Below are 72,089 nucleotides of genomic sequence, written 5' to 3'. Positions count from 1 at the left end.
GAAGGTCGCGTTTCTGTACTTCTAATGAGACATAAGAAAACTACAAATTTGACTTGCTTTACGTCAAGTGTTACAATAATCATTATTTTGTTTTTCTTCGTTGTCGCAATACATCATACTTTCATGAAATCATGCAACATAGCCTACTACCTTGTCTGTGGACATCGTTCATTCCAAAGCCGGTGCTGGATAAATAAACGACGAGCGTGTGTGCAACAGTAGCTAAATTATTTACGACAGTGGTAATGAACAATTCCGCTTCCAACCTGCAGGGCGACCGCAGAGGAAAAGTTATTTGGTGTTGCTTTAAAAACACAAAAGTATCTAGGTGGAACTGAGGTCCATGAATAAAGCCATGCCTGAAATCTATTAGACTCACTGACAGATAAAATGTCAGGTGTCTCAAAGTGTATGAATAACGAATCGGTTACCTAACGTAACCTCGGTTCTCTCTAGATGAGGGAACGAGTATTGCGTAAGCTAGCTTACGCTGCGGGAAAGATTCATCTTTTCTGAGAAATTGAAGCCAAAAATTATCCTATAATTTTGTATCCATTGTCAACGCAGTTCAGCTGCAGCAGACCATGAGCAGGCTAGCTAGCAGCTCATTGGCTCGCTCACAGGGAACTGCTTAAGCCTATGAGGAGACACGAATGAACTCTCGGCCAATGAGAGTCTGACCTGCTCTCATTGCGTCAGAGCCCGCCGAAACGGGCGTGGCCAGAGAGTATAAATTCACCTCTCAGGCTGCAAACTCTGGTTTTCATAGAATGAAGCGAGAACGCTAGTAGCACAAGCACGGCCAGGAACGCAATACTCGTTCCCTCATCTAGAGAGAACCGAGGTTACGTTAGGTAACCGATTCGTTCTCTTACGAGAGGTTCTCTCGTATTGCGTAAGCTAGCTTACGCTGCGGGAACACCTGGTCAACGCCGTGCGTGCTAAGCATCCACTATGAGTCCCAGGGGGGACCCCGGGGAACCCTTATGAGTGGGAATAAAATATGTATATGTGACAAAGGCCAGCGGAGCGGGCCGGGGATTGTGAAGTACATAAGCACATGATAAGGAGGGACAGAGCGAGACCGGTCTGAGTGAATAACTCCCTATAGTGCAGCTCAACCAGAAGAGCTGTAACATACTAGACTGCTAGTAGTTTAGCCTGCAAGGCGGGAACTTCCAGATTGTAAAATCTGATAAAGGTGGAGGGGGAAGCCCATCCCGCTGCCACACAAATATCATGAATGGAAATTCCGCTGGACCAAGCCCACGATGAGGCCATGCCTCTAGTGGAATGGGCACTGATGCCCAGAGGGCATGGCAGGTCTTTTGACGCGTATGCGGCTGCAATGGCATCAACTATCCATCTGGACAGAGTCTGTTTCGAGGCGGCCAACCCCTTGGTGCGCCCACCGAACGAAACTAAAAGCTGCTCAGCTCGTCTGACCGGAGCAGTGCGAGTAAAGTATAATCTCAGGGCCCTGACCGGACACAGGAGATTAGAGTCAGATTCGCTATCGGATGCAGGCAGAGCCGATAGGGAAATAACTTGTGCCCTGAATGGGGTACCATTCGCTTTTGGGACATAACCATGTCTAGGTTTGAGAACGACTAAGGAGTCATTGGGCCCAAACTCCAGACAGGAAGCGCTACTGGACAGTGCGTGAAGGTCTCCCACACGCATCACTGACGCGAGCGCGAACAGAAAAATGGTTTTGAGCGAAAGGTATTTGAGATCCACGGTGTTTAACGGTTCGAATGGGGGGGCTTTCATAGCTTCGAGAACTATGGAAAGGTCCCAAATCGGCACCGACGGGGGGCGTGAGGGGTTCATCCTTCTAGCTCCCCTGAGGAAGCGGATGACTAAGCCATCTTTGCCCAGTGACTGGCCGCGCCGGGGTTCAGCGAACGCCGCGACGGCTGCCACATACACCTTGAGAGTGGATGGGGACCTGCCCTTGTCCAGCATCTCTTGGAGAAAAACTAGCAAGGAAGGAACCTCGCATGACCGTGGGTCTACGTTTCTGTCGGTGCACCACTTAGAGAACACAGACCATTTAGACGCATAGAGCCTTCTAGTAGAAGTCGCTCTAGCCTGCATGATCGTGTTTAACACTCCTTCTGGCAAAGCAACGGGTAGTCGTTGATCACCCACGCATGAAGCGCCCAGCGCTCTGGGTGGGGATGCCAGATCGTGCCGCGAGCTTGGGAGAGGAGATCTGTTCTGACTGAGATGGGCCACGGGGCTGTCTTGTGACAGCTGAGTGAGCTCCGGAAACCAAGTCTGACCCTCCCAACGCGGGGCTATGAGGAGCACCGAGTGGCGTGTTTCCCTGATTCTCTGAAGCACCTGCGGTAGCAGAGAAACCGGAGGGAATGCATAAAGCGGGCGGCTGGGCCAGGTCTGGGCTAGCGCGTCCTCGCGTTTTGAGAAAAATATTGGGCAGTGGGTGTTTTCTTCTGAGGCGAAGAGGTCCACCTCTGCTCTGCCGAATATTCACCACAGCTTTTGGACTGTAAGAGTGTGCAGGGACCATTCGCTGGGGGGAATGGGGTTCCTGGACAGACTGTCTGGACCGTCGTTCAGATGGCCCGGCACGTGCGTCGCTCTGAGCGAGAGCAGGTGACACTGGGACCAAACTAGGATGCGTTCTGTCAGCCGGAAGAGATTTCTGGATCTGACTCCGCCCTGACGGTTTAAATAGGAGACCACGGCCATATTGTCCGAACGGATCAGCACATGGTGACCGTGAATGCGCGGCAGAAAGCGCGTGAGCGCGTTCTCGACCGCCAGCATCTCCAAACAGTTTATGTGGAGGAGACTCTCCTGAGCTGACCAGGGGCCGAAGGCCGGTGAGCCCTCGCAGACCGCACCCCAACCCATGTTGGATGCGTCTGTCGAAATGACTTTTCGGCGAGAAAAGGTCCCCATGGAAACGCCCCGCTGAAACCATTCTGTCATGGTCCATGGCTGCAGAGCTGTGATACAGGTCTGCGTTACCTTTATCAGCTGGCGGCCCGTGGTCTACGCGCGGTGAGACACACGGCTCTTCAACCAGAACTGAAGCGGGCACATGCGCAGTAACCCCAGCTGGAGCACTGCGGAGGCTGAGGCCATGTAACCCAGCGCCTTCTGAAAAGTTTTCAGAGGTGTGAGTCTGTTCATCTTAAAAGATGCGGCGAGACGCCGAACACGGCGCGCGCGCTGTGTAGACAGACGAGCCGTCATTGAGACCGAGTCTAGCTCTATACCCAAGAAGGAGATAGCCTGACTGGGTTGAAGTGCGCTCTTTGTCCAGTTGACAGAGAGGCCCAAACTTTTCAGATGGTCGAGGAGAACTGTACGATGAGACAGTAGCTCCCTCTGTGATTGTGCCAAAATCAGCCAGTCGTCCAAATAGTTCAGTATTCGCAGCCCCTGACTCCGCAGGGGGGCGAGCGCCGCATCCATGCACTTCGTAAACGTGCTGGGTGCTAGGGATAGGCCGAACGGGAGGACGGTGTATTGATAAACCTGGCCTTCGAAGGCGAAACGTAAGAATGGCCTGTGAAGGGGATTTATCTGAATCTGAAAGTAGGCATCTTTCAGATCTAGTGAAATGAACCAGTCCCCCTGGCGCACATGCGCGAGGAGTTTTCTGATAGTGAGCATTTTGAACGGTCTCTTCATGAGAACTTTGTTCAGAAATCTGAGGTCTAAGATTGGTCTGAGGCCGCCGTCTTTCTTTGGAACCAGAAAATAACGGCCGTAAAACCCCGACTCGCTCATAGATAGAGGGACTCTCTCTATAGCCCTTTTGCACAATAGTTTTGCTCTCTCTGAACGGAGCAGAGTCACTGCTTCTGGGTTCACAATAGTTTCTAGACGCGCTCGGAAACGTGGAGGGCGGCGGTGAAACAGTAAGCGATAGCCTAGCCTTATTGTGTTTAGCACCCACTGGGAAATTCCCGGAATAGCTTCCCACGCTTTGAAGCGTAACGCTAAGGGGTGAATGGCTACATGGTCCCCGTTGCTGCACACAGCGGGCCGCGCGGGTGCGCTCTTCGTGTTTATGACAGAGGGACTTACACTCAGAGATGAGTTTAAGGGCCGTGTAACAGAGTGAGCAGAGGTGGGACGCGCACACGGGCTCGTGGGCGCGCTTATGTACTCTGAAACTCGAGCGGGTTGGAACCGCTTTATGAGAGTGGGCTCTGTGAGACACACGAGAACTGAAATGCTTTTGTGTATGAGTGAACACAGTGTTGTGGGCACATTTTCTACACGTGAGGCTTTTATGCTCTTTTTGAGATTTCTCTGGGTCGCCGTGATAACGGCGTTTGTGCTCATGCAAGCGGGAAAGGGAACCGGCTTGGTAATGGTGGGGTACACTGCTGTAGTAGCCGCGTGAGCGGGGACTAACAGAGGGCGAAACTTTGACGGCGGTCCGGCCTCGGCGGGAGAGCGCCGTCTTTTTCTCAGCTGTGCTAGGCAGACTTTGAGTGATCAGGTTTCAGCATGATCCTGGACCGAGGCCCACGGGGAGGCGGCGGTCTGTGGCGGCTGTCAGAGCGAGAACGAGGGCGGCCGCCCTGGCGTCGCTGAGAAGTCTGACTGTGCTGAGCTGGGCGCTGGGGTGGGGCTCGTGCAGGAGGCTGGTCACGTGAGCGGCCTGCAGAGGAGCTAGCGCGACGAGGCAGAAAAAGATTCATGGCCTGGGAGGCTTTCTGCACTTCGGAGAAACGGTCAACGATACCCGTGACAGCAGATCCGAAGAGGCCGGATGGAGAGAGCGGGGCGTTGAGAAAAGCGGCGCGCTCGGAATCTCCCATGTCGGCGAGCGTGAGCCACAAATGTCTTTCAGACACGCAAATGGCGGCCATACATTTCCCCAGGGCTTGAGCAGCAGACTTTGTAGCGCGAAGGGCAATGTCCGTGGCGCTCCTCAAATCCGCGACTGAGGGGGGATTTTTTCCGCTCTCGTCCCACTCACGCAGTAAATCACCCTGTAGAATCTGGAGGACGGTCATGGAGTGCAGTGCAGAGGCTGCTTGGCCGGCGGCTGAGTAAGCGCGGGTGTGGAAGCTTGAAGTCGCTCTGCAGGCTTTAGAAGGAAGCACAGGTGATGAGCGCCATCTCGTGGAGGGCGGGCACATATGTGCGGCGACCAGGTCCTCTACGGGGGAATGGAAAGATAGCCCTTTTCTGCGGCTCCGTCCACAACGCGAAGCGGGGCGGAAGAGTCGGAGCGAGTTCTGGCAGAGAGCGGGGCATTCCAGGACTTTGTGAGTTCCGCGTGCAGTTCGGGCAAGAAGGGCGCGGCCCGTTTAGTGACGGGAGTCGAGCGCTGGCGGAAATAGCTGCCGTCCATACGGTTGATGGTCTGCTCGGGGGGAGGAGACCAATCGAGCCCGAGGCGATCGACGGCCTGTGAGAGGAGGCGCACTAATTCCTCCTCAATTCCAGCGCGGGTCCCAGAGGATTCTCGGGCCGAAGAGGCATGAGAACCGGACCATTCCTCACTGTCTGAAGCGAGAAGCGAACATGTCTCCTTGATGTCCGCGGCGTCGTCGGAGGCGACAGAGCGGCCACTCGGCGGCAACTGAATGTCCGGAAGCGGCGGAGAAGGAGAGCGGGAGGCGACAGGCTCCGGCGGGATGAACGCTTCTGGCTGGGGTTCCGGCGGCCTCTGCGAGCGGCGTTTCTTCTTACGCGGCGAAGTCGAAGGCGGCGCGGAAGCAACTTTGGTGGCCTGAAGTCGCGCCCGCAGGGTCGACAACGGCATCTCCTCGCAGAGATCGCAGCCGCCATCGGCGAGGGCGAGCTCGGCGTGCTCCAATCCGAGGCAGAGAGCGCAGATGACGTGGCGGTCTCCAGTCTCGAGGGGAGCGCGGCAAGAACCGCAGGAGGAAAAACGAGACATCTTTACAAAGACGCTCGGCTCTTTTAGATACACACACACACAAAACAAGAAGCTTTTGGTAAAGGATATGAATCCGTCGGATGGCGCTAGCTTGCAGGACGGCTGAAGGTGGCGAAGACGGCCGGCTTCCTCAGTCTCCCAGATGCTCGCTAGAAGGTGCCTTTTCCACGACGGCGGCTTCTCTCAGGATCAGCAGATGCGTGTAGCCTCGCTGAAGAGATGAAAATCAGAGTTTGCAGCCTGAGAGGCGAATTTATACTCTCTGGCCACGCCCGTTTCGGCGGGCTCTGACGCAATGAGAGCAGGTCAGACTCTCATTGGCCGAGAGTTCATTCGTGTCTCCTCATAGGCTTAAGCAGTTCCCTGTGAGCGAGCCAATGAGCTGCTAGCTAGCCTGCTCATGGTCTGCTGCAGCTGAACTGCGTTGACAATGGATACAAAATTATAGGATAATTTTTGGCTTCAATTTCTCAGAAAAGATGAATCTTTCCCGCAGCGTAAGCTAGCTTACGCAATACGAGAGAACCTCTCGTAAGAGAACTATTGTATGGACAGAAAACAGTTTAACCCCAGAATTAACGTCAAAATTATTATTATAATAATATTCTAATTGTTTGGCTTCCTAAACTCCAGTGTGAATGTAGATTAAGACGGTATATCTAAAAAATCTTAAAAAGAGTTTAAGTTCGGGTACAAGTCAATGCCCTTACTTTTTTCTTTGTTCAGTTTGCACACTGAACATGGGTTGGAGCTCTTAATTTTTAACTTTCAAAGATTGATGAATTTAACTTAATGTAGCCTACAAAATGTTCTTTCAGGGGAGCATGCCTCTGGAACCCCCTAGAGGAGTGGTTCACAACCTTTTTTTGGGCCAGCGCCCCCCTACCCATTATCCAGGTCCTCTAGGTTCTGTTCTCATTACATCTTGGTCATAAGTCCATTCCATTTCAAATCAGGCTTTTTTTTTTGGATGTTTTAAATGTGATGCACCTTATGATATGGGTATGCTGCTGCCTGTTGTCACGGTGTGGTGTAGGTAGAAGAGAGGCGAATAGGCAAAAGCTCCGATATAAATGTTTACTCACAAGAATATTATACAAACAGGTACAGAACGGGTTGAAGGCTCACACACACCAAATACAACGTAAACATTAACGAGAACGGACTAACTGAACAGAAGGGAACTAAATACAAAAGGTGATGACGAGACAATGACAGACAGCTGTGAGGAACATTAGTGTCCATGGTGAATAATGGCATGCAGGTGATAGGTGATCAGGTGATGGCCGATGGTGTGCAGGTGGTGAACATGAGGGATGCTGGGAAGTGTAGTCTGCTGAGGTGTAACACCTGTCTTGCATTGTAAATGTGCAAAATGTTATTACACATTTCAAGAAAGATTTTCAAATAATTCCCATTTCTATTTTCTATTTAATCTATTTAATTATATTTAATTCATATTTCGATTTAAATGTGTTGTGTTAAACCCCCCTGATAAAAACACTACACATTCCACATGTCAGTATGCAGCACAAACATTATCAGCTAATAATAATAATCAGAAATAATCAAAAAATTCTTAAGCAGCAAATCAGCATATTAAAATGATTTCTGACCTTGGATCTTGTGACACCTAAGATCGGAGTAATGGAGCGCTGCCATCACAGGAATTTAAAAAAATATATATTCAAATAGAAATTAATTAATAATTGTAATAATATTTTGAATATTTATTTTGATCAAATAAAGCATTGGTGAGCAGAAGAGACTTCTTTCAAAAACATTTTTAAAAAATCTTACTGACCCCAAATTTTTGAACATTGATTATAGATTTTTATTTATAATATATTTCGGTATATATTATTATCATTGTCATTGAATTCCACATAACAGATTTGGTTTGAATGAACAGTTGGAATATCATTATTATTAATTTCTCAACCAGGAGCAAAAAATCCATGTGAATAGATGGACTAGAATTGAATACAACATAGATGATCACAAATTGCAGCCAATCAGCAAACAATCATTCACATAATTTTTTCCAATGGAAAACAAGAACAAGATAAAAAATCATATGGTTTTTTATATTGTAATTTGTGTCTGAATGCTAAACGCTCTTGTTTTCACAGAAGTGTGACCAAAAGAGCTCCGAGCCTTCCTTGGTCGCAGATCACAAGAAAGTCCTGCGCCTCAACTGAGACTCCAACAAACCAAGCTCTCTCATAGGGAGTTGGGAATCATACTATTAAGGATTCTACTTACACTCAACCATGAAAACATTGGCATCAAGGGGAGCCAGCTGAGTGCTAGCTGCGACCACTCAGAAACAATGTTTTAAAAAAATCCAACCATTCCTGAAGGTGCCTTATGACAAGGAAGGGTTCCATTCAACCTGGGGCGAAAACCCACTTCCTGTCAGGTTCTCGAGATCTCGAGGGTTTTGCACTTCAGTCAAACTCAAGGAAAAATGGCCTCACTAGACTCCCACTCTCTCGAATGTGCCTGCAACTAGAAAGGGTTTGCAACTAGGGCGAAAAACAATCCTGTCGGGTTCCAAAGATTGCCACAAGCACTGCACGGGCAGATCTAAAAATAACACCTGATTTCACTCTCTCTGCATCTAATTCCACAGAATTAGGCCTCACACATCAGTAATAGTAGAATGGAGAGGGAAGAATTTCATAAGACTCTCCCTTTGCTCCACCCACCTCCTCCGTGATCAAACACGCCTGCTGCTATGGCGATCGCGGGACCCGAAACGTGGGGTGCAGGCTCTCTATTCTCATCCCTCGAGAAAGAATAAACAACAAAGGAGGTCATCACAGCAACCGCATCATAAAGAGCGCATTCAACTCCCTCCAGATACCAGAATCTATCACTAATCAAGAATCACGTGTAGAACAGTCACAAACACATCACATCTTCGAATCCCTCGAGAGCTGTATACGCGTTCGTGCAAACATTATAATAACTACTATACCTCAGGTGAGAACAAAGAAGTAAAAGCTTCTTACCTGTCTCTTTCAGTCACCTCACAATGAGCGCATTCACTTCCATCTCAACCAGGTTGAGCCAACAATGGCGCTCCTGGACCACTAGGGTGGACATCACTAGACCGACCGCGCATGCTGCGACGCTCGTGCCCGTGAGGGAGAGGTCAGCAGCAGTGCGGAACTCACTCATGAGCGCACGGTCTAGACTACCCTCGTGCATGTCCATGAGTGTCTTGGCCTGATAGACCTGCAACAACGCCATGGCATGCAAAAAGGCGGCTTGCCCGCAAGCTTTGTAAGCTCTGACCGTCAAACCTGACGCAAGCTCACAGGCCTGCGAGGGGAGACAAGGATCCCCCAGATGCAGCGGCCGTTGGACACAGGTGTGTCGCAACAGACCGCTCCACTGGAGGGATAGCCAGTGTTGCTCTTCACCGCTCCTCCCTCAGGGGTAGAGAGGGGGGAGGAACCACTCAGGCCATTTTCGGCAGTAAAAGGTGCCGTCCACGACCTAGTAAGCTCTCCATGCACTTCGGGAAAGACGGGATACCAATCATCTAACCGAGACTAAGCGGGAAACGGCGGAGGGTTCCATTCGAACCCGACAGCCTCAGCGGCCCAATTCAGCATTACTGACAGTTCTGGATCCGACTCGGGTAACGTTACGCTCTCAGAGGGAGATAACAGAGTCGAGTCATCTCCAGAGGCCAGCTCACCCTCCGATGCTGCAATCGGCGTCCTGTCCTCTGGGGGAGCCCCGGGGGAAACGGCCGACCCACCCATTACAGATGGACCAGCACGCTCCATGGGGGACTCCACCGGCTGCGGTGGAAGGGAGGAGTGAGGAGCCCACAGGGAATGGTTACAGGGTGAGATATCCAACACTATCCTCCTATCACCCACCCCGTGCGGCACCCGAAGACGGGGCGTGGTAATGGGGACTCGTGCTTCGCGGACGAAAGCGAGTTTCGACCTCAACACCGCGACAGTCCCAGAATGGGAACATGAACTGTCCACAAAAGCTGGATGCATCCAAACACGGGATGCAAAAATTGTGACCGTTTCAGAGAGAGACATGGAACGAATGCATCCAGAAACGCACGGGTGGAATTACATCTTTTTTTCTTTTTTCTTTTTTTTAAGACGCAAACGTACCCGTGTTGCTCTCTTGGGAAATGGGACCGTCACCAGTGCCGGAGCACACAGGGAATGACCGCGGCAACACTTAATCAGTGAACTGAAACAGTGAAGCACTCACTTCTCGCCCTCTAACCAACCGTCAAACACACAAACAAATAGAAATTTGATGCTGTTAAAACAGCAGTTGAGAGCTTGAGAAGCTCGCGATCACCGCTGCACTTGCGCTGTAGAAACACCAACACTGGGAGGTCTTCCCGCAAGAACACCGACACACTCGTTTAAACAATAGTACTCTTCAGAGACATATCCGATCGGCTCCGAAGCGAAAGGCAACTGGTGCGTGCATCCACTTCCTTGTTTATACCCGCGCTGCGGGGCGGAGCGTTTATGGTCAAGCCTTAGCGTGATCCCCATTGAGTCGACGTCGACTAGGCCTATGTCTGACGTTCTCGACTGAAAGGGAACTAATAAAAATTATATTTATAAAGTAAGTATCATTAAATTACACTGAACACCCTGTAGTTTTACAACCTTGAGCAAAAGACTTGTCAAACTGACCTATAAAAAAACTATCAACTCTGTTACATTTCTTAAGGCATAAGTAGGCCCATGTCTGAGAAAACAGACATGTTTCCCCTAAAGACTCTCACAGTAATACAAAAATATAGCAGTAAAAGACAACGAAACTTAAGTCTGTTTATAGAAGTGTAAATTGTGTCAAAATTGGGTGTAAATGCAGCTAGTTATTTTAGCTGTCCATGGCAATAAAATTCACTGACAGTTAAAGTTGTATTTAAATTTTTTTATTTAAAAAAATGATGCATAGAAAAAGCATTTTCATAGTAATACTAAGCCATTCATGAAATTAGCGATAAAATACATAAAAATAGTTTCAGCTATGAATGTCTAATAATGTCTTCAAATTTCTAATTCTTGAATCAGATCAGTGTCATCTGTGTCATGCTATGACTGTCTCTCACAAAACAAATTTCAGTCACAGTCTCTCAGTTATACGGTGGCCGAGAGAGCTCAACGCGCTGCAACTGAAGAAAACACATGCAAATAGAAAAAAACACATGCAAATAAAATAAAACGCATGCAAATAGAAAAAAACGCGTGCAAATAAAATAAAACGCATGCAAATAAAAAAAACACACCCGCAAATTAAGAAAACATCTTCATCAGTTTCACAACACACGTGTGCTCCAAATACTCACAACACCACCAAATACAAACGCGCTGCAAAAGCTCACAACACAAATACAGAAAACGCACTGCAAATAACACAGAGCACAACGGAAATGTTTCCAAGGGAACCAAATAAGTGACGAGCCCGGCTGGGACGTGCTGGCATAGAGATATCCATAAATCTATGCGTCCATACAGTTTTATGTATATATGTATGGACCCTCTTGAAAATGAGATGTTGCATCTCAAGGGGCTATCCATTAATAAAATTGAAATTGAAATTAATTTCCTCATTTTTTTCACCTGGGATGTTCCCATGACAACGCAGCACGGCGTCCATCAGCAAAAGAGCTGTTCTTACCACAGAAATATAATGCTGTTAACATAACGGATGCAAATACATTTTTATTTTTAGTTTACAAAAAAGCTTTTAAAATATGCGTTATATATCTGTGTGTCTCAACTTTAAAATTTTGGACCCTACATTACCTAACATTTCTTACGAAACTTTTCTTTATGAAAATGTAATAACATGAAACAATTTGTACAGTGTAACTGATGTATAGATAAATATCTTTCCTTCATGATTTTCTTCTTTATCTTTTTTTATTTTAGTTTCCTGCTCATTGTTCTTTTCTCATTTGTATTCTGATGACATTGAACACATTGTTAATACATTTTTTACATTGTATACAAGTTGTATGTCATAAAAAAATGTAATCTCTGTATGTTTTGCACAAAATAAATAAATAAATAAAGTATAATTTTAAGCTGTAAGCACCAGCACGCACAGATTTATGGATATCTATGCCAGCACGTCCCAGCCGGGTTCGTCACTTATTTGGTTCCCCTGGAAACATTTCCGTTGTGCTCTGTGTTATTTGCAGTGCGTTTTCTGTATTTGTGTTGTGAGCTTTTGCAGCGCGTTTCTGTATGGTGGTGTTGTGAGTATTTGGAGCTCACGTGTGTTGTGAAACTGATGAAGATGTTTTCTTAATTTGCGGGTGTTTTTTTTTATTTGCACGCGTTTTTTTCTATTTGCATGCGTTTTATTTTATTTGCATGTGTTTTTTTCTATTTGCATGTGTTTTCTTCAGTTGCAGCGCGTTGAGCTCTCTCGGCCACCGTACAGTTATGATAAAAAAAGAAAAGAAAAAAGATTGATAAAGTATTTTAAAAACGATACTCGGTTACTAACGTAACCTCGGTTCTCTCTAGAGAGGTTCTCCCATATTGCGTAAGTTTAGCTTACGCTACGGGAAAGATTCATCTTCTCGAGATATTGAAGCCAAAAAATTATCCTTAATTTTGTATTCATTCTCAACGCAGTGCAGCAGATAGCAAACCTAGAGCAGGCCATCTCGCATGCTCATTGGCTGCCCTGCGGGCAACTGCTGCAGCCTACCAGTGAGCCCGGCGTGACGTCACACCCAATGAAGGGCGCCCGCGCCTTCATAGCGTCACAGCCCGCCAGAATGGGCGTGGCTTAGCGTATAAAAGTAGGGGCTGTAGGCTGACTTCCCTGGTTTTTCGTCGACTGAAGCGAAGTCGCTCGTGGTGCGAGCACGGCCGGTTACGCAATACTCGTTCCCTCTCAAGAGAGAACCGAGGTTACGTTAGTAACCGAGTATCGTTCTCTTACGAGAGGTTCTCTCGTATTGCGTAAGTTTAGCTTACGCTACGGGAACACTTTGTCAACGCCGTGCGCGCCAAGCATCCACCATGAGACCCCGAACTTTCAGGGGAACCCCATAAGTGGAAAAAATAAGGTGGCCAGCCATGCGGGCCATCACTTTTACATAAGCACACATAGGGAATACAGAGCAGCGCGCCGGTCTGTATAGGCACATGGCACATACCCTACTAGTGCAGCTCAACCAGGAGAGCTGAGTCACGTGAGAGTGATCTGAGCAGGAAGATCTGGGCAGAATACACATCTCCTTCAAACTGACAAAAGTTTAGCCTGCAAGGCGGGAACTTCTAGGTTATAAAACCTGACAAAGGTAGACGGGGAGCCCCAGCCCGCCGCTACACATATGTCATGGATAGAAATCCCACTGGACCACGCCCACGACGAGGCCACGCCTTTCGTGGAATGAGCCCTAATGCCCAGAGGGCATTACAGACCTTTTGACGCGTAAGCAGCTGCTATAGCGTCCACTATCCATCTGGACAGGCTCTGTTTCGAGGAGGCGAGACCCTTGGTGCGCCCACCAAACGAAAAAAAAGCTGTTCTGAACGCCTGAAGGAGGCGGAGCGCGTAATGTAAAATCTCAGCGCCCTGACAGGGCAGAGAAGATTCACATCACTTTCGCTGTCAGATGCTGGCAGAGCTGACAGCGAAATAACTTGCGCTCTGAATGGAGTGCCCATCACTTTAGGAACATAGCCATGTCTAGGTCTGAGGATGACTTTAGAGTCATTCGGCCCGAACTCAAGACACGATGCGCTGACAGACAGCGCGTGCAGGTCCCCCACACGTTTTACTGACGACAGTGCAGTCAGAAAGACGGTTTTCAGTGATAGATATTTCAACCCCACAGAGTCTAGTGGTTCAAATGGAAAGGCTTTCAGGGCCTCGAGGACCAATGAAAGATCCCACATAGGAACCGACGGGGGGCGCGGCGGGTTCATATTTCTAGCTCCTCTAAGGAAGCGGATGACCAACTCATGTCTTCCCAATGTCGCCACGTATACTTTGAGCGTGGATGGGGACCTCCCCTTATCCAACAGCTCTTGTAGGAAGGTAAGCAGATGCGCCACCCCGCATGTCCGTGGGTCCCGACCTCTGTCGGTGCACCATCCGGAGAACACCGACCATTTAGACGCGTAGCGCCTTCTCGTGGAAGGAGCTCTAGACTGCGTGATCGTGTTCATCACTCCTTCTGGCAGGGCAACGAGTACCCATTGATCAACCATGCGTGCAGAGAACAGCGCTCTGGATGGGGATGCCAGATCGCGCCGCGAGCCTGAGAGAGGAGATCTGCCCTCACCGGAATCGGCCACGGAGCTGTATGTGACAGTCGTGCTAGTTCTGGGAACCAAATCTGATTCTCCCGACGCGGGGCTATGAGGAGCACCGAGTGGCGCGTTTCCCTGATTCTCTTGATCACCTGTGGTAACAGAGAGACCGGAGGGAAAGCATATAGCGGGAGGCTGGGCCAAACCTGGGCCAGCGCGTCCTCGTCCTTCGAGAAGAACGTCGGGCATTGAGCGTTGTCTTTTGACGCAAATAGGTCGACTTCCGCTCTGCCGAATAGGCGCCACAGTTTCTGGACCATTTGGGGGTGCAGGGACCATTCCCCTGGGGGAACATTGTCCCTGGACAGTTTGTCTGGGCCGTCGTTCAAATGGCCAGGCACATGTGCCGCCCTCAGCGAGCGCAGGTGCATCTGAGACCAAATAAGGAGGCCTTCCGTCAGATTGCAGAGATTTCTGGATCTGACACCTCCCTGACGGTTTACATAGGATACCACAGACATGTTGTCCGAGCGGACAAGAACATGTTGGTCCTGTATGAACGGGAGGAAGCGCTTCAGCTCATTTCCAGACAGTTTATGTGAAAACACTTCTCTTGGTCTGACCACTGGCTGAAGACCGGTCTGCCCTCGAACAGCGCGCCCCAACCCGAGTTGGACGCGTCTGTCGAAATGACTTTCCGATAAGAGATGGTTCCCATCATCACTCCCTGCTGGTACCAGTCGGCTACTAACCAGGGCTGCAGAGCCGCTATGCAGGTCTGAGTCACTCTGATTTTCTGGCCGCCAGAATCCCAAGCTCGGCGGGACGCGCGAGCATTCAACCAGCGTTGGAGCGGGCGCATGCGCAGTAGGCCCAGCTGAAGCACCGCTGCAGCTGATGCCATACAGCCCAACATCCTTTGAAATGTTTTCAAAGGGAGAAAGCTGCCCTTCTGGAAAGATGCTGCTAGGTGGCGAACACGGCGCGCGCGCTGTGTCGATAAACGAGCCGTCATGGTCACCAAATCCAGTTCTATTCCTAAAAAGGAAATTGACTGGCTGGGCAGTAATGAGCTTGAGAGCTCATTGAGCTTCCAGTTGACCGTGAGACCCAAGCTTTCCAGGTGACTGAGAAGCACTGTTCTGTGAGATAGCAGTTCTGTCTCTGACTGTGCCAATATCAGCCAATCATCCAGATAGTTCATTATTCGCAGCCCCTGACTTCTCAGGGGGGCGAGCGCCGTGTCCATGCACTTCGTAAATGTACGGGGTGCTAGGGACAGGCCGAACGGCAGGACGGTGTATTGATATACCTGACCGTCGAAGGCGAATCTCAAAAATTGCCTGTGACGGGGTATTATCTGAATCTGAAAATAGGCATCCCTCAGATCTTTAGAAATAAACCAGTCCCTCGGGCGAACGTGCGCGAGGATTTTCCTGGTCGTAAGCATTTTGAACGGTCTTTTCACAAGCACTTTGTTCAAATGTCTCAGATCTAGGATAGGTCTGAAGGCTCCATCCTTCTTGGGTACAAGAAAATATCGGCTGTAAAAGCCTGACTCGCTCAGAGTACCTTTTCTATAGCCCCTTTGCACAGCAGCTTTGCTATTTCTGCGTGAAGTAGGTGTGCTACTTCCGCATTCACTATCGTCGCGGTCCGGGCTCGAAAGCGCGGGGGACGGCGAATGAATTGAAGTGTATAGCCCTGCTTTATTGTGCTCAGCACCCATTCTGAAATCCCTGGGATAGTTTCCCACGCAGCTATGTGAGCCGCTATGTGGCCTCCGGGTTCAGATCGCCTCCATTTGCGGGCTTGTGAAACTGAACCGGAGCCGAAAGCGCGGCGCGCGCGCTCTCGGTTCTGGGCAATGGCTGCTCGCTGAAAGCCGAAACCGGCTGATTTATGTGAGATGTCCCAATCATAAGGGATGGGGAATATTTTCTCTTCACTTTTTGACGCGCGAGCAGCGCTCTGGGCGGAAAAGCTTCCTGTAAGCGTGAGCGCGTGTGCGCGGGCACGAGACTTACAAGTGTATTTGACTTGGGAGAGCGACGCGGAGGCCTGGGACTGAAGTCTCGGGGAGAATGGTGCATTCCATGACTTCGTCAGCTCCGTGTGAAGTTCCGGCAGGAATGGAGCGGGCCTGCTTGCTGAAGCTGCACGGCGGCGACGGTGCCTGTTCGGCGCGGGTTCCTTCGGCAGCGACCACTCGAGTCCGAGACGGTTCCGCGTCAGCTCCAGTGCGGGTACGGCTGGATTCCTGGATCGACGAGGAGGCGGAGTGAAGCGACCATTCCTTGCTGTCTGATGCCAGGATGGAGCAGCAGTCTCTCGTGGCGTGTCCCTCGACCTCATCCTCAGATGCGACGGCAGTGAGGCTCGTGAGCGGCAGCTGCGCGTCGGTGAGGGGAGGATAATTTATATAATTAAAGTAAAATATCCTAATTTAAATAAAGTGTAAAAAACTTTAATAGAAATGTGATGTCACCATGATTGAGATCAGTGTTTGCTTTAGTTGGGCTCATGACTCTTGAGTTTCAACATTTTTCTCTGGCTGCTTTAACTGTGTTTTGATGCACATTTATTATGGCAATAATTGCAAGAGAAAATATAAGATGATCTTGGTCATTTATTGATGATTTTATAGTCATATGATGATCTGATTCACTGATATGACAGTCAAATCTCTATTAGCTGTGAATACATTATATATAGATGGACTTTAGTGTTATACAAAGGCAATTATTATCATACTTTTTTCACATGATTTGTTGAAATATTGTGGGATCAGTACACTGTTAAAAATTGCTGTAAAAATACAGCCAATTTCCAACAGTAAAATACTGTTATTTCAATAAACAGTTTTATCCTGTAAATTTACAGTCTATGTTCCATAAATTAATTGCTTTCTGTAAATTTACAGCATTTATGTGTAAACCAATTTGTTCCTGGAAAAAACAGTCTTGGACTGTAAAAAATAGCACGTGTGGGCGGGGCATCTTCAACGCGGTCTCTTTTCGAACAGAAAGCAGTCAAAGAACAAAATGGTTTCGCAACACTCCTGCTGTCTTAAAGAAGGCCACTGTTCAAGGTAAGTTTATTTGTTTGCTGTTATTCTATTATGTTGCTCCAGAGTCCCAACCTGTAAAATCGCCTTTTTCATGAGGTATTTTTTTTTTAGCTGCTTACTGAGCGCGAATCGCGTTTTGCAGACAGAGCTCGACGGTTGAGGCATTTCGCCTAGCTGCTAATGAATGCTCTCTGAGCTCCGATTACTAAATATATGCGATTATTACTGCGAATTCTTTGCTTGGCTAAAGTTGTTACCATTTAGAAATTAGTTGGGCTTTCTTTTGTAGTAGCCTAACCCTTAACTCGATTTAACGTTATATGAATTTGTGATTCAGTAACGTTACACGGTGCGAATCTTACCAGATGCACCAATTGTCATAATATCATGCACATAAGATGGAGAATAATTACAAAACAACTCGAAATATCCAGATCCAATGTTGTAATTAAAATGTAGGGGTCAATTTTTTTAGTTTCCATGCAAATAATATTAAAATTCCCAAAGCAAATTAGATATGTATTTTTTTTATTCGATTTAGTGATGCAAGTACCTGCGTTTTTGTGAGATTCACATGTAAGTTAGGCCTAACGTTATAGTATTAAGTCAAAGAGGTTGTTTTTGAAAGACGAGGCAGAGACGGATATTCTTTGCGGCGCGAAACACGTTTTTGCAGACAGAAAGTTATCAACAGCTGAGGCATTTCACTATTCAATGTTCTCCGCACTCTGACGTCGATTTTCTTTGCTTGGTTAAAGATTTCGAAATAATTATTTTCATCTTTTTTTCCTAGGAATCCTTTACTTGATGTAAATGTTTTACTGAGACAGTTTGCCTTAATCTTTGGTGAGTTTCACGTATAACTTACTTGCAAACTTTGTGCACAATCATGCAGTAACGTTACCATTTTTGCATTTGATATTCCAGAAGTAACACAGAAGCAAGGATGACCGACACATGAGCTTCACAATTCTTTGTCACGTCACCATGTCCCTGGTGAACACTCTCATCATGACAGTTGATCTTAAGTAATGATTTATAGTTCATTTAGTATTTTTTTTATTTTTGTTTTTCTTACACAAAAATAAAATGAGTTAAAACGCTTAATATTTTTATTACACACATCTATCGTTTGGCTTCAGATTTAGAAGACATTGATTCATCCACGGTGGTCTTGTGAATTAATGTTACGATCGTGGTGTTGTTTTTTAAGTGACAAAAGAATTAAGATTAGTTAAGTACATTAACATGATCATTTTAGGTTTCTTTTAAAAGTGTTTGCAGAGTATGTGATCACTTTTTGCAATGTGCTTTATTTTAGCACTAAGATTTTCTTGATTTTCTTTACTCTCAGACCTGGATTTCCTCTCAGACCAGATGTGTCAAAAGCTGATGTGGGACGTATTGGCTGTTTTTTGCCTCTTCCTACATTTCTTCACCCATTGGTTCTCGTGATTATGTCCTCTCAGATCTGGACTTCCTCTCAGGCCAGATCATTCAAAAGCAGGTTTGGGATATTTTGGCAGGGGTTTTTTTTTTTTTTTTTTTTGCCTCTATCAAGGATTTTTCATCCATTGGTTCTCAATGTTTTCCTCTCAGACCCAGACTTAATCTCTCGCCTGGTTGCTGATGTGACATTTTGGCTGGTTTTAGTGTTTTGTTTGTTGTTTTATATATATATATATACATTTTTTTTTTTTGCCTCTTTGTAATGTTTCTGTTTGCCTACTGGTTCCTCTCATTGAATTTTAAAATGTATTTTCTGTGACTTTTTTTCCTTAAATACTGTTAATGTATTGTTAAAACCTGTTACCTATTTTAAATAAATGGCAAACAATGTACTAATACATAATCTATTTTGTCTTTATTTTTTCCATTGAGTAAAAAGTCTGTTTGGAATGTCTGTATACATTATGCTACATATAGGGATGTTAATAGATATCAGACAATAGAGTAAATAAAAAACAGTATTTATATTCTAACTTTATGCTGCCAGTACTTTGTGAAATTACAGCACAGCCTTAAAATTAAAAACTAAAATTACGGTAAAGGGCTGGAACCACAGCTGCCAGTACTTTACTGTGAAATTACAGCATTGTTGAAACCGTAAAATTACGGTAAAGGGCTGGAACCACAGCTGCCAGTACTTTACTGTAAAATTACAGCATTGTTGAAACCGTTAAATTACGGTAAAGGGCTGGAACCACAGCTGCCAGTACTTTACTGTACAATTACAGCATTGTTGAAACTGTAAAATTACGGTAAAGGGCTGGAACCACAGCTGCCAGTACTTTACTGTAAAATTACAGCATTGTTGAAACTGTAAAATTACGGTAAAGGGCTGGAACCACAGCTGCCAGTTCTTTACTGTAAATATACGGGTGAATTTTTTACAGTGTATTATTGCAATCTCAAATTAAAAAAAATTATATATTCTACATACATTTTTTTGAGTTGGTTTATTTTGTTAGGAGTATAGAGACATCAAGAATCAACATATGAATCTCAACAATGGTGACAATCAACAAAGCCTTTTTGTGACTTTATAATAGGTCAGAATTTTTTTTCATTGTCACCATTGTTGAGATTCACACGCTAATTCTTGATGTCTGAGTGAGTCTGTATGATCCTGTCAAAACATTTTTTGCATAATGACTTCATAAAATCTTATATCACAGCATTGTATGATCTTCTATAGTAATACTGGCATTCTAAATTAACAATTAACATTTTACAACTTAATCAGCCATTAAAAAGTCATACCAATCAGGTGGTATCAATACAGCAGACAACTGCTTGATGAATATTATCACTATTAAGTGACCACCATCATTTGATCTGAGTTTTTCTCAATTTCCTACAATAACAAATATGCATCAAAGACATGCACAGTTAAGAGAAAAACTAATGTTAATATATGAAGGGTCAAGAGCCCAACTAAAGCCAACACTGACCTCTATCATGGTGACATCAAACTTTATTATTTTCAATAAAATATCAACTTCTAAACCTCTGTTATTTCTCAATAAGAATGAGTATGAAAGAAGGATTGTAATAAGTGAAGATGCTGAGATCTTGAGAGATCTGTTAGTGTTTAATGTTCTGTTGGGATGTAAAGTGTTTCTGTATGGTGTGTTTTGTGTGTCACCATTGTGTTGAAGAGTAGAGCCTGAGCTTCAGTCCAGGATGAGCAGAGTAACACTGATGAAATGCTGTGTGTTGCTTTATTTAACAGACAATAACTGTGTAGTTGCTGATGACGTATAATCACAGTAAATCATGCATGTAGTTTATAGCAAGATATTTACTTTTTACAGTGAATATGTTTTTTTTTTTTTTTAATTATAATATTTTTTTTAAAAATATATATATATATACGTGAAATAACTGTGTTTCTGTTAAAAAGCTTAATGAAGATTTCTGCAATAGTATTTATTATTTAAATTAGGATATTTTACATTCATTTTATGTTTTTTTGTATGGCAGTCATTGCTGACAGTCATTTGACCTTTTTTTCACAGTGAAGGTGTTTGATCATAATAATTCAGGAAATAACTGTAAAATAACAGTGTTTTTCTGTAAAACATTTAAGGACAAAGTTTGGAAAAGTTTTTTGCACTCAATTTAAATTAGGATATTTTACTTTATTTTTACGGTTTTTGTTTGGCAGTCGTAGCTGCCAGTCATTGACCGTTTTTTTACGATTTTATTTTTTACAGTGTAGTTTTGGAGTTATGAGTCTTTAGTTTTGTGTATGTCACTCAGAAAACAACAATTTTATAAATGCCTTCCAAATCTGTGAGGACTAAACAAAAAGGCTACCTTTGTTCCAAATGCTGTAACTTTTTATTACACTCAAAAAAATTATATGTTGGCTTTAATTAACTTTTTTATGTAAACAGATTCCACATAACTGGGTTCCGTTAAACAAACATAATTTGTTCATGTAACTTCAACATCATGGAATTAAGTCATTTTAAGCGACCCAATTAAACTCTGAGCAGAGTGTTAAATGAACACTGAAACAGTGCTAAAGTTAATAAGATAATTAAGTAAATAATTTAGTGATGATTGAGCATTATTGAAGACACCTGATGTTAACAAGCAGAATCACTGAAGGAGAAAACTGGAATTTTGGGTCACCATTATGGTGATTAGGGTATCATTTGACCTGAACTCATAGAACCCAATTTCTGAGTTAAGTTTACCTTATGAATTATAGCAGCACTATCATTGTAGAGCATACCATTTTTAGCCTTTTCAATAAAATCCAAATGATCAAATCAATAAAAAATAAAACTTCTAAAACATCTGCTTGTTAACATCAGGTGTCTTCAATAATGCTCAATCATCACTAAATTATTTACTTAATTATCTCATTAACTTTAACACTGCTTCAGTGTTCATTTAACACTCTGCTCAGAGTTTAATTTGGTCGCTTAAAATGACTTAATTCCATGATGTTGAAGTTACATGAACAAATTATGTTTGTTTAACGGAACCCAGTTATGTGGAACCTGTTGACATAAAAAAGTTAATTAAAGCCAACATATCGAGTCTGTTGAAGTTACATGAACAAATTAAGTTTGTGTAACGTAACCCATGTGGGACCTGTTGACATAAAAAAGTTAATTTATGGAACCTGGTGACATAAAAAAGTTAATTAAAGCCAACATATCATTTTTTTAGTGTACTTTATGCAATCACCACAAATTTTGATTTTCAGAATTTTCCTCCTACCGTATTTCCTTCCCTAGATGTTGTATGTCAAAGAAGAAAGAAATGCAAATTCATAATAAAAATTATATATATTGTTTTGTCTTTTATCGGCAGTTTCTCGGCATGAGAATGTCCAAAAAATGTAATGTAATTTATATTTTCTAAAAATTTGAAAAGTTAAACGATACCTACCTTTGGACTCTCCTTGCTATAGTTTATGAATTATGCGTCTTTAGTTTTGTGTGTGTCACTCACAACAACTTTGAAAATGCTCTCTGTTGCAGTCACACACATGTGTGTGTTTGTGTGTGTGTGTGTGTGTGTGTGTGAGATAGAAAGTTCGTTCCACTTTGTGTTTATGCTCTAGGACCAGACCTTGATTTAAATGTAGAAATTTTCAGATTTAAACTGGACTTTTTTTTTTTTTGACAAACAAAATAAAATAAAAAAGAATTTTTTCATTTTCCCATTCATTTTCAATGTGGGGGTCAATCTGACCCCAAACACCTTAAATGAAAAAAAAAAAAAAATTCACACCTTTAGAACAACCAAATCAAGCCCCGATTTTTTGTGCGTGTTTAGATAGATTATTTAGGAAAAGTCACAGAGTCTCATGCCCCTGAGATGAAGGTAACACTTTTTTAAAATAAAGGAAAAGTCTAGTGGGGTCAGCTGGACCCCAAACACTGATTAAGGGTTAAAAGATACAGTACAACTTAAGATTTTAAGAATGTGTTTGTAAATGTTGAAATTAATGAACTAAAATTAACTTATTAAATCAAATTAATATTATTAATAAATGAAGTATTGTTTATTGTTATATAATGGAACCTTTTTGTATACTGTTACTTAGACTTTATATACATTTTCTAAAAATGTATTTTCCTGGAGTAATGCAGTTTAATCTTTGCACACCAACGTTTATTAAAACTGTCCATCATGATTTTCTCACATTTTCTTGCTTTAAGAAGGGAAAAGTTTACATATTTTTATACAAAAAAAAGTTAACAGCAATTTCCAAATTTAACGTTCACTATGTAAAACACGTGTAAGTCATTATTACGGTAATATTTGTTTTATAAAGCTGCTTTGAAACAATCACAGTTTGAAAAGTGCTATATAAATAAAACATAGTTGACTTGACACTGATCATATTCATGTCACACCTGCGCCACATTTACACACACAAAGTACACTGATATTATGCATATCTTTTGTTTGTATGTTGGTTAAAGGAATTTGATTTAATTTAATGGCACTTACCTTTGCATTCTAATAAAGCTGCTATTAGAACAAATAGAATATGGAAATACGACGGCTGAAAACTCCCCATCATATACAGATGCTCACTGCAGGACAGCTGAACTCTATATGAGCAAAGGCCACATCACTTTAGCAGAGTTGTTTTCAGTTACTCTGAATTTAATGCGGAAGCAAACAAGATCTTGTGCTCATTTAGAGGCCTTTAGTGATATTTTGTATGTGATGGGAGTGGGAAGCCATCATATTTGCAACTTTTAAATCTTTTAGTTGCAGCTCTAAAGCTGTTATAAGACATAAAGCTGCTATTAGAAGATATAGAAGTTGGAAACATGAAGAGTGAAAATATGGCATCGCATTGACAGTTTAAAGAAGCTCACTGCAAAACGACTGAATATGAGCACAAACCACAAGACTTTTTATCTTCACACAGTTGTTTGTAGGAATGTGATTGTGTAAAAATGTCAGAGACGTGCAAATTTGCACACATTTCAAATCACAATCAATTTGCTACAATATTTTGTTATTTTAAAACAATATAATAGTGCAAATAATTAATTCAACAATTAAATATATAAATTATGGTATTGAATATTTAAAATGTGTATGAGTACTGTTACTGTAAGGTTCATTTGTGTGTTCAGTCCAGTAGCAGCATTACCACCTGTATAAGGACAGACATTTTGAAGATCCAGAATCCGATGCTAAATTGTACCATTTGTCTATATGTCTATGACATGGATCAACAGTATGATAAAATACAAGTACAACTGTGCTATCAGAACTATCAATGTACTGAATTTATTTTTTGATAAAAAAAGGTTTTACTTACAGTAAAAAATAACTTTAATGTGATCAATAGGCCTACTTGAAACACATTTTACAAATACATACAAAATACATAGGGTATACATAAATCATTCTCATTTTTTTTGGAACAAGAAAAATAATTATTACTTTACAAGTGGTTCAATTCTCATTTTAGCCTGTCGGTTAACAATGAACAATTTAGGAGGAAACAGAACTGGTTACGCTTTCATCTGAAAAATATATACTATTCAAGTATTGTCATAGCATAACGAAATTACTCTTGTGACAACCCCAAAGGTGCATTTAAAAATTCAGGAGAAAAAATATTTTAAATAAAGCAACAAAAGTAGTTAACAATACATATACTAAAATACAATAGTTAAATAAATGTAAGATAAAATATTTTATAAAAATGAATAATTAGCATAACAATACAATACATAAATGTAATATAAAAGCTAGGAAACTGAATCATCATACAAAATATTTAAAGTGTTTATAGTGTAAATATATAAAGCAAAATGCCATATACAGAGTTAAAGCAAGAGAAACCAACACTATTATTATTGCACAAGTGTATAGCAGCATGAATTATTATTGAACTTATTATTGAACAGTGTCACACATTGCCAACATAGCTTATTGTGCATGGTCAAACAGGGAGATGTCAGAGTTTAACTTAGTTTCCTTTCAATCTGTCACCTTCGACGTTACGTCGAAGTGAACCGACGATATAGGGATCGCTTTGAGAGACCAATCCACTTCGAGTGTAACTAAACGAGCCAATGCACATTGGCATGAGAGATTTGCATCTGACGTACCTCCCCGCAGCGCGGGTATAAATACGGAGCGGATGCATCGCATATTTGCCTTTTGCTTTGGAGTCGAGCGGTTCTACTATTACTGCTCTGCATGGATTCTTAACTGAGAGTGTGTTCTTAAGAGCCTACTCTTCTTCAGGGAAGGAGCCTCTTCGATTTGTGTTGGTGTAACGGCGCTTTCAGCGGTGGGCGTGATCTCCTAAGAGCTTTCAAAACAGCTTTTTCACAGCTCTTAAGAGTGTTGCGCCTTCAATGAGTTTGCTGTTCATTCAGCTTATAAGAGGTTGCGCCTTCAATGAGTGTGAGTGCACACAGCAGGCTGCACTAAATTCCTGCTTGTTGTGCTGCAGCCATTTGCCCTGTGCGCTTCAGCACCAGAGAGAGCTAAATTTCCTTAAAAGAGCATACACAGGTGTGACACTGCGTCTTTTTAAAGATGTCATGCTGAGACTGTGTTCGTGTGTGGTTCATGTTCTCTCTCAGGAGAGCATGACCACGTCGATACGTTGTTCGTCTTGCCTTTCTCTAAAGGGCTTGAGCGCTCAGCGTGTCGAGTGCAGTCGAGCTGTCTGCACGGGTTGTCACGGCAACTCAGCACGTCGTTCGGCGGGCTAGATGCGTGGTCGAGATTCGAGTGCCTCAAATGAGGTGGAGTCCCCTCGCCTATTCCCTGATCTAGTTACTCTTCTGGTGGCCACCCGGCTGATAAGCCTGGGTGACCTAAGGATCACAGTGAGGGCCTCCCCGCTGAGTAACCAATCTCAGTGGGCCCCCCACTCCTCTAGCGCATCGTAAACATGCTTAGACTGCATTAGCACCGCTGGGATTGCTCCATATGAGGCCGCTTCAGCACTGCCTTCACGGCCGAGTCCCGAGATGGGCGTGACAGAGCGGGTCCTCGACTGCATTGGCACATCTGACTGCCTTGAGTTGCTAACAGTACGTATTGCCCAGGGACGCTTCAAAGTGCAGCTACATGGGAAGCACGCACTGGTCCGTACAGACAGTACTGCGTCCGTTGTGTACATCAACTGTCAGGGCAGTCTACGCTACCGCTTGGCTTCCATCAAGAGAGTAGGGGACCTGCAAGCATTTTCTGTCGTGCCTGGAATTCAGGCCAGCCGACTCTCATGTTGTCCTGAGACCACGGCCTGGAAATGTGCCCAAGGTTCCCAACACTCCTTTCAGGGACCTGCAAGTGCTGCCCTTAGAGGAGGCAGACCCAACCCTAGATTTGCTTTGTCCCATCCGCGTTTTGTGCCTGTACGTGGACCAAACGCAGAGCTTCAGGACCTCAGACCAGCTCTTTGTCTGTTACGGAGGCCAGCAAAAGGGTAAGGCTGTCTCCAATCAGAGGTTAGCCCACTGGATAGTGGATGCTATTGTCTTGGCATATCAAACCCAAGACAAGCCTTGCCCGCTCGGGTTGAGGGCACTCTCGACTAGAAGTGTTGCTTCCTCCTGGGCGTTGGCACAAGCCACCTCGCTGGCAGATATATGTAGAACTGCGGGCTGGGAGACAACCAACACGTTTGCTGGAATTTTTAGCCTTTGTGTAGAGCCGGTATCCTCCCGTGTACTCACCCCAAGTGGCCAGTAGGGCTAGGAACCGGCTCTTTGTCGGTTTGCTGCGCCATTCCCCTCAGTAACGTCGAACGTGACCAACTGAAAGGGAACGTCTCGGTTACGTATGTAACCCTCATTCTTTGAATGAGGGAATGGAGACGTTATGTCCCGTCGCCACAGTTGCTGTACCACTGCTGTTCGGCCGGGTTACCGGCTCGGCTCCTCAGCGAAAACCAAATATGCAATGCATCCGCTCCATATTTATACCTGCGCTGTGGGGCGGTGGGTCAGATGAAATCAGCCATGCCAATGTGCATTGGCTCATTTATTTACTATCGAAGTAGATTGGTCTCTCGAAGCGATCCCCAATTCGACGGTTCACCTTGATGCAACATCTCCGTTCCCCCCTTCAGGGACAATGTCCTGTGCTGTTTTTACAACTTGTTACAGGGCTTTTTTGGCAGCTTTGGTACAGCTGTTATACCAGGATGTCATACAATTAGTCAAGATGCTCTCTATAGTGCATCTATAGAAGTTGACCAACAGCTTTTGGGGAAGGTTAGCTCTCCAGCCTTCTCAGAAGTAGAGGCGTTGTTGTGCTTTGCCTACTATACCTGCAGTGTTGTCACCCCAGCAGAGATCTTCTGTGATGGTAACTCCCAGGAACTTGTAGCTGGAGACTCTCCACGACCTTGTCTTTGATAGTTACTGGACTATGGGTGATCTTTTTAGTGGTCCTAAAATGTTTTGATGTTTAAGACCAGGTTGTTGATGTCACACCATGCTGTCAGGTTCTGAACCTCTTACCTATATGCAGCTTCATTGTTGTTGTTTGATATGAGCCCAATGACAGTCGTATCATCTGCAAATTTAACCAGAATGTTTGATTCGTGGGTAGCTTGAAAGTCGTGGGTGAAAAGAGCATAAAGGAGGGGTGTACAAAAGGCTAAGCTTTAATAACCCTGGTGCCCTCTGCTGGACATTTAATTTGTTGCACTTTAGGATATACGAATTTCTGACTATAATTTCTGCAATTTTATTGGTTTAGATCGGGAGAACTGAATGTCAATCAAAAAGTGTTCATGTTCAGACATGTAACTACTTTGCTAATTCTGCGGCAGTTTTGTAGTGATCTCCGTGCTGATCTGGTCCAATTTCTAGCGGATTTTGTTCATACTTTGTGCGTACATCTTAAAAAGTAAGTAGTTAAATACTCTTTCATTTATATGTTGGTAGATTTAATTGCTACTACGTTAAATTGCAATACTAAAAGTTTGTTTATTCCTTTGAGGTAGTCATTGCACACGTAAGCTCGATCGCACATTCATTTTAGCATAAAACACGCTGAATTACACTTTGAATGTTACTTTTTCAATATTATGTGGAAATATTTAATTCTGTTTCATCTGATAGTTTATTTAAAGTGAATATGTGTATAAACCTGAGGAAATTTACAGCTGCTGGACTTGTATAAATATGTCCTTATCTTTATGCTATTGCATTACTTTTATATTGTTCAGTTATTACTGTTTATGCCTCATTGTATCTGTATCTGTATCTTCATTATTGTTATATTGTTCATTTATAGAACCACACCCATACTGATGTATGAATCAAAAGACAACAGTAAAGAAGTTTATTGTGGACATGGACCATGTGATTTATTGTTCTGCCTGAACAATCTGTGGCGTGTGTCACCTAGTTTAAGATCCGCACCTTAACAACTTTCATACAAAGGGGCTTAGCACAAATCCTTGTGGCACACCAGTACTCAAAGTTAAGGTAGAGGATGTATGCTTGTTCAACCGCACTGACTGGGAGCGGTTGGTGAGAAAGTTAAATAACCAGTTGCAGATGGGGGGAGTTAGTCCTAATGCATGAAGTTTGTTGATCAGGTGGCTTGGTACAATGGAGTTAAACGCAGAGCTGTAGTCAACAAGAGCATCCTGATGTATGTGTTGGGCTTTTCCAGATGTGAGAGGGCAGTATGCATAGCTACACAGATGGCATCCTCAGTCGATCTATTTGCCCGGTAGGCAAACTGATGTTGGTCTAGATCAGCTGGTACAGAGTCTTTGATGTGAGTAATTACTAGTCGCTTAAAGCATTTTGCAATGACAGGAGTGAGAGCGATCGGTTGATAGTCATCAGTACATGTTATCATGTTTTTTTTTGGAGCAGGCACGATGGTAGTGGATTTCAGGGACGTGGGCGCTATGCATAGGGAGAGGGCGAGGTTGAAAATGTTTGTAAACACCTCCGCCAGTTGGTCAGCGCAGGCCTGTCGCACATGTCCTTACACACTATCAGGTGTGTGTATGTAGGACAAGGGGCTATGAGTCTCCTGTCAGTTTGAAGTAAACATGGATTGGTTATTGTCTTTATCAAAACAAGCAAAGAAGCTGTTAAGATCCTCTGCAAGGTTTGCATTATTTTTGAATGGCATATGCTGTTCCCTTTCGTTGTCACTCCGAGTTCCGTCGGATGACGACGAATGGGGTTTCGCTTAGAAAGCCAATCGACTTCGAGTACTACAAAACGAGCCAATGGCAAAGAAATGCCATGGGTCTGCGGAATTTGCATAGCGTAACTCCGCCTCACCTCGTGGGTATTTAAGGAGAACGCTGGCAGCAAATAGGCATGTTTTCGCTTCGGAGCCAAGGTGATCCTTCGTTCCACAAGCCATTCCTGTACTGTCAGTTCTTCAAGACGAGCGAGATTCTCTGGTGTTGGTGTGACGGCGATCTCCGGCGAGCGCGCACTTCCTGCTTATCTGTCTGTGGTTTGACAGCGAGTGTGTTTCTCCCCGGGCGCTTCAACACAGTCAGAGTTTCTTTTCCTCTCACAAAAGAGCTTGCACGCGGCACGTCTTTTTAAAGATGCCTCGCCCGTGCACTTCTGGTTGCGGTAGACTCGTTGCCGACTCTGATGGGCACGAGCGTTGCATAGTGTGTTTGGGCATTGATCACGCTAGAGCAGCGCTCGTGGATGACTCATGTTCTCTCTGCGGGAACATGACCATCGGAACATTACGATCAAGACTCAGTGATCTCGCAAGAGTGAGAGCCCCCTCATCCACACCCCGATCTACTGACTCTAGAAATAGAGCTAGTACTTCGGCTGGTGGCCAGGGTGATCTGAGGGTGACGGTTTGGAACAAAGCGCCGACTATCAGTCCGTGCCCAGCCGCACCCTCTCCAGTGTTGCAACCCGTGAGTGCTCAGGGGATTCCGGCGGGATCATCTTCGGGTGCCCCGCGGGTTTCCTTTGCCGCTCCAGAGGAGGACGCGATGTCTATCGCGGCATCACAAGGTGGGTCTGAGTCTTCTGGAAGTGAAGACTCATCACAGCTGCCACCTTCGGGTGTGAATACAGTTGTGCCAGAGTCTGATCCAGAGATGACGGCCATGCTGTCTCGAGCCGCCGCGAGCATCGGGTTAGAGTGGACCCCTCCGCCCTGCCCCGAGCGCTCGCGGCTGGATGATTGGTATTTGGGTCGGGCTGCGGATCCCCGTCCCCGTCAGGCCCCGATACCTTTCTTCCCGGACGTGCATGATGAAATCTCGAAGTCCTGGAAGACTCCCATGTCTTCCCGTGACCGCTCGATGATTTCATCCGCCTTTCCTCCCCTCGATGAGGCCGCTGCCCGTGGGTACACTGGGCTCCCCCCCGGTTGAACGCTCTGTTGCGATGCAACTGTGTCCTCAGAGCGCTTCTTCTCGTGGTGAGCCTAAGCACCCATCCAAAGCCTGTAGGTACTCGTCTACGCTAGTGGCGAAGTCCTACAGAGCTGCGGGACAGGCAGCCACCTCTTTGCATGCCATGGCCATTCTGCAGGTCTACCAGGCCCAGATGCTCAGGGACATGCACGAGGGCAGGACAGACCCAGGGCTCTTCAATGAGCTGCGCGCCGCCACCGACCTTGCTCTCCGAGCGACGAAGGTGACCGCACGCTCCCTGGGTTTGGTGATGTCCACAGCTGTGGTCCAGGAGAGACATCTCTGGCTGAACCTTGCTGATATGAAGGATGCCGAGCGGTCCCGGCTGCTCGACACCCCCATATCACAAGACGGCCTTTTCGGCGGTGCAGTCGAGGATTTTGCCCAACAGTTCTCGACTGCTCAGAAACAGACTGAGGCCATTAAGCATATTCTGCCCCGACGGCCCGCTGCTGCCTCCACCCAGCCGACCGGGCAGAATACTCAGTCTGTTCGCCGCAGAGGGCGCCCTCCTACGGCTCCCGCCCCTCCCGCCCGGCCCAAGCAGCAGCCTTCACCTGGGCCCGGTCGCGGAGGAAGCCGTAAGAAGGCGCCCCAGCCCTCTCCAGCCCCGCCCCCCGCTAAACGCCGGGCCAAGCGGCGCTCCTGAGACGGGCTGCTCAGGAATGATGTGCACTTCTCAGGAGATGGTGGCAGGACCACTCCTTCCCCCGGTGGAGGGCCGGGGGAGAATCTTTTGTTCTCCACTCCCCGCTGCTCACCCTCGGGTGGGCAGCACCCTAATGTGGTTAAAGAAAGAAGTGACACATTCATTCCTGAGCACACAGAGTTCTCGGACGACACGGTGCGCCGCCCCCGGGCCGTGCACCCCTCGTCCTCCTCTGTCCCAGAGCCGGATGACAGTGCGCGCCGTCCCCGGACCGTGCCGCTCTCATCCTCCTCTGTCGCCAGACCCCTGGCAGAGCAGACCCCCGTGGAACGTTCGTCCTTCCCTGGTCTCCTCTGTCAGGACGCGGTCCATGGCTGTACCCCCACACCGGGCCGCTATGCCGTCCACGTCTGGGTCAGCCATACCGCCTCGCTGCCCCACCGACGGGAAGTCTGTGGTTCGCATGACCCCGCTGGTTCAGTCCTTGGGAGCCTGGCTAGAGCTTCCCAACCTGTCCCGCTGGGTCGCACGAACGATCAGGCTCGGCTACGCGATTCAGTTCGCGCGGTCTCCTCCCCGCTTCAGGGGAGTCCGCTCCACTATGGTCGGTGGCAATGCCCCTATCATGAGAGCGGAGGTTGCCACCCTGCTGGCGAAGGGTGCGACCGAGACTGTCCCTCCAGCCGAAATGAAGACCGGCTTCTACAGCCCGTATTTCATTGTCCCGAAGAAAACCGGTGGGTTACGGCCAATCCTGGACCTGCGCGTTCTGAACCGCTCCCTTCACAGGCTGCCGTTCAAGATGCTCACCGCCAAACGCGTTTTCGAATGTGTGCGGCACCAGGATTGGTTTGCAGCGATCGACCTGAAGGACGCCTACTTTCATGTCTCCATCCTCCCTCGACACAGACCGTTCCTGCGGTTTGCTTTCGAGGGGCAGGCATATCAGTACGCAGTTCTCCCATTCGGGCTAGCCCTGTCTCCTCGCGTCTTCACGAAGGTCGTCGAGGCAGCCCTTGTTCCCCTCCGGGAACACGGGGTTCGCATTCTGAACTACCTCGACGACTGGCTAATTCTAGCTCACTCTCGAGATCAGCTTTGCGAACACAGGGATTTGGTGCTCCGCCATGTAGCCCGTTTTGGCCTTCGGGTCAACTGGGAGAAGAGCAAACTTTGCCCCGTGCAGAGGATCTCTTTTCTCGGTATGGAGATCGACTCGGTCGCCATGTCCGCGCAGCTTACGAGCGAGCGCGCGCAGTCACTGCTGACTTGCCTGAGACAGTTCGAGGGCAAGAGTGCGGTTCCACTGAAACTTTTTCAGAGGCTCCTGGGGCATATGGCATCCGCAGCCGTGGCAACGCCGCTCGGATTACTTCATATGAGACCGCTTCAGCTTTGGCTTCGCGACCGAGTCCCGAGGTGGGCATGGCAACACGGCACTCTCCGAGTACCAGTTACTCCGACCTGCCGTCAGACCTTCACCCCGTGGTCGAACCTCAGTTTTCTACGGGCCGGAGTGCCCCTGGAACGAGCTTCCCGGCATATTGTCGTAACGACAGATGCCTCTACCACGGGCTGGGGTGCCATGTGCAATGGACGTGCTGCCGCGGGCTCCTGGACAGGACCCCACCGCCTATGGCACGTCAATTGCCTCGAGTTGCTGGCTGTACAGCTCGCCTTGCGCCGCTTCCGAGCCGTGCTCAGGGGCCAGCATGTACTAGTCCGTTCAGACAATACCGCGACCGTAGCGTACATCAACCGTCAAGGTGGTCTGCGCTCCCGCCGTATGTCGCAACTCGCCCGCCACCTCCTCTTATGGAGTCAGAAGCATCTGAGGTCGCTTCGTGCCATTTATATCCCCGGAGCCCTGAACTGTGCAGCCGACGAGCTCTCACGGCTTCAGCCCCTCCCGGGAGATCGGCGACTCCATCCCCAGTCGGTTCAGCTGATTTGGGACCAGTTCGGGGACGCACAGATAGATCTATTTGCCTCTCACGACTCGACCCATTGCGCCCTGTATTATTCCCTGACCGAGGGCACGCTCGGCACGGATGCACTGGCGCACAGCTGGCCGCAGGGCCGCAAATATGCGTTCCCCCCAGTGAGCCTTCTTGCGCAATTCCTGCGCAAGGTCAGGGAGGACGAGGAGCAGGTCACTCTGGTCGCGCCGTACTGGCCCACCCGGACCTGGTTCTCCGAACTCATACTCCTCGCGACAGCACCTCCTTGGCCGATTCCTCTGAGGAAGGACCTCCTTTCTCAGGGACGGGGCACCCTGTGGCACCCTCGTCCCGATCTTTGGAACCTCCACGTGTGGCTCCTGGACGGGACGAGGTAGGTTTGAGTACCCTACCACCAGCGGTGGTGGCTACCATCACTTCCGCTAGAGCGTCGTCCACGAGACACGTCTATGCGTTGAAGTGGAACCTCTTCGTCAACTGGTGCTCTTCTCACCGAGAAGACCCCCGGAGATGTTCGATCAGTGTTCTGCTTTCCTTTCTTCAAGAAGGGTTGGAGCGAAGGCTGTCTCCCTCCACCCTCAAGGTCTATGTCGCCGCTATTGCCGCACATCATGACCCGATAGAAGGTAAGTCGGTGGGGAAGCATGACCTGATCATCAGGTTCCTGAGGGGAGCGAGGAGACTGAATCCTCCTCGCCCTCCTCTCGTACCCTCTTGGGACCTCGCAGTGGTCTTAACTGCCCTGCAGAGTGCTCCCTTTGAGCCTTTGCAGTCAGTCGAGCTTAACTTCCTGTCAATTAAGACAGCGCTTCTGACTGCATTGGCCTCCATCAAGAGGGTAGGGGACCTGCACGCATTCTCCGTTGACGAAGCGTGCTTGGAATTCGGGCCGGGTGGCTCTCACGTGATCCTGAGACCCCGTCCTGGATATGTGCCCAAGGTTCCTACCACTCCCTTCCGGGACCAGGTGGTGAACCTGCAAGCGCTGCCCCCGGAGGAGGCAGACCCAGCCTTGGCACTGCTCTGTCCAGTACGTGCTCTCCGCATCTATGTAGACAGAACGCAGTGTTTCAGGACCTCAGACCAGCTCTTTGTCTGTTATGGTGGGAAGCTGAAGGGGAAGGCTCTCTCCAAGCAAAGGTTGTCTCACTGGATAGTGGACGCCATTGCTTTGGCATACCAGCAGCAAGGTCGACCGTGCCCCCTTGGTGTGACCGCCCACTCCACCCGGAGTGTCGCGTCCTCTTGGGCTTTAGCGCATGGCGCCTCGCTAACAGACATCTGCAGAGCTGCAGGCTGGGCGACACCTAACACATTCGCCAGATTTTACAATCTTCGAGTGGAGCCAGTCTCCTCCCGTGTACTGTCTTTTTCAAGCTAACATGGGATCCGTTAGGTGTCTTCGCTTGCTCGCCATGCCACTCCACGGACTGGATACGTGCGATATTCTCCTCAGGTGAGCTTCCCCGAAAGCCCTGAGCTCCTCCAGCACTGCTGACGCTGGCGCCAGTGTCTATTGCCTGCGCGTCGGCTAGGTGCCTTCCGTGTGCATGGTACCTCCTCTGAGCTACCCCCACATGTGTATTTCCACTGTAAGCCTCTTTGAGCATGTGTCTTTCCCTCGGCAAGCCACCTTGCCACCCCTGGGGTTGAAATATTCCACCTGCGGCTGGACACCCCAGTGATTCCCCATATGCATCCCTCGGGTCATATGTGTATTTTTAAGTCCCCCCCTCTGGGTTGGCAGTAATTGCATACTTCCCTAAAAGATCTGGGATATGCTCCCCAGTGTACCTTGGTATTCCTGTGTTAAATAGGAGTCCTTCGTCCGTGCTAGTCTCACGACAGGGATCTCAGATTTACGCAGGGCACTGGAAGACAGCTGAGAAGTGGCGTGATTAGACTGGTATCCCCATTCGTCGTCATCCGACGGAACTCGGAGTGACAACGAAAGGGAACGTCTCGGTTACGGATGTAACCCTCGTTCCCTGAGTAGGGAACGGAGACGTTCCGTCTGCCTGCCACTTCCGCTGTACCGCGGGGATCGCCTGAGCTCAGTCTTGGCTCCTCAGCGAAGAAAACATGCCTATTTGCTGCCAGCGTTCTCCTTAAATACCCACGAGGTGAGGCGGAGTTACGCTATGCAAATTCCGCAGACCCATGGCATTTCTTTGCCATTGGCTCGTTTTGTAGTACTCGAAGTCGATTGGCTTTCTAAGCGAAACCCCATTCGTCGTCATCCGACGGAACGTCTCCGTTCCCTACTCAGGGAACGAGGGTTACATCCGTAACCGAGACGTTTTTCATTCTTCTTTATATAGTCCGTGTTTGATCGGATGCCTTGCCACATTCGCTGTGGATTGGAATTATTGTTAAAGTTTTCTTCAATCCCCTGTTTGTACTTTAAGTTTGCAGACCTGATGCCACTTTTGAGATTAGCACTGGTAACTCTGTAAGCAGAGATATCTCCTGATTTAAAGGCTATGTCCCTTGTCCTGAGCAGCTTTTTGACTTCATTGTCCATCCACTGTTTCTCGTTTAGGTACAGTCTGATCTTTTAATTAATAGTGGCGTTATCCACACAATAACAAATATATGACAACAGTAGTTGCATAACAGAAAACATAGTACAGTTGATTAAGAAAGGCTTTGCTGTAAGTGTATTATGAAGAGCAGGAGTCTAAGCAGTGAAGGGGGTGGATTGTAATCCACTGCTGCTTCAATGTATATATAATGAATGAGTGATTATAATATGTGTATTCTTCCCTGTCGGATTAGGTACACTAACTCAGCATTTACAGCACTGATGTTGTAGTGTATGCTGTTAGGGACCAAGGGAGGTGATAGAAAGGCATTGGCGTAAACCAGGATAATCCCAAGAGTATCTTTTGTTAATCCATATAACAAGAATTGGGGTACTATTTACAAGTATGTGAATATGGTTATAGAAAAAAAAAAAAATAATTGGGAAAAAATATTTACACAAATATTTACAAATGTGTAATGTCCTTATTTAAAGAAAACTGAAAGCCGTATTGGTAAATTAAGCGTGTTATGCGTGTTCTAACAAAGCTAGACCAGGAACAATGGAAACATGTATTTATACATAAAGACTAATGACTAACAAAGAACACTTGTGAATAATCAAACAATGAACCAATCACAAAACAGAACAGAGAAACACATGACCCAAAACTGGCCAGGGCTGTAAAAAGGGAGAGGACCTGGATAATGGCCTGGACTCTGGAGCGGCGGCAGACCTGGGCCAATTAAGGAGCAGTGGCGGGCCTGGGCCGTGGAGAAGTGAGTGAAACCATGGAGCACTGGCGGACCTGGGCCGTGGAGCACTGGCAGACCTGCATCATGGAGTCGTGGTAGACCTGGACCATGGAGCAGTGGCAGGCCTGGTCTTCGAAGCAGTATAGGGCCAAGCTCTGCATCCGCTGGAGCTTGGTTTATACAGTCCCCCCCAAAAAAATCTCTAGGGGAAACTTGTATGGTCATGATGTGAGGGGACTCTGGCTTGGCGGCCACGACAGCTGGAGGCCCGGGCGTGGCGGCCATGAGGTGAAGAGGCTCAGGCTTGGCAGCCATGATGTGAAGAGGCTCAGGCTTGGCGGCCATGAGGTGAAGAGGCTCAGGCTTGGCGGCCATGAGGTGAAGAGGCTCAGGCTTGGCAGCCATGATGTGAAGAGGCTCAGGCTTGGCGTCCATGACGTGAAGAGGCTCGGGTTTGGCGGCCATGGCGTGACGAGTCTCAGGCTTGGTGCTCATTGGTATTAAAAAAATGTTGGCTGAGCAGCCCTGATGGCCATGACGTGACAAGGCTATGGCATGGCGGCCATGACGTAAGAAGGTTCAGGCGTGATGGCCATGACATGAACAGGCTCTGGCTTGGCAGGCATGACGTATAGAGGCTTTTGGCGTGGCAGGTACCGTGGGATTGCAGGGCCCCTCATCCAAAATTCCCACAGTAAATGAAGAACCACTCAACTAGAGTGCAGAGTCAATATACTGGGGCAGAGTCCAGTGAGGGGTTTGAATGGGCATTAGATATGCAAGGTGCTCCTCTAATCCGGCTCCTCATTAAAACCTAGTACATGACACAATCAACAAAACTCCTTCACATAGTTTTCCAGGGGACGATTCCCCTGGCGTAAACGCAGGAGACAAACTGCTGGGTTCATAGTAGACTGTCTAGCTTTCTGTAAGTAGAGTCCACTGAAGGTCAGCTTAATGAACCCTAGTGGAATTTATTGATGTGAAAACAGATACAAATGTAGATGTGGAAAACTAAACTTGTAACATGACTCGACTTGAAAAGTAACCATAAACGTAGACTTAAACATTAACATGAGCATAACATGAACTTGTCCTAGACATGGACTCACCAAACAGCAGTGTGTGTGTGTGTGTGTGTGTGTGTGTGTTTATATGCATGTATGCACATTTATATTCAGACATATTTCTTGCTCTTATTTGGAAACAACTGCTATTTCTTTTTGATTCTAGTTAGATATTAAATGTATTTCATTGGCTTTGCACTTTGCTCAATGACAATAAAGTTTAATTGAATTGAGTCTATGGCTACATTTCACTGACAATTGAAGTTGTATTTAAATTGTTTTATTTGTTAAAATGATATGTAGATAGTAATGGAGTGATGATAATAATAATAATAATAATAGAAATGCCTCTGAGGTTTAAAAGATGTTTTGTAGTGCCTAGTTGTGGAAAAACAGTCTTTGCATTGCCTTCCTTGTTACACTAACATAAAGAAAGCGTGGAATAACTTTCTTTTAACAAAGTTCTAGATCACTTCAGTAAGACACTGTTTGTTTGTTCACTTAAGTTTACTTTTAAGATTAATTTTTAAACAAGACACAGTTCAACGCACACTATTAAGAGATACTGAAGATAAAATATGTTGTGCTGACTAGATTGGATCCGACAGTAATAGTGACACTATTGCCTTGTCCGTTACAGATCATTTAATATGTACTCACTTTACTGAAAATGATTAAAGATGAATATAAGAATGACAGTATGACAAACAATGGTACATCCACTCATCAATTGTTTACACAAAATACTGCAAGTTATCCTTTGTCCACTGTGGTAACTCCAAGTACCACATGGCTGAATTCCACCGGTTGCCATTTTTCAACATCAGATGTTTTCAAAACATTTCCACATTTGTAATGGCGGAGATGTATAATATTATTTTAATATGCAAAACCGTTACCCAATCATAGCAGTGGGTGTTTACTTCCAAGTCTTGAAAGCAGCACCCCTATCAAAATGTAATCAAAAGAGTGTTTCAAAAGAGGGTCAAAAAACAGAATAGACAATAGCCTGTTGTTGTTTTTAATGTGTTTAATTAAAAATGTTTTTAATGAAGAATTCTTACTAACATTATAAGTAGATCTCAAAGAACATCATATAATAAAAAAAAAATGCATTTATAATTGATAAAGGATATTTAAAAAGTTCAGTTATATGAAATCATAAACATTAGGCTACATTGAGAATATTACCCAAAACATTTGTGTATAACTGACTCTCCCCCTTTAATATAATTTGTGACAGATGACTAAATAAGGACTTTCTCAAAGACTTATTAAAAAAAATAACACCAGAAAAAAGCACATTAAAACACAGTAATTCATTTAAATCATCATACACCTCATCTGATTTGCATGCAGAAGCTTCTGTTTGTTTACACCAGTTCACAAGTTCAAAAATTCATTTGGCCAAAAAAAGTAAATGCATTCTTTGAATCATGTGCATATTTGCAGTCTTGTGCATAATGCATTAATATGGCCATGTTTTAGCATAAATTGTGAAAAAAATTATGTCAGTCATCATGTGTTGTAATAGTTGCAAGGTCATGATTCATGTGTTAAATTCAACTAAAGAATTGAATGGGGCATCAAACCCTGCAAGAGAAAGACTTTTATTAAAACACTTGATCAAGTACATTTGTTGTATATATTTTGTAAGGACTTACCATAAATATCACTTACCTCCTGAAATTTCAGAATAAGATACGGAAGACCAGCAGTTCAATTCAACTACAAGATACAAAAGTAAGTAGGCCTACTTTACCATGTGATCAACTTCTATCATCATGATTTGACATAAAAGTTAAAATAAAGTCTTTCTTTTCAACATGAGGGCTCTCATCACCATGATAGCATGACATGGGCTGTATTTCAAAATTAACTTCAACACACTCAGAAGAACATTAAAATCCTAAATACATTTACATTGGTTGCTTTCCCTTTCTGACAGTAACAGCAAATCTTACAATTGACCGTTCACAAAGACCCGCCCCCTTTACTGTAACTTTACTGTTGCTATGTCCGACAACCTACGCCTCTCCCACGCAGTGAAAAACACATCGTGGAGCAAAGAGGACACTGTCAACGCACTGACAGACAGGACTTTTGAAATTTCAAATTTGACTTTCAAAATTGGTCATTTTTTTTAAAGAAATTTAAACAATAAATACCGTTTTGTGGCTCTCTCACGAGTTCACACTTACATGTAGTTAGAGTGGATAAGATTTAAAGGTGAACTAAGTAACTTTTTTTACCTTAACCGAACAGCTTTGGAGTCATTGTAATGTTTATATTACTGATTTCGTGTTGAATGGTGGTCGTCTCGCACCCCCCTGGTGCCTGTGAGCCGCAAAACCACCCTTGCAACTTTGGGCCGGCGGGCCGCCGCCCTCAGTGTTAGGAAGTATCGTGTGATATCAGGTCTCGCGAGGTAACGAATTGCTTTACGGCAAAAAACAGATCTGATAAATTTCTGATAAAATGAGCATCAAACAGAAATAACCCGGCGCCGTATACATGTGGTGTTGGAGGCGCGCAGCTCTTAAAGGGGCCATACCTTATTTCCACTCATTACAGCGTCCATCCTACTGAACAGGTACCGGTGTACAGGGGGAGGGGATCCGGCCGTGAGTGCGAGCCATCTCTGCGTGAGTGCTATTCACGACAGTACAAGTACTCCACAGCGACTCTAGGGGTCGCTGTTTGACAAAAACAGAATTCCTACTTAGTGCTGCTTTAATGCGTATTTGGCGTGCTGTCCGGGGGGAGGGCTCCGAGCTCGGAGTTTGGCCCGAACCCAGAGTACTCCCCCCTATGTAAGTGTTTAGGACTGGAAATGTGGAGAAGGGGCGGTGGAGGCATGCTGCTAAACTATCAATGGAGTGAGGTGAGATTGCTGAATCTATATATACACCTCTTATCATTGATTGCTGAGTGCACTCCACTCGTGTTAATTTACTGAACGTGCTCCTCCAGAACTTTGTTAATAAAACATCATTTAATGTGTTGTGACATCACTGTAGAGCCTCAGTGAACCGCTCGTGAACCGATCATCTCTTCCTTCTAGTTCATTTATAGCATCAAATAAACATGAATGAACATCAGAAGGAATGTTGTTTTAACCGCGGAAAGACGTCAGTAGGCTACACTCCGTTTTCAAGTTCAAATCCTCCAACGTTAATCTACTAACTCTCCTGACTGCTTTGTCGGACAAAAATGGTGGATTCGGAGAATGGCGGATTATGATTGGTCAGATCGCCTGTCAATCAAACTCCCTGCGAAGGGTCAATTGCAATAAAAACATCAATTGAATTCACTCATTTGAAAGAAAACAATTGAATTGACTAATTTGAAAGAAAATAGCAGCAAAATAAACAAATGTAATGTAAGTGTAGCAGATCTAGGTTTCTGATTGGATTGGACCACAGTAGCCTACTGTATGTTTAGGATCTCTTCTTTCCAATAAGCTAGTATGACATGCTGTTAAAGAACAATTCAACAGTGTTAAACTTTTCAGGGCCCCAGTTGTGGACTTACTTTGGCTGTTGATGTTGCTCCTTCGTTTTCTGAAATAAAGAATCACACATATGATCAGTGATATGAGGACACACAGAGACACTATTGCGGTCATCACTACTGCTGTCAGATTAGCTGTCACTTCTGCACTCGCGTCAATGTTGCCTTCAGTCTGGACAATTGGACTGTAAGCTGAGGTTGAAACATCTGAGATCACTAGAGAAAAGAAAAACTTAAATCAGTCAGTTTGATTAGGTTATATTATTATTATTATTTTTAATTAAAATCATTTTTAATATTATTTTTATCACACACATATAGGTGTTTGTCTTACCTGTGGCTAACAGTGTTGTGGAAAGTGTTTCCAATGTTGCAGTTGAATAAAACTTATCTTCACCTATAATCAATGTAGGCTACAACAATTATTTCTAAAGTATGAAAAGTATCACATTTTAGAACATATTTAGACAATAATACAAATGTTAAGCCACATTTTCCAGCTAATATATAAAACATTAACTATGTACAGGATCCTGTCACCACAGTTTCAGGAAAAAACTAGAACAGAGGTGACAGAACCCTGACAATAATCACCACAACATTACTCAATTTTAAGAATAAATTGTACACAGTATTTTACCAACCTATTTATTGCCATTGTCAATACAAAATATTTTTGACTGACCCAAAACCCAACTCACATCTATAGCACAACTTAAATTAAAATCTTTTAATGTAATCAATGTCTGTCAAAGGGTTAGAAATACTGCATTGAGACTTTAGGGTTAGAAATACTGCATTGAAAACACACCTTTCATGACCAGCTTCACCTCATAGCAGTTTTTTTCACTCACTCTGCACTGATACCATGATCCATCAGTGTTTACTGCATCCCTTATAAGCAGAGATCCATTCCCAAGTATTCTCGCTCTCTCATACAGAGGCTTTGGGTCACTCTCTGTGCTGTTTGAGGGCTTGTGTGGAGGGCGATATTGAGCTATTTCTGTTTGTTGGTGACCATAAAAGATTTTCCAAGTTACTTGATCAGTTCTGTATTGTAGAGGATGTTCAGAGCATGGCAGCAACACTGAAGAGTCTGGAGCTGCATGGACAGAATCCAAAGTTTTACACTCTGAAAACAGAGAAATATATTTATTACAACAGGTTTCCTGGCAGTTATTTGCTTGTTTCAGAAATTGGCATTCTCACCTTTAACCTTTAGGTTAAAAAGAGTTGCATTAAGGCAGTCCCAATCTTTGTAGACTTCACATTCATAATGACCTTGATCAGATAAACTGATATCTTTCAGATCAAGTGTAACATTTCCAGCATCATTTCTCACTGACCATCTCTGATGCTCTAATGCTGGAGAGTTGTCTGAATACATTAGGATGTGTTGAACCGGGTTTGTTCTGCGTAGTTTCACTGTCAGAGACTCCAGCGGGTGGGTTGTGGTTAGGCAAGAAATAGTCATATTGTCGCCCTGAACATAGTTTATGTTCAACCGATGGACCTTGCAGGGTCTCTGTGTCGCCACTAAAAGGAAAAAAAGAGCCAAACAAGACGTACTGAGAGAGCTGAGACGTACTGAGAGAGCTGAGACATGGAAACCACAGAGTTTATAGAAATAAACAGCATTTACTTTCTACCAACTGGTTCTACCTCTAAGTGTATTAATACATTTTACGAAATGAGAAAGAAAATCCACAACCCGATGAATACTGTCAATATTTTCTGAAATTATTCTTTTGAATGTCAGTGTATATGGTCAGACTTATTTGCACCCCTGGAAAATATGATCAAATATGCCTGTAAAAATAAATCTGCATTGTTTATCCTTTTGATCTTTCATTAATTGATGAATATGAAATAGATGATTTTCTTCTTGCTTTCAAATAGGAAATGGTTACATATATTTATACAAATTTAAATTATATATATATATATATATATATATATATATATATCTTAACAGCAATTTCCAAATTATTACTAATACTGCAGTATTCTTCTATAAAGTTGCTTTTGAAACAATGTCCACTGTGAAAAGTGCTATAAAACACACTTGACACTGATCATATGCATATCATAACGCCACCTTTACACACCCAAAGTACATTGATATTTTGCGTATATCTAGTTTGTATGTTGGTTAAAGGAATTTGATTTCATACTTACCTTTGCATTCTAATAAAGCTGATATTAGAAGACATACAAGTTGGAAACATGAAGGCTGAACACTCCCCATCATATACAGATGCTCACTGCAGGACAGCTGAACTCTATATGAGCAAAGGACACATCACTTCACTTTCGCAAAGCTATTTTCAGTTACTCTTAATAAATTTAATGCGGAAGTAAGAGACCAGATCATGGGCGTAGCTTTTTGGGGGGCCTGACCACCCCTCCTAGCGACTGAAAGATTTGAATAAATATTTTTAATTAATACTATATTCAACTCAAAAGTAAATATGCAAATAATTAAGTAATTTTAATACATTTTAAATTTTTATTTTGTAAGTAAATTAATAAATCAAATCAAAATCAAAATTCATAATGCTTCCCCCAATCTCATTTGTGAAAGAATTGTCACATGACGAATCTGCATTTTGGTGGATAATAGCTTATGGTATATGGTATATTACACAGAGTCACAGAACATGGATACGTACCTTTTTGGGTACGTAACAAATGATTTTCAAGAAATTGAGAAATTGGATGGGTAGCAATACTGAAGGTTGCAGCTGGGAAAGAGTAGAGGTGGACTGCATTATAGAGAAACAAGTAGCTGTCTACTCCTGGTCTGTGGTCTCTCTCAGAACGCTCAGGTGGAAATACTGATTAGTGAGGTTTTTAGGACCTTGTATGCTCCCTTCAGTAGGCTGCTCTCTAAGAGTCTCTGAGATAATATTGCAGAGGCACTAGCAATGGATACCGGACAATAGCCAAGGCTATGTTGTTTATCCCCCTTACAGCTCTGCTCTGGGTTTTAGGCTGAGGCCTGTCCCACAGAGACAGGGAGTAATGTTTTGCCCAAAGGCCTGTGCACACTGGCTTGTAGGGGATAGTACCACTATGCAACTTTTTGCACAAGTCACATAGGATGCGCCCTTGGGGTTGACTCCACCTAGTCCCGTAGAGTCACTCAGTGCTATGCCACTTTGTGCATATTCAGTGCTTAGTGATGCAGGCATTCTTTTGAAAGGGAACATCTCAGGTTATATGAGGTTATACAGGAACAGGTCGCTGCATCTCGTTGCCATGCCTCAGGGTTGCCTGCACGTCTCCTTCAGGCAAAACTCAGGATCCCTTTTAATATTTATGGGTGCATGGACTGCTATCCGCACTGAACATTGGTGTGTGTGTCCACATGCCTCAGACACCAGTCATGCTGATGGCATTCCCCATAGCGTCATCACCAAGACGCAGCGCCAAGAAGACCAGTAGCAGCATTACCACTTGGATACAATATATTTTACATGGAGGTAACTATTTGCACTACAAACTATTGTTTATGTTTATGATTATGATAACATGATAACTAATACCAGTTTGCAATACAAAGCAGAACAACAGACATTTTTGGTGGAGGTAAAATAAATGGAAATGGATGACACCGGAAGCCATACAAATTCAATTTGCAAATGGCAATTTGCAAGTGCTCATTCATTAAATGCACAGGTAAACCGATGTGTTTTGAGTCTGGATTTGAATGTGACTACTGTAGGAGCACATCTGATCTCCTCTGGAAGCTGGTTCCAGCTGCGGCTGGCATAATAGCTAAAAGCAGACTCACCGTGCTTAGAGTGAACCCTTGGTATTTCTAGCTGATGTGATCCTAATGATCTGTTTATATTCAGTGAGCATATCTGCAATGTATTGAGGTCCTAAGCCATTGGATGATTTATATACCAGTAATAATACTTTAAAATAAATCCTAAATGTAACTGGGAGCCAGTGTAAAGACCCGAGGACTGGTGTGATATGTTCATATTTTCTGGTCCTGCTCAGAATCCTGGCAGCAGCGTTCTGTATGAGCTGCAACTGTCTTATGGTCTTTTTAGGAAGGCCAGTGAGGAGTCCATTACAATAATCCACCCTACTGGTGATGAAAATTTCTCTGAGTCTTGACAGGAAACAAAGCATCTAATTCTTGCAATATTTTTCAGATGATAGTATGCTGATTTAGTTATTGCTTTGACATGACTACTGAAACTAAGGTCTGAGACACTGAGTCTGAGACACTGACAGTCTGAGACACTAAGACTCTAGAGACACACCAAGATTCCTGACTTGATTTTTAGTTGTTAGACCCCTAGCGTCAAGGTATGCATTCACCTCGAGAACTTCATCTTTGTTTCCAAACGCAATGACTTCAGTTTTGTCTTCGATTAACTGAAGAAAGTTTTGGCACGTCCAACCGTTGACTTCATCAATGGCACAGGGAGTCAATGGGGCTGTAGTCGTTAGGCGATAGGGCTAAGTAGAGCTGTGTGTCGTCTGCATAGCTGTGGTAAGCAGTTTGGTTCTTTCTCATTATTTGGCTCAGTAGGAGCATATACAGGTTGAACAGGAGTGGCGCAAGAATTGAGCCTTGAGGGACTCCGCATGTCATGGATGTCCATTCAGACTTATGGTCTCCTATAGCCTGGTTAAAACCAGACCATTCTCAGTTGTAACTGAGTTATGGTCTGGCAAAGCTTCATAGACAAATCATTTCCAAAGGGGCGTCACCAACGGACGTAGCTCAAATGCCTCTGGGCGCAAATGGATAGACCTAAAACCAATCAGAGCAATGAAGGAGATGAGTATGCAGAGCGACGTTCGTCTGTTATAGAACAACTTAGTTTGAATAAACGAGCAGACACTGATTAGCTACTTGCTCTACGTTTATTTAAAATTAACAGCAAGACAACTAGAAGTGAATGTGCTTTCCATTAAATAAAATCACACACAATAAACAAAACCTTAACAAAAAAAACTTTGCAATGAACTTTGCAGTTTAGACGCGCAAACTGGATGCCGGTGCGGTGAGACGTACATGCTCGGGCAGATTTGGCTTGAAGTCGTTCATCCTCGGACACGGCGCCGCGCGCGCTGTTACAAAAAAAGCCGTGCACACAACCAACCGAAATGGGGTCAGTCTTGCGCACCGAACGCATCATTTTTGCCACGCGCACCTTCGCGCTCGTCCGGACGCGTCGAGTATAAACAAGTATGTACCCAGTATGTACAAAATAAAAGTACAACTGAGCACAGAGCACACCAGTAAAAAAATACAATGCGGAGGAAATATTAAAGTACTGAATTTATTTTTGATAGAAAAGGTTTTGCTTCCGGAAAAATACAAACCTTCGATTTGATCAGTGCTTGATGCAAATTCTATTACAAATATATACAAAATACATGTACATAAAATTGTTATTAGATATACAAGGCATTGTAGTGGTTTTCCATTCATGTGAATCAGACGTGGTGTGCATAGATAAAGTACAGTAGATATAGATGAGAAAAGGCAGCTTGGTATCAAGAAATGCCAAAGATAATGTCCACTACAGAATTATAGGGCAACTACTGTATGAACGGTAGGAAATATCAGTTATTCATTTACTTTATATAAATCTGCTTCAATATTATACACTGAAATTAAGTTAACAACAGTATATCATGTGCTGGTAAACAAAGAACAAACAAAATTAATAAATGTCATTGTTCCATTATGCCTGATGGAAAAACAAACACTGATCTTGTTTTTTTTTAGCCTGTCTTTTAAAAATTAACAATTTTGGTGAAAATAAAAAACTGGCTGTGCTTTAGTAGTTGTATAAAATAAGTTTACAGTACAATTGATTTAGAAAGGCTCTGCTTATATATTGCTAAATGACATTTGCTACCTACAGTTAAGTCAGTATTGAACTTGAAGCTCATTCAAGTTCATTGTTTGTACAGAAATATTTGTAAATGAAGGAGCTGAAATGTAAATATCTTTATTGTGATTATATTGTTGTTATAAATTGTATTTTGACATCAGTGATGCATCAGTGTAGTGCTGATTCACTCGTACCTATAGAACTTATTTGCCTTTTTTCGTTCTGTAACTGAAAAAATAAGTATATTATAAATAGCTAGAGTCTAAGCAGAGAATGCCATATTACACCTTTTTTGATACTAAACAGCTATAGGTTTCTCACCTGTAAGATTAACATATTTTTTAATGCATGTTTTGGACTATTAACTGCATTGGTATTTGTGTTGCTTTTGCTATACTACACTATTAATGACAAACATTTACTTTTCTTTCATTAATTCACATGACTAACATGTGCTAACAGGCATTTTTGTAAAATGATCACTGATGTGTTCATTTCCCGTCTACTAATACCCTGCTATCTCCCATCAGTCTCTCTTAACATACACCTAATGAAATCATCACTTCTCATGATTGGTCTCTACAAAATTCAATCATGTTTCCTTCCATCTATATGTATTCATTCACTTTATACAAAAGTAAGATTCTTGTTTATTCTATTTATCCATAATTACTTTAAGTACAATAAAACAATGTATCGCATTGTCTTATATTCTTCAGTTTCTAAATGGCTTAAACTCTGAACTGATCTCCTCTAAAAGGCCTTTTTTACACAAAACTTAAAAGGGATAATTAAAGCTTTTCTTTCAAAAGGGACTCTAAGCTGGAACTGAGGTCTAGATGAATAAAGCCATGACTGAAATCTATTAGACTCACTGACAGATAAAATGTCAGGTGTCTCAAAATGTGTGAAAAGATGTTGTCCAGTTTTATGGACAGAAAAAAGTTTAAGCCCAGGTTGTACAATATGATTTATAATTGGGGTTGATGTGGCGCAGCAGTGAATGCTTAAGGGTGGAAACCAGAAGACTGGAGTTTCAGTATCTATCATTTATTTTAGAGCAGGACTGAAGTTACTCTGTGTCCAGGAATGGAGTGCCAATCCTTTTCATTGTATGAACTGTATCAACAGGTAGCTCCCATTCACGCCCCATTCCACAGATTCCTCTCTCGGCTTCAGCAGGAACTGGTCTGTAAATTGCTCTCGGTGAGGATGGAGGTTATGCTGGAATGATCATACAATCCATCATCATCATCATCATCAGAGCTGAGCACTGAAGACTCCAGAGCTGACTGCCGGGCCTGCTGGATCTTCCTCCTGAGGATGAAATAAGGCAATTTGACAGTAGTGTCCTATGGTATAACATACTATACATTTTAAATAAAAGTTCATTTTGGTGTAATTATTATACATGAAGTTTTTATTTTTAGGTTTAATTTTTTTAATTATTATTATTTACTATTATTTAGAACAGTGATTCTCATACAGGGGTCCAGGGCACACTAGGGCGCCTCAGCAAACTTCCAAGCAGGCCACAGAATGAAAAGTATTTACATTTATATATGTTATATATATTTATATATATTTTTAATTTAATTAATATGTATAATATTGTTAAAACAAATCTAACATAACTAACTTGCTATAAAAAATAAAAATAAAAAACACAATCAAGATGTAAACTACTTTTTTGGGGTTTTTTTTACCCTCAATATTGTTTTGTTTTTTTGTTAAAGAACATACAGTTCTTACATTCTGCAATTACAAAATGAAATGCGGTTGATTCATTTACCCATTGACAGTTTCTGTTAAAGTGCCCCAATATCTGTGCTTTTTCAGATATTACTTTTTCATGCAGTGTGTACTATAGCTGTTTTGATATTTTTAGGTCAAACCGTTCTTGTCTGTCATTCATATAATGCAGGTCTATGGTCACCACCTCAAAGAGCATGCACAAAGAAGTCCAAATTAAACATGATTTAATGACTCGTAAATGCAAGTACACATTGATGGCCTAAGACACGAAACGAGCGGTTTGTGTGAGAAAACGAACAGTATTTATATCGTTTTTACCTCTTGTAACGCACAGACCGAAGCGCCCGCGCCCTCAGATCACTTGGACGTGGCTGTGTTTACAAGAGGTAAAAACGATATAAATACTGTTCGTTTTCTCACACAAACCGCTCGTTTCGTGTCTTAGGCCATCAATGTGTACTTACATTTACGAGTCATTAAATCATGTTTAATTTGGACTTCTCTGTGCATGCTCTTTGAGGAAGTGACCATAGACCTGCATTATATGACTGACAGACAAGAACGGTTTGACTTAAAAATATCAAAATTGAAACTACTGCGGAAACAAAGACACCTACATCTTGGATGCCCTTGAGGTAAGCTAAAACATACCAAAAAATAATTTCAAAGTGAACTATCCCTTTAATTGAATTGTTTTTGTGTGTGTAATACAGTCTGATCTATAAGCTTATTAAGAGGTTCTATGATTTCCAGGATGTGCATATTCATTTAAAAGAGATGAGCAGTATGTGCTGGCTAATTTGAGGAAAGATCATGTGTGAGTGAGGTTTGGAAAGCTAAAGGATTTAAGGGATTAGAGATGCAAGGAAACCAGACATAATTGGGCTCTATTTAAAAAATAATAATTCAATATTCCAAACATGAACTCTTATTTACAGGGGGAAAAAAAGCACTTTACATACTCAGTCACGCACACTTACTTGAGTTCATTCTCTAGCGCCGTGACTCTGGATTGCAGCGCCTCCATTTGTTCCTGCTGCTCCTCCATGTCTCTGATGGCCTTCCTCCTCAATCCCTCCAGTCGCTCTGCCTCGGCCTCTCCCTCATCCACCTGCCGCTTCAGAGCCTTCACACGCAGAGTCAGCTGCAGGACCACACATGCATTAAACACAGAAACATTCCACAGGTCTCTCAACCAAATACACAGATCATCACATGGTGTAGAAGAAGACACACTACTCTATGTGTACATGTAACGTGTGTATGATTCACCTGGTCTCTCTGTTCCGTGTGCTGCTGTCTTTCCTCATCCAGGGTGATGTTCAGCTCCTTTAGTTTCCTCTCCAACCGTCGCTGAGAGGACACTATAGAATTCTTCTCTCTGAAAAAACACAACTATGTGCTTGTACCTCAGGATGTGCTGAATCTGTAGTGTATTGAGTTTTCTTATACTTAAGATACTTCAGGTGCTGTGGCTTGATGATGTTTTTTTTTTTTTAACTTTAAAACTTAACTTTTTGTTAATTTAATAAAAAAAAAAAATCCTGGTGCATAGATACAAACACTTTTTTTGTATACAAATGCCAGTAAAAATATTGGCAGGGCAAATTAAAATCTGACCAAGTAACAAATAAACCTCCTGACCATTCCACTAATGTAATTTACATAATGTAGTCAAATTTAATTTAATTTAATTAATTAACTTAAAGTAGAAGATTTCGTGAACCGCTTTACGAACTGCAATATCTGCGGTCTGTGTATTTTCTAGCAGCGTAGATTGATTAAAGAGGAGTGCTTTTCTCTAGCATTCTGTAGTGCTTTGTGGGTAATGTAATTGTTTCAGCCACTTCATGGTAGTGGTTTTAGAACTTCAGTTCATTATGTTCTTTGTTTACCTCTCCTCTGTGCGCAGTCGCTCCTCGAGTTCCTGGATTTTGCTCTCCAGCTGAGACACGCCAGTGGAGGAACGTGACTGGCCCTCCATCTCAGTTACGCGAGACTTATACTCCTTTATCTGAAAGATATGCAGATTAGATGAAATCCTATGGCCAATCTGAATGAATGCATTTTTTCTTCACTTGTTTAACTGTACACTCTTATCACACTTGTTAGTTACCACAGAAACTCAGTCAAAGATAATGCAGTATACACTACGACAGATAAATCTACCATACTGTTGGATGGTCACGGGGCGTACCTGTCTCTCCAGAGCATTTTTGTCCAGCTCCAGATCTTGTTTGGAGGACCGTTCTTGCATGAGCTCTGCACGCAGCTGTTCAATCTACACGCAGCACCATATTTACATTAAAGCATTTAATGACCTTTTTCTTAGTTAACACTTTATGAATAATTTAATATGGCACTTATGAGCCAAGTCCCTGATGTCCACCGATGATAACAGTGTATGTATACCTGATCTCTGCTCCTGGTGATTCTTTCTGTCAGCATCTCCGCACTGTTCTTCTCCTCATCTAACTCAAGCTCCAAATGCTTGATTTTGTCCTGCAGGTGGAGACAAACATAGCATACAGTGAAGAGAGAGTTACAACACCACATTATGATCTCCAAGACACCAAATGTGGAAATGTAAAGGTGAAACACACACCTCCAAGCTGCGGATATCTCGTGAACGGTCGTTTTGTGTGGTACGCTGAGTCTCCATCTCACTCTCCAGATGCTTGAGGCGGTTGCTGAGCAGCTCTTTATCTAATAAAGCATTGTCTCGATCCTCATAACTTGAGAACAGCTCCTTCTTTTGACGGGCCAACTAAAAACAAACAAAATTGAATCACTGGAAATTGTTGACTGATTAATTTGCTTAGCCAAATTCAAAACAAAAGTAGGAATATTTGTAAGAGGCCAGTGTGGCACCTCCTCCTGTAGGGAATGAAGGGTGCTCTGAGCTCTCTCCAGCTCACTGAGCTTCTCTTTGGTGTTTTTATGCGAGTCCTGCTGCTCTTTCCTCCACTTCTCTCTTTGCTCATCCAGCTGAGCCTGCAGGAGCCGCACCTCCTCACGGGACGCAGCAGACAAGCGTTCCATCTGACAAAAAAAGCGAGAGAAAGGGGCAGGAGGACGCAAAAGAGGGAGATTAAAAAAGACAAAGTAAAGGACAGACTAATAAAAATTTAAAATGACACAAGACTGACTCAAATTCGTGTTGATGAGCACATACCTCTTTATTGAGTTTGTCTAGTGCTCTATCCTGCTGCCTCCTCTGATCATCGAGCTGCGTGTTCTCCTTGCGGACTGCGTCTCTGTCCTTCTCCTTCTCTTCCATATTACGAGCCAGCTCGTCCCTCTCCAGGCCCAGCCTGGAGTTCTCGCGCCTGGACTCTTCCAGCTGCTGCCTCAGTTTCCTGGTCTCCTCCTGTTGCTCCTGCTCAGCTTCAATACTCTGAGACATGCGCTCCTGCAGCTGAGACTACAGACACAGACAGTTAAACACGTCAGAGAAAAAGAGAACAGATGAGTGGATGGAGTAATGTGTGTTTTAATGCATGACAATCAACTCGGGATTTCAAAAGTGACAAATAGGATCATGAAGACAAATTACGGTGCGAGTTTTCAACCATTAACTGATGAAAACAGATTGTTATAGTCTGAGTGAGAGGGAAGGTGTACCACTATATAACTAACTATGGCTATCTACATTAATGCGGATTCATTTGAAAACTCTGTTTTTATTTTTAAAACTCTGTCCACATTAGCGTTTTCCTCTCCCATACTGAAAAGTTGAATAATGCAGAAAAAAAAAAAACACTGAAAAAAATAAATTCATCTTACTGTATGTATAAAACATATTGAAAGCTCACTGAGATGATACAGAGAGACCAGACATAATAAAGTTCTTAGACTATTCTTCTGGCACAATTCATTTATTAGCTAAATATCTTAACACTTACTGGAGCGTTGAGATTGGACTCAATCGCCATTCCATGTATGGAATAAACTGCAACTGCCCTTGTTTTTTGCCACAGGATAGCAATTGAGAGTAAATTTTCTGTCATCTATGCAGGAATTTAATATTAGGATTGTACAAAGTAACATTTATCTTTAGCAACACTGTGAAAGTGAATAGCATATAGCAGACAGATATCGGTATAATCTATTGGTAAAATATACGTCACATGACTAAACATGCATCATCGTGTTCAAATATTCCACTCTACAACGCGAAAACTGCGTTTTCGAAAACACACTTGGGAGAGCGTCTTTAAAAAGCTCAATTTTCGCAGGAAAAAAGGACAGGAGTGTCAGCATGGATGGAAGCCCAAAACGTAGAAAAAAAAAAAAAAAGTGTTTTCAAATGTAACCATATTAGTTTAGACGTAGCCTATATTAATGTGTGTTCTAACCTCCAGGCGTGTGAGCCTCTCCTTCATACGCGTGTTGGTTTCCTCGAGCTCCTTGTGCTCATGTGTCAGATTGTTTGCTTGGGTTTGAGCAGAGCTGAGTTTGTCTCTCTCTGCCTGCAGCTCTTCTTCAGCTGACAGCAGCTGACTGCGCAGTCGGCCCACCTCCTCTCGCATGTCACCCAACTCCCCGCGCAAGGCCTCCACCAATGAGGGTTCAGCTAGCTGCCGGGGGGTTATAAAAATCAGAAGTAAAACACAAGAGGAGGAGAACTGTTATTATGTCATACTAATTTTAGCCATACTGTACCTGTTTGGCCCTCTCATGAGCTTTTGTGAGCTCTTCCTTATCTCTGCGTGACTGGTCCTTCAGCCTGTCAATTTCATATTTCTGCTCTGCTTCAAGCTCCTGTTTGCTCTTCTTTAATAAAACAATTTCCATTGTCTTCTTGTCAAGATCTGTTTTTAATTTATTCATATCTGCCTGGGCCTTCTGCAGGTCAGCATGACAACGTTCAAGTTCCTATGAAAATACAAATAGTACTTTAAGTCATTTATTCATTTAACATTCATAAGCAGATGAGAGTGAACTGTATGTACCTGACTGACTGTCTGTGTCTGTTTGGGATCTGGTAACTGCTGTTTCATTGTGCTGACTTTCTCCTGCAGATCTTTCAGCTCCTCCTCAAACTCCTCTTTCTCCAGACGAGACTGGAGTAACCTAACATACACACATATATACACACATAGTATAAACATACACAAACACAACATACAAAACACACCAAAAAAGATAAACTGAGTGATTAATAACAAATATGTACATATTCTGCAGTGTATAGCAACAGCTCCTCATATTTCCTGATAATGGTAATTTGGATGGACAAACTATTGATTGAGTGTCAAGATCCATAATAATGTGATTAAATATTATAAAAGCAATGTTCCCCAAGTGCACATTTTATTAGTCTCAATTAATGGTGCCATCTTGGTCTGTTAATGGCAAACCATTTAGAGATGGAGAAATTAGCTTAGTATGTTTAAATTAGCAGATTAGCAGTGTATTTTCTGAATTAAAAAAAATGTGGTGATGTAGTTACACGTTACTACATGTACTTACTATAGTAATAACCGTAAATTATGCATAATCACAAGTAACTAACCCTAAACCTAACCGTAACTCTATAGTAAGTACATGTAGTTCATTTATATTACTCAGTACTTATTTGAGTAAGTACAATGTAACTACATCACCTTAAAATAAAGTGTAACCAAAAAATGTAATAAGCAGAAGGAATTCAAAATGATTCAGTATTTGTGAGGATGAACTGGTGATGTAACAGGGTAATCAGAATTACATATATATAAAATATCCATTTGTTTAAAAGCTAGTTCCTCTGAATTAAGTAAGGATTTAATGTTTTAGAATTGTGATTTGGTACACTTAAAAAATATATCACACAAAATCATTTATCAAATGTATTATTAAATCATTTGTTTAAAATTATGGTTGCGGGATCTTAGACTCTACAAAGCAGACTTATAAATACTAATAGTTGCAATCATCTCTACAAATAAATCTAGATTTTTGTCTCAGCTACTCTGAGAGTGCATCTCACGCTTTAGGTTGAACCAGTTGTCCACTGAACCGACAAAAAGTGTACAATGAAAAAGGAGAGACAAAAACATATTAACAAAAGAATAATGTAAAACTAATTAAATTATGCCAAAAAACTAATCAGTGTAAGTGTGACTCACTCTTGTTTGGTGTTACGTAGCTCTTCTCTACTGGACTGGAACTGCTCTCTCCAATGGTTTCCCTCATCTCTGCTCTCTTCCAATTGCTGCTGAAGAGACCTTACCGTAGAGTTCACACGGTGACGCTCAGCTTCAATAGTTGCCTGAGACTAAGGCACAGAGATATTGTTGTACATACTGTATGTGCATGATTCCTACACAAAGTGCTTCAAGTTTTAACATTGCTCCTTATATTTTATATTATAGGTGTTCACCAGGGTTCTGTCTTAAGAGCATCTAATTTCCTGTACATTTCGCAGACCCTTGGATGTACCTGTGAAACCTGCTCCATGCTTGCTCGTAGTCGCTCCATGTCTTGGCTGTACTGCTCTCTGAGAGCTTCTATCTCCTTGTCATGAGAGGAGACCTCATCTTTCAGTGCCCCCTTTAAAGCAGTCAGCTCCCTCTCTCTCTGCCTCAGATTGTCCTCCTGCCTCTGACGCAGCGCTGCAGCTTCAGCCAAATCAGTTCTCACTGCCATCAACTCCTGTACACACAAATCATAACTTTGTTAATAAACTCAATACCATCATAGTGACATAATTTTACTGCTAGTACTTTGTAATTTTTGTCAGCAGCCAAATGTGTACATTATGTGTATATGAAACATTTATAAGCGTTTTCACAGGTTTCAAAAAGATAAACACTTTTCACCTGTCACTGTCCCCAAAAGCAAAAAAGTTGATTTGTCATCACAGAACATTTTAGTCTTATTCTGGAGTGTATGTGCATTTGTGCCTGTGTGATTACCATATGCATAGTGTCAGCTTGAGCCTTGTTGTCTGTCTCTCTTCTCAGCTCCTCCTGTAGTCCTGCCAGCTGATCCTCCACCTCTCTAACATGAGACTCTGCATTCTCTCTGTCCATTCGCAACTGAGTTAGCCTGAGAGAGAGATAAGCACACAAACACAACATAACAACTCTACCTTATATTGTACTGCACATAATCTGCAGATGTGGGAATATCCATGTTGGTTTATCTTACTCTGAATGTGTTTGGTGCAGCTCTGTGTTCTTCCTTCCCAGCTGTTCCTGCAGCTGTACGTTTTCATCCAGACATTTCTCAAGCTCCTCCTTTAAGTCATCAGGTCTGCTCACCTGAAATTCAAGGGACAATGGTTCTATGGTTGTGCTCATAAGTTTACATATACATTTTCTAATATATGTTTACTTTCCCCTTTTGAAAACTTAAAGATGTTCAAGAATAAGATATTTAAAAATAAAATGAGATCATAATTATTTTGTTGCATTTATGTTTCACATTTTATCCTGTGTTGCTTCAAGCATCATGCCCGTTTCACACATACTGTACTCCGTTTGCAGTGCGTGTTGCAGTACATATGTGGTGCAGGAGCAGCACGCGCTCATGTGCTTTCATATATGCTGCGTTTGCAGTGCGCAACTGATCCGCTGTATACCACAAACACAACTTTTATTCATTATTTTTATTTCAAATCCAAAAGTTTTTACATACAATTCTCTTTGTACATATTACAGTTATACAGTCTTTCATAGACTTATTCACATTTACACACAAAATTTAAACAATGTATTATTCGATGCATTCCTTCAATTCCTGGCAAAATCATTTGAACGTACTTTTCTTATGTTAAAATCACAAACATTAAATTAAAACTTACAATTGACAAAGACATCCGACTCTCATGCCTCTCTTTAGCATTAAAATCCTTATACAAAAAGTACCACGGGACGTACAGAACTTTGTTTCTCCACTTCAACGAGTGTCATCTATTGTGCAGCTTTCTTGTTCCGTGTAGTTCTTGGATCACCATCACGTGATTATCACTTTCTGCAGAGATACAAGGCTCTTGCCCACACATAATAGCTATAACAAACTGTGAAGTGCATTTCATATTATTATTTTTATTTTGACCATATTAGCTATTTTAGCTACTCATGGTAAGTGTTTTGCTTTTCTTTGCTTTACCCTGGGCTTAAAGTGAAAAGATGACTGTGATAAATAGTAGTATAATTTAATGAAATGCTTTTATGGTGAGATTACTATATTTTCATGTCATTCTGTGTTCATTTTGACCATGAACCATGCGCTGTCACTTTAATTAAGCACGTGCAGCACAGAAAAAAATAGACTAGGTGTGGAAACGATCGCTGCACTGCTGTATACGCACCGCACCTGGAACACATTGACGGACCGCATCCGCGTGCAGTGTGAAAGCTCTAACCTGTTAACATGGGTGCGGAAAAAAATACGCAGCGCAAACGGAGTATGTGTGAAACAGGCGTCAATGACTGCTGCTTGCAGTCTTATCAATGTTTATGACACCCAATATGTCCTGAGCCACTGTGGGGAAAAATTTAAATGTGCAAAGCTTGCAGGACCTGGAACATAACATGACAAAACATATAATTCAGAATGTAATAAATAATATAATTAATCATTTCACATACATTTATGAGCAGATCTCTATACAAAGATACTGTATCTAGACTGTCTATATCTACTAAGATCTCTGACAGGGCAGGGAAATTCCCCAACAGTGCATGATGATTGTAAACTGACATCCAGTGTTTCCATTGTTTTACCCACTCCATGCAGTCTGTCAGTGGCTAACAGGACTAACCAGGACAGTCATGTGCGTCAAAACGTGCATGTTTTTCATGTAAACAAGGCATTATCAGATAAGCCTAAAACACTATAATTCAAGTCACTATGATAGTATCTAGACGACAAAGTAGTCATTAGTGGTTTGCTACCCCTGTTGAGACATAATAGACATAATCCTGTGTAAAGTTCACTATTCTAAGTAATTGGTCACAAAAAAAAAACAGTCCTTTGCTTTTAAGAAATTATTACTTCACAAGTGAAGTGTTTATGAGATTTCTACATTACAAAATGCTCCCAAAAGCTCAGCATTCCAGACAAAGACTATTATGAATAATATTATACATACATATGTTTTATCACATAAGTCACAGGCTTTTAGGCCATTGTTACACTGAATTACTACTAGTGCTATTTTGTTTTAACATAAAATAGGAAAATATCTTTGTCAACATTCAGCACATTATGCAAGTTTAGAAGTTCTGTAACGTCCAGGTATTTTTCGATTTGCTGTGCCACTTTTAAAATTCTCATAATTATCTTGAGCTCAGTTGCTCGGAAACTCGTCCATGATGTTAACTTGTTCCTGGCAGCAAAACCCAGACAAATCCATCAGGCATCTAGGTTCTCTCTCTATGTCAGGTTGGTAATTATACTGAGGCTAAATGGTCCACTGTTTGCCTCAGAAAGTAACTCTCGGGCCTTGCATTTCAAACATAAACTTAGGGTTTACTGAAATGTTCAAATATAAGATTGACAGGGATATTCAATTGCAGTCTTTTTAAGTGCTTATAATTTCTGATGGTATATTATTGGGATTTATAAATTTATATTAGATTAGACTGTCAGACTTTTGTGTCCATTAGTAGAAAATTGAGTTTGTGTGTGTAGATGATGGCAGAGAAAAAAAGATTTCTCACTCCTCTTACTCTAAAATGGGCTCAGCTGTTGTAAGTGAGGTGGGATCTACTTCCAATTCATTACAGCTTAGCAAAAGATGCCAACACCTAAAAAGCCATCAAATGTAATGCCCATTTTAGCAATGCCTGTCTGAGTACCGAACACAGTGCCAACTGAGCCTACCTCCACAGCCAGACTTTGTGTTTTATCACTCGAGTAAATCACCTCTCACTGCTGACACTTGTTTATGATAGCTTTTTAAAAATGGCAGATTTATTCGCAGCTGGGTTTAGTCAAAGTCAATTGACTCAATGGTTATCTTGGTTACACCCTGGGCAGCTATTTTTTAAGTAGATAATACAAGTGTATTTTTTATGTACTTGAATTGAGAATTGCGGCAATATACAAAACTGTCTGTCAAGATTATGTCTCAATAACAGCTCATATTGCACTAAAAGTGTGCATTAAAAAAGCCAACTGGCTATTTTAACTGAAAGGCAAGACTTTTGCACAAATTACACATATACAGTCTCTGGTTGAATATACCTGAACTGCCTTTCACAATACAAGTAATTTAACATCCTGTACAGAACATTGTCTTTTTTGTTTGTTTTATCATGAATTGTGCTTCAGTTCACCTGAAATAGTTTTGGGAGCAGAGGTTAAGCTTTGAGCTAAACTGGTTGTGTCATGGTGGTGGAAGCACCCTAAATAGAAGTCATTCATTAGTTTTAAACGTAGGGTGCGTGATCAGGTGTTGACATGTATTATGTTCAAAACTCAGAGTGAACAAATATAGCAATGTTTAAAATTTGATTAACTAAGATACACTGTACCTTCAGGCCTTGAATCTTATTACAGATGACTCGAACTCTGCGCTTAATGGAAGCATCTCCCTCTGTACTCCTGAGGAATTAGGAGAAACAAAATGTTACTAATGACATTCAGACTGTATATATTGTTTGCAAATCAGAAAAATGGTTTACCCCTGACGTAGAACATCGTATATTATTTGCTGTATCTGATCTTCGGTTGAGAACTCTGACCCTGAACTTTGACCCTGGTCCATCAACAGGTCAGGGGTTACCTAAAAGGAGATTACAGTCTATTAAACATCAAACACAGCCCACACAAATAAGTGCAAAACAACTAAGTAACATTTCCTAAACAGTCTAAGGAGTGGGTTACAATTGATACATCTTTGAGTAGTAACACTTTCTCCGCTGAAACTAACAAGCTACATTAAGCTAAAAGACATTCAATTCCAGAGAGAACAGAGTATCAGGTTGATGAATTGCTTTACTATAACCTATTCAAATTACACCGTTCCAAAACCCTGACAGCCTTTTAAGAAATCTGAGGAGCACTTCCAAATGCAAAGGCTGCTCCAAAGTCTAGATCAAAAAATGCTAAATTAAAATACAGAGGATACTTTTAATAAGCCTCAATATATTTCACCCATCATTTACATGTGCATCAACTGGAGCAGATGAAGAGACAGCCATGACCTTGGCAACAGAACCAGAACCACGTCCCAGGCTGCTGTAGGCAGAACCAGGTGAGGAAGACAGTGGTGAAGAGTATGTGTTTGAAACGAGAGATGAAACAGGTAATGGTGAGGTTGAGGTGGGTCTGTTGTCTGCATTTATGATGGGATAGCGCCCCCTGGTAGTGGTCCCAGTTTTATCCGCCTGTGCAGCAGAGCCCCCGTCGAACCTGTCGACGAGTCTGTGGGGAGGAGTCTGACGAATGGAGCTGTGAGCTGACTGGCTGAGAGTTTGCTGGTTGTGTGGAGACATTTCAATTGATTCGGATGAGGTGTAATGACTGCCTCCACCTCTCCCTCTTCCCAAAGTGCCATTCAGCCCTGTCTGGTAGGAGCCGCCCCACTGATTTCTCTCCATCCTTTCTATGGGCCGCTCCCTCTCTGGTCCCATACCAACACCTCCATCCAGATTGCCGTAGCTACCAGAGCGTCCATCACCAAGCGGCCGTCGGAGTTGATCTGTAAAGTCTTCGCTGCTGTTTTCTCTCTCCAACAGGGAGCCGTGAGACTGAGCCCGGCGCAGTTGGGTATTCTCTCCAGACGAGAAATACGGCCCCTGAATTACCCCATCCTCTCTCCTCCTAACACACAGACACAATCAGCAAAATACAAAGATACAGATTTAAAATTTGTTTAAAAATATAAGCACTGCCATTTCTGTTGTGTATGTGAAACAATACACAGCAAACGCACCAAAAGCGGAAAGAAAATGCGATTCAATGAGAAGCGTTCGAGTTCAGCAGAGTTTTCTGATACAAACCACAAATGTCTTGGCGATTTAAACTAGCTTAAAGCCAAATGAAACAGTGCTGACATTCTCAACAACACTGACATGGAAAACAGAAGAAAACATTGTGCCACAACAGTAGTTAGAAGGCTTTTCAACCCACAAATCACCAACATTTACCATGGATTTACTGTAGTAACACTAACTGTAACCATGGTGTTGTTGCAGAAATGTGAGATATTCATATCGAATTGTATTATATTATTATTATTAATGTAGACATGAAATAAATGAGTAATGTGATTTAAATACATTATTTTTGTTATAAAGCTACAGCAGTTTTTGTGCATTTGTTATAAATACTAGTTGTAACTTGTGTTAATTTTCTATAGATGTTACTGTTCTGTCAACTCAAATCACTGATCACCAAGAGCGCATTTCCAAGAAACAAAACATGTCGTCATTATTAATACTCCAGTCCCAGTGCTACCAAATTAGGTGCTGGTGCCATCATCTGTAAAACTTGGTGGCACCGGTGCCACAGGTCTCAAAAGTTATTCTGGGGTACTGAAAGATATTATCAACCACAGTATGTACAATGTCTTATGCATTTGTATTATGCCAAGACAACTTTTAATTAACTCCTCAGTTAAACACAGCTTTATATAAAGTTGTATATAATATGTATTATATACAGGACATTCACGTAAAGCAACAAAGCAAAATTGCCTGATTATTTATTTAATCGCAAAATGTAACTACTGTATATTATTGCCCAACTCTTTATATAAAGTTGGATATATAAGCATGTCCAACTTTATCTGCATACACACAGTATTCTCTCATTGGGTATCTCTCATGCTTGTATCATCTCAAAATGTTAACTATATTATCAGCCATTTTATCAAGAAAATTACTTAAAAAGCATTTTCATTTATTAAAGATACACATATATAGGTAACAAATATTTTAACATTTACACGCAGTCATTTAGATCAGAGGGTTTTAAGATATAATGAAAAATCAACAAATTTAAAGTCCCTGTAAAGGCAATTTCAAAAAAAAATTCTAAACACATTATAAATGTTAGAAATGTATTGATTAAATATATTACAAAGACTGTGAACTGTGAAGTACTGAATTGTGGAGTTAGACCGTTAAACAGTTTTTCACTATTGCTATTTTCCGGATTTTCTGGGCGGGGCTAAAACGGGGCTCGATGACGCACTGGAGCCCTTGAGCTCCTGGACACGCCCCTACTTGATGACGCACTAAAGCCGCTTAGGCTGGCCGCTCCTAACAATATTATAGAGCACATTCACATCAGTTTGCCGCTCATTCGCGAGTTACTGTCAGTACTATTATTAGTAACGGCCTACAGATTGCTAGCTAGCTATGCCTTCGTCACGGAAATGCGTAGGCCTACTACCTGGATGCGATCACCGGATCAGTACAAAACAGATCGGTGTCCTTATTTACATTTCCGAAAAACGATTACATCAAGAAGAAGTGGATTAATTTTGTGAAGAGCCACCTTGATGGAGAGCTGAGGATCACCGCCAAAACCCACCTCTGTAAGTGATCATTTTACACGGAATAGTTTTATAAAATTTCATCAGAGACAACGGGGATTTAATGATAATCCGCTGTTACTGGTGAATGGGGCCGAACCGACTATCTCCCGCCTCGGCCTTCATCCTCCAGTCGCGCCGACAACTGGTGCCATTATCGGCAGTGCGTGCCCACCGTGCGAGCATCCATTCCGGCTGTAGAGTTGAGTGTGGCGACGGCAACTTTCCCGCGAGTGGGCGTGGCTTCAGCACAGCCAGCGGACACGCCCCCAGCGTTTGAGAGCAGAGATTACTGCTCATTTTTTCAAGATTTTGATAGCTTATTTTATGTACTTGCTGGCTTTTTTTATCATTCAAATTTGGCTGGGTGACTAATAACACATTTTTCTGTGGTGTGACAAACTCAGAACACATACTTAATTTTGACTTTACAGGGACTTTAATAAAAAAATGATTCGGAGCATACCTAGGCAGGCTGCTGTAGGCAGGTGGTTGGGTTCTCAGCTGTACTCCATATGAATCTCCTTTTTCTCCATCTTTTAGTACAACGTAGGGCTGCCCACCGATGCCCTGCACCCTCACTGCTACTCCATAGCGAGACGGCTGTTTTTTGGGTCCCTCTTTTCGAGGCTGCCCACTCACCCCCCCTCCGGTGTCTTGCAGGTCATTTATAAAGCGAATCTGTACGCCATAGTCCACGGGGGTCTTCCTACCTGAGACAGGAGCGGACATCCTAGAGGTGAGACGAAAAGAATATTAAGAAAATGTACAGTCAATGTACAGTAGATATCGCACAATGTCAAAGTGTGCTTGTCCAGTGACCTCAAAAATCAAATACTCTCTTCCAGAACTATTTTCCCCCTCTCATTTTCTGCAAAGATATTTTAAAAAAATCTTCAAGATAAATGTTCTTCTAACTATGTTAGACTATGTTCTAACTAATGTTCTTTTTCTAGCATTTAGTTCTGAATGCAGAATGTTTTGTTTATATACAAATGTCGTTACTAAACTAAAATATTAAATATTATCAATATTTTAATATAATGTGATAATCTGACAGATTTCTGCATTTTATTTAGACTTGTTGGTGAAAAGTGGGCGTTATACTCTATAATGAAGCCAAGTGGTTGGAGGGGGCTGAACAGGAAAAGTCTTTTTGTTTACAGAATGTGCACTTATGAATCCTTCACACAATAAAACCAGGAACATGCATTAATAATAAAGTAAATGGGGTCGATATCACATTGACTTCAGCAACCTTGTAGACAATGATGGTCTGTCTTGAAATGTTTCTAGCCTGTGTTACTCTAAAGGAAAATTTGAATGGGATTTTTACTACCAGAACCCTACTGTTGTGCTCTATTGAGATACAGACAGACACAGAAATGCAGACAGTCCAATGAGGCCGGATTGAATTACACTCTACTCAATGCTGCCTGTTACCTCTGACTCCTGGCAGAAAACCCAATGGCCTTCATTATTCATTAACCTGAACACACACACGTTTGTTTTTCATGATGTAGATGTTCCATTGGCTTTCTATCCTAAACCACACACCATTTTTTAATTTTTTTTTTATTAAGACCTACCATGTTACTACTTCTCATCAAAACCAAAGCTTCAGTACTCATGATGTAATGGAGAAGAAAACTGAAGGTGTGGCTGGTGTGATGGAATGAAAATATCCAATAATAAGGAACACTAAAGCATGAAGGGTGTGACGGGGAACAAAGTGCATTCCCAGACAGTGGTAGCCTACATCTTTACCGTTTCTCTTTGTCTTTTTCTTTTACTCTCACACTCATCATCTTGTTCAGTCACAAACGACATCATTGCGATAAACTAAACAGACTGCAAACTACAAACACATTCAGTCTGATCAGTACTGCTCCTCTTACGTGTGTGCGTGTGTGTGTGTGTGTGTGTGCATGTGTGGCCTGGTAAACCCTACGTTATGGGGACAAAATGTCCCCACAAGGATGGCAATATCCGAAATCCTTGTTCGTGTGGGGACATTTTTTGGTCCCCATGAGGAAATCAGCTTATAAATCATACTAAGTGATGTTGTTTGAAAATGTAAAAATGCAGAATGTTTCCTGTGATGGGTAGGTTTAGGGATAGGGTTAGTGTAAGGGAATAGAATATACAGTCTGTACAGTATAAAAATCATTATGTCTATGGAAAGTCCCCATAAAACATGAAAACACAACATGCGTGTGTGTGTGTGTGTGTGTGTGTGAGATAAAGAATCCAGTGTAATAAATTGCATGATAAACCAGAATCAGGGATGTCCGCTCCTATGACTGGATCATGGGAAAAGCACTTTATTCAGCAAATCAGATTCACAATTAACCTACAGATATTCCTTTTATTAAACTAAGCAAAGGTTCAGTTAAAACGAACTACAGTCAGCCTGAGATGAGTAAGAAAGTGTTAAGAAGTAAATTTACTGTGAGACAAAAAGGAGCCTTCAAGACTACTATTACAATGTGAATACAATGAATGAGCTCACTATGTGTTTTGTCATCAGAAAGCTTTTTGAGACGGCTGACGTGTCCATGTCAATGACTGAAAGCAGACACAAAAGAGGGAGCCAAGCTCAATACCGGAGACTCTTGTGCTGACGGATAAACAGGTGGAGGGTTATACAGGTGTAGTGAGAAAGTGGCAGCAGCACTGATCATTTTTCATGATTCATTCATTATCTATGTTTACTGTGGTTGAGGTAGAATATACAGTCAGTGACAAGAATTAAATTCCAGCTCTCACACTTGGATAGGTGGAGTTTCCCAGACAACAGACTTTGAACGCCATAAAATAACTATAAAGAAGGACAGGCTTCTTTATAGATAGCAGGGGGGACATTGTTGTGAATATGATGAAAATGTATCCTGAAGGTCTAAACAAATTCTGAAAACAATTTGTGTGGTAGTCAACTGTAATATGACAATAAATCTTATTGTATTTTTCACCATATTATAAATATATTGTGTTGTGAGCCTAACAGTAATGCTGGCACTTTTATCAAAGTCCCTTTAAGGCAAGCCAGTTCATTCTGCAGTCATATTAGCAAGCTATTCCAGTCACACTCCAATATACACAAATACTGTGTAACACTATACACAAAAGCTTTTACTTTACTTTTACTATACTACGCTTTTATTACTGAAAGGCTGGAAAGTATTTTCAAGAAATATATTTTATCATCGCTCAAAGGAGAAAGAGCAGAAAAGCACGTAAACATTTGAAAGGGCAGCAACTATAGGCCTATACATTAAAAATATAAACCAAGCAGCTTTACGTTTACCTGTAACTAAGCGGCTGAATTAACTTATTTCCACTTTTTTAAAAACGACATCCATTTTGAGATCAAATACAAGACCGAAAACTATTTTAACTATATCGCGTCGTCTATCTTCCATTTATCAATATTTTGAATTAGCTTTTATTTTTGTGTTTTATGTTTTTATTTTAGCAATTCTGTTACATGATTTTCTAATTTTTTATATTTGTTATTTCAATATTTCCTAATATTTTAATATTTATATTTAGCTTTTATTTTAATTTCAATTTTAGTCATTTTAGTATGTCCAACAAACTTATTTTATTTCAGTTAGTTGCCCATGCAGCATTTCGATTTTTCAGTTTACCTTTATCATTGAATATTTATTTTTTTGTTTTATTTCAGCTTCGTTCCAATTAACACAAACTATTTTTAATAGTTTTAGTTAAGAATAACAAAACCGATTTAACTCTCCTCAATCACTTTTGAATATCCAAATGATGACGGACAGAATATTTATTCTGTTATGACAGTGATCTGGTCATTGGTCAAACATATATACAGCCAAATTCGGTCACGGTCTAAAACGATCCATTTCCTCTGTGTCAGTGTGTCAGTGTGTCAGTGGCCAGGCAGACAGAGGCACCATTTAGCCTCTCAGCACTGCATTATCTGATAGGCTGAATAGAGGGAGCCCGTGAGTGTGACAGAGGGGGAGTATGAGGACCCTCTTCCCATTATTACAGTGAAGTGGGGCAGAAAACAAGGGCAGCTATGCTGAGAACACTGCTTCTCTATCACACTCACTCTCTCCTGCTCTCATACACTGATCCAAATCAGAGATGTCACTATTCCCTTCACAGGCAATAGCCGAGGGCATGCAGGCGTTTACATCCAGAACAAACACACTGGATTTAACAGTCTAGAAAGCAAGTATCTGTGCATTAAGGGCAAAACAATGTAAATCGGCCAATTGCTTTTTCTCTCTTCATAATGAAGCACTCTTAATTATATCTGTTCTATCTATTTCTCTTAATGATGATTTTATGATGACTTCTGCCTGTTTTAAAGGTTTTTAACACTAGATCTAACCTAGCCTGGTTAATACCAGACCATTCTCAGTTGTAACTGAGTTATGGTCTGGCAAAGCGTCATAGACAAATCATTTCCAGAGGGGCGTCACCAACGGACGTCGCGGATAGACCTAAACCCAATCAGAGCGATGAAGGAGATGACGTATGCAGAGCGGGGGGAGAAAGATCTCCCGAGTGTTGTTCTTTGCTCGGTTTTTAACAAAAAGGAAACGTTCAAATCGCTTAAAACAGACGCGATAGCTGATTCGAACGAGTGATGTTCGACGGCGGCATCCATCTTTGTAATGTAGGCTACAAAATCTGCTCCAAAATCCCAGCGCTGTCGTCATCATGTAAAGCCCGCACCAACGTTTCTGATTGGTGCCTCGATTTCAACGGATCGGAAATAGGCTTGAATGAGCTCTTTGCCAGACTAACTTTCAGAGCAAATCTAAATTTGCCGGAAGTTGTCTGGGTTTTCCCAGGCTAGATCTAACCCTGACTCAACCTTGAATTAAGCAATGTTTCAAATTTCTTTTCCGGCATTGTATTTTCGTTTTATATTGTATTTAATTATATTGTATTTAATGAGATGGGAGAGGGTCAGGTCTGTCTGATATACTTGAATAATCTCAGACCTGACCCTCTCCCATCTCATTCTATCTATCTCATTCCCTCCCATCTTAGAACATCTGAAAGGAGATTAAAACTCCTTTTAACGAAATTCCAAAGCTGGGAAGACTTCTGAAATGCAGGGAGAAAGATATACAAATGTGAAACAATGGTGTGCTAGATGGCCACAGCAAGTTGTTTAGCAACCGACAACCAATCATAAACTAAACAATGCTTGCCTTGTTAAATATGCAAAAACTTTCACAAGCCACATTTAGCTTGCACACATTAGGGAACAAGAGTGATGAAAAGACATTACTTTTATGTTATTTCAACAAATGGACAAGCAGTTGCGTTCTCATGTGCTGTGGCCAAAGCTCAAACTCAAAAAATATATTAAGCCAGGGACAAAACAAGCCGGCGTCGGCCGACTTAATTTTTCCGGTGTGTTCCACACCATTAGCTCAAGTTAGACGCCGTTGTTGTTTTTTTGGCCGATTCAACATGTATAATCGGCGTTGGGCCATCTTACCTGAGCATTCTGCGCAAATAATTTCATAATAACATGAGCAGAGTGGAATTAAGAACATGATCAGCATGCATGCTTGATATTCAAAAACGACAAGCAAGCGCTGCTTTGTTTATGGTTTGTATACCTGCATTCTTAGTTTCGCCTTTTTGAATGACGAATAAATCTGCTTTTAGACTAGACAGTTATCTCCTTTACATGCAGGCGCAGAACACAACAAGATGACCCAAGATTACACTAACCCAGGGTTAAAAATGACCCACTGCACCTCATCTATATACCCCAACATCCTTTATTTCCTCCATCCTTTCATAGGCTGATAGGCTCACTTCAGTGGCATACTTACTTGATTCATTACACCTTTATGACCACATAATTTGTGTCGGCAGAATTCCACAGAAATCACAGCAGACTGTCAATAAAAATCAAGTGCTTGTACACAGAGTTTTGTCTCCATAGCTCATTCAAGCAAAAATGTGTCAAAACTGATCACTTGCGCATTAGGACAGACACATTCTGTATTGTACCTTTCACGTCTCATTCACATGCTCTGGGAGATAAAACAAAAACAAACATTCCAATTTAAAAGTCTTAATGAACCACACTTTAAAAAAAAAAAACTCACAGAGACCCTCCAGGGACATCTGTCCACAGCTCTGAGTCTGCGACCTCTTGCTCTCCCATTAAATTGAATTCTTGGATCTTAAATTGAATCGAGACTCTCAGATGTGGAACGTATAATTGAATTAGGAGGGAACTGAGGCAGTAGGACTCAGAAGACATCTGCGCAGTCACTATGGTTTGTATTATCTATGTTGACTATCACAAACCATTGCAAACCAAAGTCAATGCCTCTACAATCAATCAGTGCATCCGAGTAATGCGTTACATTTTTCCTCACACGTGCATAGCAGCATCAGACTTTCTATCAATATGAAATATGACTTTAGTCACCTTTTGTCGGGTTAGACAGACCTCATTTAACGTAGGAGGTAGAAAAAACAAGCATGCTTAGCATTCCCAGAGTGAGTCCTTTAGGTTTTTAACACCAACCTCTTTAAGCATACTTCAGGCATTAAAGGGGTCATATAATGCCATTTTTGTACAAGCTAATATGATTCTTTAGGGTCTAAATTAAAAGTTTGTAATATACTTTAATTAAAAATTCTCATTAGTATTGTAAGAAAACACTTATTTTACCTGGTAAAAAACAGCTCTGTTTTCAGCACGCCGTTTCAGTGTATATGACTTTAAATGATCATGAGCTTTACTGACTCCGCCTCTCTGTTCTATGCGTACACCAGAGCCGGCTCTGGCGTACACCGTTTGTAACACAATAACCATAACACGTTGTTCAGTATAAACGTGGGATTATTATATTGAGAACGTCATACATAGAAAACATGCCGTAATGTACCCTGAGTGTAAACCTTAGACGCATTCATCGTGAAGCGTGCAAGCGATTTACAAGGATTAAGTTTAATAAAACGTTACACTCACTTCAGTTCTTCTGGAGCAGCTGCAGGAGCACGAATAGATGGTACCGATCCTTTCAGGAGCAGCTTCTTAGCAAAACCAGCTTTATACCTCCTCGTTTATAAAGCAGTCTGGTGTGTGAAATGATTCGCGCAAACATGAGAGCATTGACGTTGCTCGTGGGGAATATTCCCTTCGAAAACAAACTCAGCCACTGCGTCTTCAGCGGTTCGGATTTAGGAACATTAAAATGACTGCTGTGTTCGTTATTACACCCAAGAACAGAACACCACAATCGCTTAGACGCCATTCTGCTCATAGACAGTGCTCCAGCATATCAACAATGACCGCGCCGGTCCGCGCAGACTATGATTGACAGCTCTCACGAGCGAGGGCGGGTCTGTGTTGAAACTCGGCTGTCATTCAACAATCGCGGGGGGGGGGGGGGGGGGGGGCGTACGAGCTTGTGACGTCACAGGCTCGAACGGCTCGATTTGAGGCAGGGGAAAACATATAAGGAGATTAAAACAAAACCACTGGATGGATTTTTATCATTATATGATGGTTGTGTACAGGCACTGCCAACACACATTTCAGTACAATCAACTTGTAAAAGTGCATGTACCATTATATGACCCCTTTAACACTTTTGAAGTGGCATTAAAAGTATGATAACCATTCTAATGAGAAACACAACCTAAAGGCTGGATCTCTGGTCTAGTTTCTATTCATTTGCACAGAAAGGATAAACCAGTCACTGATATTCACATTGGGGTGATTTTCCTTGAGAGAGGTGAGATATAGAGTTCATCTAGATAAGTCTGAATTAAAGAGTCGAGTTGCTATGAGAATGCATCTGAGAAAGTGTAGCCTATCGTAAGCTTTCATCTCATTTTAAAGAGTCTGGTATCCCTCCATAAGTGCTCGACTCCCCTTTGCATTCTTTGTCTCCTGCCAAACTCCCTCTAAATCTTTCTTTTCCTTTCTTCCCCCCTCCCTTCCTACACTTCAATCACTATTCTCGTTTCAAAGACAGACAAACAAGAAGTTCTTCTTCTGTCCGTCTATTGGATCTCACAGGCATGACTGACTCCAGTGCTGCCAAACACAAATCATATGACAAGAAACTCACACAATATAAAATTAAATCTTATCTAATACCAGCATGTGCTCATGACTCCAGGTTTTTCAGCTTGGAAAAATAAAAGCAAGTTATGACTCTCAGCTGTGAATCACACTAGAAGATTAGCGTCTCGTGTCAGTGATAGAGATGTAATAGTGTTATGTTTGTCCATGGCTCAGCACAAGTCATAGGTCAAGAACCTATCAGTGTGATATGGGGGGTGCACTGCAAGAACAAAACGTTTTGGTTTTATGGTCTAAATATGTGCAAACAATGATTCAAATGAAAAGCAAGCTTTTAATGTAATGCCAAAGATTCCCAACCAGGATACATCCACTGCTGAGTGTACTTTAGGAGGTTGGAAAGGGGTGCTTGCTTGGAAAGATTTATCTTTGTTAAACCTATAAAACATTACTACTTAATTGGATTTCATAATAATAAAATGTGTTGTTAGGTCTTTCTTGAGGTAATTACAGAATTGCAGCCAGAATTGTTCAAACTCATGAAAATCAAAAGCTCATGTGTCTCATTGGGGGGAAGCAACAAGGCGAGTTTTCTCACCCACAGAACTGAATGTTTAAAGTCATGATGAAAAATTATAGCAACAGATCTTCTCTTCCATATTGTGACATAGTGTGTTAAATTAATTATTGAAAAAGAAAAAAAGTATGGAAGTTGTCGATTGGACGTAGGCAGATTGGCTGAATGTGAGCTTAATAATTTAAATATGACGTAAAAAATGTTAAAAAATAAAAAATAAGCACAAATGAATTCACAATAAGATCAATAACCTCCATTCGGAAAATTAATTTTAATTTGATTTACACATGAAATCTTATTGTATGCAAAGTTTAATCATTAGTATAATCATATTAATAATAATAATGAAGCTCTGTAATAAATAAAAAGTAACAAAATTATTATATTTGAGCCTTATAACAAAACACGCAGTAAATCACTAATGTAAATGACTGAAAATTAGTAGTAGGCCTATGTAAAGAGTTTGTGTCCCACTGCTCATCTAGGCCTATAAAATTCTTCTGCACTGAGTCACTGGTTTCAAATCTCGAAAAGTCCGACCTAGCGTCTGACTGGATAACATCACGGAACTACCAAAAGACTATGAACTATGAATCAAATATTAAACGAGAGCAATACTTTAACGAACTAAAAAGTTGATTGTTCTTTTAAGTCTTTTTGAACAGGACGCGTCTGACAGCCTAACGTTGTTTGACAGAGTTACCTCCCTCACGGCAAGTTTGACACTGACTCGTAAATCGTTATTCATTTGAATACAAATTGGCCTATTCAAACACAAGGCTTTGAGTGTTTAGCGGGCTTTCGTGGGCTGTGGTGAGGTAAACAATCACAACACTGTTAAAACAGGATTGTTTGCCACGTCAATACTTTCTCTCTCTCAATGATTTGCTCCCAAAGCGAGAAGCGCAGGTGTTCACCTGGCGATGCACCTGCGCTTCGTGCGAAACTCAATGTGTTATTAAGTCTCTCGAGCCGAAGCGCTCATTTTCAGCGTAAACCAGTGGAAAATACTACGTGGGCTCGACAATAATCCTTTGGACAAACATTAATCCATCTTCAGAGAAGTAAACTTGAGAAGAACACGAAACAGGACAAAACAAAACTAAGCTGAACAGTATGCGAGCGAGACAAGTGTGTTATTCCTAAAGGAAGAAAGTTCATCTCGAGAATTCGTTGGAGCATCTGGCGCGCGACAAACAAGTTTAGCAAGCATCAATTTCTAGTCACAGGCTAACAGGTTTAGCTGTGATAGCGAACAAAAATAACATTTATCCTACCTGATATTACGGCAAAGTTTATATTTCACTCTGCCTAATGTTCCTCGGTTACTTCCTGCTGTTCTTCTTCATGAGAACTGATAGTGTAACAGTAAAAGACGTTTCTTTGAATGTGACAGCTCTAACTAATAATCCCCAGGGAAAACATTGGCTAAAGACAACCTGTTACCTTTCAGACCGATACCACTTGCCTCGCCCACTCTGCGAGTGAGGAATAATCTCATTGGCTGATAGTGGCGTCGTGGGTGGAACCCATGAAACCATTTCTGCTTCGATTATTGGTTAGGTTGTATGTCAATCACAATACAATTTGGAACGTAAATTTATCTGCGGAGCCGTGAAAAATTAATTCAGGTTATGATTTTAGAGACACAATGAAAGTTCAGTTTTTTCACAAAATTAGCTCAATGTTTTACGGCAAGTTTATAGCTCATGTAACTGCCTGTTTTG

At 42.5% G+C, this 72,089-nt stretch overlaps 2 protein-coding genes and 1 long non-coding RNA gene across 4 annotated transcripts; all 3 read right to left on the bottom strand.

The window, feature by feature from the left end:
- Positions 1-38,593: 38,593 nt before the first annotated feature.
- LOC130101834 (uncharacterized) lies at positions 38,594-41,022 on the bottom strand. The gene is made up of 4 exons (XR_008809052.1): positions 40,956-41,022; positions 40,643-40,828; positions 38,789-38,836; positions 38,594-38,701 (listed from the first exon to the last, which is right to left on the bottom strand). It is a non-coding gene; the product is annotated as an uncharacterized LOC130101834 (long non-coding RNA).
- A 384-nt stretch (positions 41,023-41,406) lies between these two features.
- Positions 41,407-42,204, bottom strand: LOC130101831 (cell adhesion molecule 2-like). The gene is made up of 2 exons (XM_056267685.1): positions 41,831-42,204; positions 41,407-41,753 (listed from the first exon to the last, which is right to left on the bottom strand). Exons 1-2 carry the CDS (start codon positions 42,093-42,095, stop codon positions 41,407-41,409), a joined length of 612 nt encoding a protein of 203 aa, XP_056123660.1. The 5' UTR covers positions 42,096-42,204.
- Positions 42,205-45,916: 3,712 nt separating this feature from the next.
- On the bottom strand, positions 45,917-71,804 carry LOC130101824 (cingulin). 2 transcript variants are annotated; one of them, XM_056267677.1, is made up of 22 exons: positions 71,640-71,804; positions 62,193-62,459; positions 59,352-60,009; positions 58,869-58,969; positions 58,719-58,788; positions 55,384-55,496; positions 55,149-55,281; positions 54,673-54,885; positions 54,360-54,508; positions 54,221-54,244; positions 53,202-53,322; positions 52,912-53,124; positions 52,605-52,826; positions 51,422-51,670; positions 51,118-51,288; positions 50,852-51,013; positions 50,659-50,748; positions 50,444-50,527; positions 50,142-50,260; positions 49,519-49,627; positions 49,227-49,390; positions 45,917-47,808 (listed from the first exon to the last, which is right to left on the bottom strand). In XM_056267677.1, the coding sequence occupies exons 2-22, from the start codon at positions 62,456-62,458 to the stop codon at positions 47,667-47,669; spliced, it is 3,573 nt and encodes a 1,190-aa protein (XP_056123652.1). In that variant the 5' UTR covers position 62,459; positions 71,640-71,804; the 3' UTR covers positions 45,917-47,666. The 2 variants fall into 2 exon arrangements, with proteins under 2 accessions (XP_056123652.1, XP_056123653.1); XM_056267678.1 differs by lacking the exon at positions 54,221-54,244.
- Between the last annotated feature and the right edge of the window lie 285 nt (positions 71,805-72,089).

Source organism: Rhinichthys klamathensis, unplaced genomic scaffold (genome assembly GCF_029890125.1).
Source record: "Rhinichthys klamathensis goyatoka isolate OS25496 unplaced genomic scaffold, OSU_Roscu_1.1 h1tg000262l_1, whole genome shotgun sequence".
Taxonomy (NCBI): Eukaryota; Metazoa; Chordata; class Actinopteri; order Cypriniformes; family Leuciscidae; genus Rhinichthys; species Rhinichthys klamathensis.
This window is presented reverse-complemented; position numbering and strand designations above follow the sequence as displayed.

Excerpts from the sequence above, each read along its gene's own strand:
- LOC130101831 (XM_056267685.1), bottom strand. The coding sequence starts at position 42,095 with ATGACTATTTCTTGCCTAACCACAACCCACCCGCTGGAGTCTCTGACA. Across the intron at positions 41,754-41,830 it reads TTTTAACCTAAAGGTTAAAG|AGTGTAAAACTTTGGATTCT; the intron begins GTGAGAATGCCA and ends CTCTGTTTTCAG.
- LOC130101824 (XM_056267677.1), bottom strand. The coding sequence starts at position 62,458 with ATGTCCGCTCCTGTCTCAGGTAGGAAGACCCCCGTGGACTATGGCGTA. Across the intron at positions 60,010-62,192 it reads GCCTACAGCAGCCTGCCTAG|GAGGAGAGAGGATGGGGTAA; the intron begins GTATGCTCCGAA and ends TCTGTGTGTTAG. Across the intron at positions 50,749-50,851 it reads GAGATATCCGCAGCTTGGAG|GACAAAATCAAGCATTTGGA; the intron begins GTGTGTGTTTCA and ends CTCCACCTGCAG.